This window comes from Leptodactylus fuscus, chromosome 5 (genome assembly GCF_031893055.1).
Source record: "Leptodactylus fuscus isolate aLepFus1 chromosome 5, aLepFus1.hap2, whole genome shotgun sequence".
NCBI classification, from domain to species: Eukaryota; Metazoa; Chordata; class Amphibia; order Anura; family Leptodactylidae; genus Leptodactylus; species Leptodactylus fuscus.
The window spans coordinates 97,615,811-97,671,473 of NC_134269.1; the positions used below are offsets into that span (position 1 = coordinate 97,615,811).

The 55,663-nt window shown below is 41.0% G+C and overlaps 3 protein-coding genes across 4 annotated transcripts in view; 2 read left to right on the plus strand and 1 right to left on the minus strand.

Moving 5' to 3' along the window:
* The first annotated feature begins 1,662 nt into the window (after positions 1-1,662).
* Positions 1,663-5,579, plus strand: SCO2 (synthesis of cytochrome C oxidase 2). The gene is made up of 2 exons (XM_075276253.1): positions 1,663-1,723; positions 4,559-5,579. Exon 2 carries the CDS (start codon positions 4,560-4,562, stop codon positions 5,379-5,381), a length of 822 nt encoding a protein of 273 aa, XP_075132354.1. The 5' UTR covers positions 1,663-1,723; position 4,559; the 3' UTR covers positions 5,382-5,579.
* Positions 5,580-8,647: 3,068 nt separating this feature from the next.
* On the minus strand, positions 8,648-30,146 carry NCAPH2 (non-SMC condensin II complex subunit H2). Its single transcript, XM_075273830.1, has 21 exons — positions 30,123-30,146; positions 29,529-29,651; positions 29,242-29,343; positions 27,777-27,832; positions 27,154-27,235; positions 26,155-26,226; positions 25,920-25,999; positions 25,575-25,729; positions 24,892-24,981; positions 24,246-24,334; positions 23,806-23,877; positions 22,090-22,159; positions 21,893-22,003; positions 20,631-20,684; positions 18,367-18,437; positions 18,052-18,157; positions 16,274-16,348; positions 14,275-14,330; positions 13,408-13,509; positions 12,049-12,198; positions 8,648-9,113 (listed from the first exon to the last, which is right to left on the minus strand). Exons 2-21 carry the CDS (start codon positions 29,634-29,636, stop codon positions 8,973-8,975), a joined length of 1,842 nt encoding a protein of 613 aa, XP_075129931.1. The 5' UTR covers positions 29,637-29,651; positions 30,123-30,146; the 3' UTR covers positions 8,648-8,972.
* Positions 30,147-35,601: 5,455 nt separating this feature from the next.
* Positions 35,602-55,663, plus strand: part of LMF2 (lipase maturation factor 2) — a 21,082-nt gene continuing 1,020 nt past the window's right edge. The window contains exons 1-13 of one of the 2 annotated variants that reach the window (XM_075273820.1): positions 35,602-35,765; positions 38,140-38,393; positions 39,314-39,342; positions 39,689-39,885; positions 41,772-41,950; positions 46,240-46,375; positions 47,465-47,596; positions 47,995-48,100; positions 49,487-49,583; positions 50,836-51,018; positions 51,582-51,750; positions 53,620-53,731; positions 54,914-55,022. In XM_075273820.1, coding sequence (XP_075129921.1) covers positions 35,672-35,765; positions 38,140-38,393; positions 39,314-39,342; positions 39,689-39,885; positions 41,772-41,950; positions 46,240-46,375; positions 47,465-47,596; positions 47,995-48,100; positions 49,487-49,583; positions 50,836-51,018; positions 51,582-51,750; positions 53,620-53,731; positions 54,914-55,022 — 1,797 coding nt within the window. In that variant the 5' untranslated portion in view covers positions 35,602-35,671. The remainder of the gene's footprint in view (positions 35,766-38,139; positions 38,394-39,313; positions 39,343-39,688; positions 39,886-41,771; positions 41,951-46,239; positions 46,376-47,464; positions 47,597-47,994; positions 48,101-49,486; positions 49,584-50,835; positions 51,019-51,581; positions 51,751-53,619; positions 53,732-54,913; positions 55,023-55,663) is intronic. The other variant, XM_075273821.1, reaches the window with a different exon arrangement.

Here is a 55,663-nt window from a genome sequence, read left to right on the forward strand (position 1 = left end):
GCAGCATCATTTTCATTAAAAAAAAAAAAAATCTACATTTTATTCTGTTAGGGGCACAAGACCCCCAGAGTTTATGATGTTGTAGTTTCAAATTAAATAACAGGCCTGGATTGGCTACAGCCATCCTTTAGCCTGGAGAACCACAAGGACACAGATGGTGGTGTATCAAAATGGATTCTGATTTATTGTTACAGAGAGGTAGTTTTATACAGACAAAAGCAGGTTGGACTTATAACATAACATACCAGGATTGGATGTGGAATGGTAGCCTCTATCCATTGGCTAAAGCCTACTGTAATCTCCATCTAATTATTACACTCCAACAGGAAGCTACCCCCCCCCCCCCCTTCCCCGATCACTGTATATGTGTATCTCAAGGCTCCAAAGATAATTAGAGATGAAAGGCTTGGTGTCACTTCTTGGATCTGACTATAGACATCCTCTGTTTACACGCTTCTACATTGACACAAAAGTGCATCCCTGAAGTCGATCAGCTAGATAAGGATTAATTAGCATTCCATTTCCTTGTAGCCCAACATGGATCTCCATGTTAATTAGTCTAACCAATTCCTTTTTGAGACAAACCACTTATCTTTGATAGAGAAAGATGGATGCCAAAATACAAGATGGAGGATGTGATCCTAACAATTCTAATACAAATTAACTACAAAGTGATTTAGGGGATGTCTTCTCCTGATGTGGCTTTGCTGTTTGTTCTAAATAATCGCCTCTACCTCCTGCCCAGCTCCACCTTCACACTTCTTATTTTGTCTGCAAGTGTGTCTCTTTGAAGCCAATATGTAGTCCCTTGTACAAATAACCCTCTAAGGCTAAGTTCACACAGGTTTTTTTTGGTCAGGATTTTGAGGCTGTATTCGCCTCAAAATCCTGACCAAAAAGATGACTCCCATTGAAATCAATGGAAGCCACTCAGGAGCTATTTACGGGAGCCGGCTTGTTCCGACTCCAGGAAACAGAAGCAAGGTGCTCATTCTCCAGTCCAAGTTGCCTCACGATACGGCCTGAAGACTCACCTTCCTCTGGACTAGGCCCATTCCGGAGTGGAGTGCGCGACTGTATGCCGATGCAGTGTACTGGCATTCAGTCGTGGCTACCCGTTTTTTGGACTGGAGACAGAGGAGCCCTCTGCCTCAGGTTCTGGTTAAAAAAAACCCTGTGTGAACTTACCCTAAAACCCTCTCTTTAGCCCCAGGACCATGCAATCCTATGTGAACATCATCCACACGATTGAGCCCCCTCTCCTGGGCACTGCCATGTATTCACCGGCTCCCTTCAGTTCCATATAAACATTATCCACTTCAACATGCAGTCCTGTGTAAACACCAATTCTCTCTTCAGCCCCCTCTAATATGAAATACTATGTGCAATCTTCTCTGCCTCCAACTTCATCACCACTCTACAGTCCCATGTAAAAATATCCCCCCCCCCCCCCCCCAAATACAGTCCAACCTAAACATCACTCATCCCTTCCAAGGTACAGTCTATGAAAAAAATTAAAAAAGCATCAGCCCTCCCCTGCAGCGTGACACCCTGACACAGAACCACAGCACTCCTCTCAGCCTAACCTACACTGCTCCCGCTTCCGCCTTTCAGCGGAGACCCGTAACGCGAGTCCCCGCCCCTTCCCGTGACGTCACATCGACCAGGAACTACTGCGGGCTCCACACGACCCGTTGTAACCTCCTGAGGTGGGAGACACGAGGTTTGTACTAGTCTGTACGGGCTGTATACTGGGTGATCCGTGCAGTCATCGCCTTGTGGGGATCGGCTGGGCAGGAGGTGTGCAGGCGGGCGGGGTGACACTTTCATCAATGACATGAGTAGCAAAGGTTACATTGTGAGGTGTACAGTACTGGGATTTACTTCACAAAATGTAATACGTATGATGTATATGTGGTACGTGCAAAACCTAAAAACCATCAGGTGTCCCAGAGTGCACTATAAGTCTGGAGTGTGGGCAGATAGCTGCTGTATAAAGTGACTGTATGGGGGAACTAGAGAGGCGCCTAGTGTCATTCATATGTCAGGGAAGTCTGCCAGTAGAAGGACTGAATTCACACACTGCTAAACTACCAATGGACAGGGGTGCTCTAACCTTAAAGGTGTCCAGGCAAATTATTTTTTATATATAGGCCGGAGGAGGTGAAAAAATAAAAAAAATCCTACTCCCCTGTCCTCCCAGTGTGGTCTGATCCTGCTGTTCGCAGTCTGTGACGTCCCAGATCCCATCTGCTTTGGCAGCTGATTGTCCTCAGTGATCACGTGACCGCTGAGCTAAATCAGCAGCCTCATGAAGTGACCCCAGGACGTCACAGGTAGTGACATCACATGCCCTATGCTGAGGCCGCTGATTGGCCTCAGCGGTCGCATGCGGCTGGGGTTTCCACCGGAAGATAACAATGGACCAGCAGGACTGAACCGTGCTGGGAGGCACTGGAGTACCAGGGAAATGTGAGTATGGATTTAAAAAAAAAAAAAATTCACTGCCCCCGGCTGATTTAAAAAAAGTAATTGGGTTGTCCATTTTTGCCTGGACATCCCCTTTAAGGTAAAGAAACGGTATATTAAATGGTACCATTACGAAGAACAATTTGTCCCAGTGGAATTAAGCACTCATGGCTCTGTGAATGGAAAAATAAAAATGTTATGGCTTTTGGAAGGCAGGGAGTCAAACATTAAAAATCGCTGCTGCGAGAAAGGGTCAAAAGCCCACCTTGTCAATTATAGAGAAAAAAAATCCTTTTCATAATTGAACAGTACAAGGAACTTTGTAATATATCTTATCTCAGTGGCGTAACTAGGAATGGCAGGGCCCCGTGGCAAACTTTTGACATGCCTCCCCCGACTGACGCCGAAGACCTCGACCGACCCCCCCCCCCCCCCCCCTCTGCATTTCTGCGCACTCTATTATGCCCCTAGTGGCCCCTGCACACAGTATTATGTCCCATAGTCGCCCCTGCACTCAGTATTATGCTCCACTGTGGACACCCATAAATAATTATTATACTCTGGGGTCTTTTCAGACCCCAGAGTATAATAATCAGAGACCCAGGGGGAATAAAAACATTAAAAAAAACCACTGTTACTTACCTGTCCCCTGTCTCTGCTGCAGTCCTCCTCTGTCGTCCTTCTTCAATGATGTCCGATGTCACATGACCCGGGACGCAGGCCGGGTTCATGTGACGTCAGACAACTAGGCCTGAAGCCTGCTTGGATCATGGAGAGGTAAGTAACAGTGTTTTTTATGTTTCTTGCCTCTCTCCGGCCTCTGATCATTATACTCGGGGGTCTGCAAAGACCCTTGAGTATAGTGATAGTCTTTGTGGGGCCCGCAGTGTCACTTACCGATCCCGGTCCAGCCAGAATCGGAAAGTAAATAGGGCCCATTACCGGCTGGAGTAATTCCAGCCGGTAATGGCCTATTAAGAAAAATGAAAAAATCGCAGCGGTAGCGGCTGTCGCCAGGCCCCCTAATGTCCCGGGCCCTGTGGCAGCCGCTACCACGGTAGTTACGCCACTGAATATGCTTCTGTCTATTTATCAAGCAGAGTTTCTTTTTACATATTAACCTATGGAGAAGGGAGGGGCAATGGGGGCTTCTGGAAAACACAGATACATTCTTCTGCTGTTCTGTGAGTCAGGTAGCTCTTTCAATACTGTGTTGCTACAGATAACAGACTACCAGTACTAGCAAGGGTTTTATTACTGTTTTAGGGCACCTGGTAAGGACCATTGGGTTTACTGGCACAGACTTAACCCAACACAGATTTGCTGCGGTTGCGGTGTGCTATGTGTGCCTTCACACTCGTCCTGCTTTGTGCCTTCTGAAAGTTGGGAGGTATGTCTAAGTGGTGGTGATGGAGGGGCCTCACTTATGAAACCTTTGCTATAGGCCCACCCAGGGCCGCTTTCACCATAAGGCCAACAGTGCACTTGCAGCGGGCTTTATGGAAGCAGGGTCAGCTGGGTTTATGCCTGAATTATTTTTTTTTAAGCAGAATGAGCGACGGACGGTCTAAATGGGCAACAAACACAGGTGTGAAACCAGCCTTAGTATGTATTTACATGTGCAGATCTTGTTACCTGTGTAGTGGATTGAATACTACTCAGACACAACTGTATTCACTTGCATTGTAGGTGTGACATACTCATTCCTTAGGCTGAGTTCAGACGGGGTTTTTTGGCCTCAGATTCCGGACCAAAAAACGGGTAACCGCGACTGGATGAAAGTGCAGTACACCGACATCCAGTCGCGGCACTCCGCTCCAGATTAGGCCCAAATGAATGGGCCTAGTAGGGAGGGAGTGTCTTCAGGCGGACATCTTTGGCTGAATCAGCCGCGGAATCCGCCTGAAGAAAGAACATGTCGCTTCTTTTTTCCATGAGTGGGAACAATCCGCTTGCGGAAAAAAGAAATGACCGCCTCCCATTGATTTAAACCCTGTTTGAACTCAGCCTTAAACTGTGGATAGTAGCCCTCTTTGATCTTAGATTTTCATTATGCCTTGCGATAACACTGATATCTTCTCATCTATAGGATGCTGCGGCATATACAGCGCATTTGTAAATCTCCATGTCTTTTCCGAAATCATGGGGTTACAAATTCAGTCAGGACAACAACGGACTGTACAAAGAAGATAAAATGGTCGATCACTTCAAGGGAAATATCCACATCACCTCCATTACAGAATTCACAGCAGCCAGGACCCTCCAAAGCGCCAATATCATTACGAACAAGGCTGCTTGTTAGCTGCATTATTGGTGGAACTGCAGTGGGAATCTGGCAGTATTTGCGGTGGGAGAAACAGGAGAAGAAGAAGCTGGAACGCATCGAGCAGCTTCGTACCATAGCAGTTGGTCAGGGAGACTTCAGTCTTACAGATCATAAAGGCCAGCCTTGCAGTAAAAAAGACTTGAGAAGTAATTGGGTGTTGTTGTACTTTGGCTTTACTCATTGTCCTGATATCTGTCCAGAGGAGTTGGAGAAGTTGACTTCTGCAGTGTCCTTGTTGGACAAAGACCCCACTTTGCCTCCTGTGCTTCCTGTCTTTATTTCCGTGGACCCAGAACGTGACAGTGTTGCAGAACTAGCAAAGTATGTAAGTGAATTCCACCCACGCCTCATGGGGCTGACCGGCACCCAGGAGCAGATCAAGGCAGTCGCTCAAGCCTATCGTGTATACTACAGTGTGGGGCCTCGGGATGAAGATAATGATTATATTGTTGATCACACCATCCTTATATATTTGTTGAATCCTGATGGACTATTCACAGATTACTATAATCGGAGTAAAACCGATCAGGAAATTGCCGAGAGTATCAAGCAACACATGAAGACCTATAAGTCAATATTCAGCTGACAAGTTCCATCACAACTAGAACCCTTGCGTTTTCTGCCTGTGTTGCTCTGAAAAGTTTTGGGTATTTTTTTGTTGGACCCTAAGTACTTTTTAACTGAAAAAAAAAAAAAAGTACTTTTTTTACACCTTGAATGTCACAATATCAGAAATCGTGCTATGCTTGTTGCTGAAAGTTGGCAATAAAATGAGATTGACCCTGACGTTCTCTATGTATAATGGCTGATGCACACAACCATGTGGCTAGCAATAGAGGTTACAGTATGCAGTAGCAACATTAAACAAATGTAGTGACAGACTAGACTTTTTCCTTAGAAGGGCCCTGTATATATGCAGCTTCCTTTTTTTTTTTTGCACTGTATGGTCTACTAAAATGCATACACAAAAATGTAGTTTTATTTTTTTCTTCATTCCTTTAGTCTGACCATATACAGACTATATGAGCAAATGTTTTTACAGTACAGCTTCTAGCAGCTTATATTTTATACTTCCCAACATATATTTACAAAAGCTATAATAAGATACACGTCAGGCTAATTTAAATTTTTATAAATATGTCACAGAGGAGTGAACGTGGCCTAAGTACGATGCCCCTGACTGGCGCAAGGCTTGTCTGAGCTAAAAGGCTTCAGCCTCTTAATCAGGTGTACTTCCACATGACAATTGATATCTTCACTGGTCAGGAACTGGCACAGATTTCAGATATTACTTTCACCAGTTTTTTGGCATGAGTTATATTAAGTTAGGCAGAGGTGTTCCTACCCAGGCCCATCTTTCTTTGTTTGCAACTGCACCTTGCTTGGCACATTTTGCAAAATGAACAACATGCTGTGCACCAGATATGCCCCCAGTATAAAGAGACATGATTTCTTTGTCTAATTATGGCTTTTTATAATTGTATATGAGGAATATAACTGTCTACTCACACCTACCTATAGCTTATGTTCTAGCAGTTTCGTCACTGCAGCCTCCATATCGTCTCATTAATCCTGAGCTATTGGATGGAAACTAGCTGTTATGTTTCCCATAAACTGCAAAGGAGATTCTGCTTACATACATAGAAACAAGGGCATGACTTACATTATACAACAATATGGAACAGCGTTGCCGTGATAATAGAGAACACATACTAGGTGTAGCAGAATTGCTGTAAGTCAAGGTCATACTGCTACCACTTTCTCCACTCCACAGACAGGGAAGGGATCAATACTTATATTCTAATTATTTGTCCCTCTCAAAATGGATTTTGACTACAGCTACACTATTGTAGTTATACACAAGAGATTATCTATGGGGATAAGCTGTACTGTTTGAGCAACTGAATATTTCTATGAAAGAAAGTTTGAGTTTCTGCAATGTGGGGCTTTAGCCTCAGTTTTGTTGTTGCAGGTTTTTGAGCCAAAGCCAGCAGTGGATGGAAAAGGTAAAAGCATAAGGATCCATTCACACGGAGGAAAATGGTGAGGAATGTCAGCGCGCTGAAATTCCACACCAAATTCCTCACCGTTTTCCTTCATGTGAATGCACCGTAAGGACTTCCTCTATATATCCCATTCCTTTTGTAGTCATTTTTGGGTTTGGCTCAAAAGTCCGCAACAAAACTGCAACCTCCCCCCAAAAAAAGAAAACCAAAAAAAACAAAAACTGTGTTTCCGCAACATGGGGCCTTAGCCTCGAATGTCAGCTGTTCTCTTCCTCATTTCTGTTGGAGCAGGATAGCATTGCATGACTTAAACCGGAAGATATATCAAAACTAATGCAAATGGAAACTGGAGTGTTGGCGCATGCCAAGAAAGCAGGCTGTGTTTTCCTGAAATATTACATTATAATAGTGTGAATGACTGGGCCAGCTCTGATGCTACATAGTAAGTTTTCTCAAGCTTCAATATAAAATATCAGTGGCACATGGAGCCACATATGCTATCCAAATGATGCACTACCTTCAACAGGTTATTTCTATTTGCATTATGTTCACACATCTCCTATATAGAGAGAGTGTATGAAATGCCTGTTACTGCTAACTTACAGATAGGGACCTATATACTATTGTGGAATATTAGTGCATCAAGAAATTAGAATATCATCAAAAAGTTCTGGACTGTTACTCAGTGGTCAAATGTATTTTCAGATTAAAGTGAATTTTGTATTTCATTTCGAAGGCCCCAGAGTCTGGAGGAATAGTGGAGAGGCTGCTGTACACAATCCAAGCTGCTTGAGGTCTAGTGTGAAGTTTCCACAATCAGTGATGGTTTGGGAGCCATGTCATCTGCTGGTGTAAGTCCACTGTGTTTTATCAAGACCAAAGTCAGCGCATCCGTCTACCAGGAAATTCTAGAGCACTTCATGCTTCCCTCTGCCCACAAGCTTTTTGGAGATGGAACTTTCATTTTCCAACAGGACTTGGCACCTGTCCACATCACCAAAAGTACTAAGACCTGGTTTAATAACCACAGTATCCCTGTGCTTGATTGGCCAGCAAACTTGCCTGATCTTAATTCCATAGAGAATCTATAGGGTATTGTCAAGAGGAAGATGAGACCCACAACGCAGATGAGCTGAAGGCTATAATCATACAACCTGGGCTTCCATAACACCTCTGCAGTGTCACAAGCTGATCACCTCCATGCCACATTGATGCCGTCATTTGTGTAAAAGGACCAAGTATTGAGGGCATTTACTGTTCATCCAACATTTTTGTTAAATATTTTTTTTTACACTTGGTTTTATATACTATTCTAAGTTTCTGATAATGATTTTTCCCTTGGTTTTCCTTAGCTGTAAGCCTTAATCATCAACAGAAATAAACAGTTGAAAAAGTTCACTCTGTCTGTAATGATTATGTGTCTCACTTTTTCAATTGAATTACAAAAAAACCCAAAACTTTTTGATGATATTCTAAATGATTGAGATGCACTAGTACAGTATTTGAAGAGTAACCTTTTGGTCCACTGTGGTTTTGATTCTCCAGCATACACAACTTCCCATCCCCTGACTATACTGCAAGATGTTTGAGCTATAACGGAAGAAATAAGTTTAGAATCAATTTTTGCCTTTTATTTTCACCACAGTTTGTCTATTTATCGTGGGCCCAGTTTAGAATTCCGTAGTTGTGTACACCAGTTTACTTTTATTCTAACAAGGGCAATTTTATAATGATCCATGTCAAGAAATGCTGAGCTACCAATTTAGGAAATAACAAAAAAAATCCACAAAGATAGTAGTAAATAGTCATTTTATACATTTAAAAAGGAAACAGTAGCTGAAAGACTGTACAAAATATGGGTTTAAAAGTGTATGTACAGAATGTAATAAAAATGTGTGCCTTTTGTTAAATGCACACAGCACTTCACCAAATGACATACCTGAGCGCCATTTCTGGAAGAGATGGGAAGTCCATTAATTTACATGCAAATATACCGTTGAGTCCAGCACACATCCATTCACTATAATTCTACTCTGCAGTGGGTTTTATTTATTTTTCTTTTCCTGGTAGCCTTGTGATACCAGCTGAATCAAGCATCACATTTTGTGGCAAATGCAGTCTGTTTTATATAAACAATAGCTATAATAAATGGTAGTTAAAAGGATGAACTGTCAGTGCTCAGCAACGGATGGAGCAGTGTAAGTCTTGAATCTCTCATGTGCCTTTTGTTGACTGAGAAGACGTAGAGACATCGTATCCAGCCCTTCTTGGATTCCTGGCTTCTGGGACACCTCTACAGTGTAATCATTGGCCTAGTAGAGGGGGGGGAGAGAATTTTTTTTTATTCACGTCTGCAATGCTTGAAATTAAATTGTGAACATAAAGTAAATTTGACATAAACACAAAGTAAGAAAGCCAATGGAGATTCCAGTTCACAGATTTTCTGAGAGTTCTTCACAGATTTTCTGAGAGGCCTCCTCTTCCAGTGATGTCCTCGGGTCCCGTCTAACTAGCTGACATTGTTAAAAAATGGCGCGGATGCATGCGCAGTAGCATGCTGCTTCTACTACAGCTACTGCGCATGTGCCCGCGCCATTTTTTAACAATGTCAGTTAGCTAGTTAGACGGGACCCGAGGACATCGCTGGAAGAGGAGGCGTGGCTGAAGAAGACGGCGGACCCTGAACGCCCACCCACCATGCACGATGGGTAAGTTGATCATATTCTGTTTTAGGGTTTTATTTTAAAACTGGGGGGTAGTTTAATATAACTTTAGCAGTGCCTGAATAGCCTTTTTAAAGGCTATTCACACATATGTGGGGCTCTATCAGCATGATTTTGCTAATAGAGCCCCTTTAATCTTTGAGTCGCTGAAAAGACAGAACTGCAGCCTAACGCTCCACCTCCTGCCAACAAGAGGGAGTCACTGCATTTATCTGTGTATAATGGGGAATATGTAAACCACAACAAGATAGCAGTGTACAATTCCCACATACACAGATGTATGCACCAGCCTCCTATTTGAAACCTTCAGTGCCACTTCTGTATAGATAGATAGATAGACATTTTAAAATTGGTGGAATGTGGCCCAGAGGTGTTCCTGGGACGCTCTATTGGCGCTGAGTTGCGGTGGTTTCTGTGCAGTGCCGCACCCAGTAGAGACCCACTATATAGAGGACATCAGGGAGTAGCTAGTGGGCTTATATACCTTGATTAATATGTATACTAAAAACCTCATGTTCAGTTTTGTAAATTTTACTGAGAAGCACAAGATCAATGTATAAAAAAGCAGCAAAGAAGGAAAGCAGACGGCACAGCTAATTCCCCATGTATGGATATGAAGATGGTATAACTATCATTTTGAAATAATATTCTTGAACAGAAATACTGAAAATATAACAGTGGTGCTCACAAACCCCGGAAAAACAGCAGAAGCATGCAAAAATACTAGAAGAAAGATGTCGGTGGGCACTCATCAATCAGTAGATGGCATTTTCTTAAAAACAAATCCTTTATTGGGTATACATAAAAAATTCCTCAGGGAGGGAGTGATGGCATAATTGGCAGAAAAAATGGCAACAGCCGTTTCGCGTTAAACCAAACGCTTTTTCAAGCCTAAGATGCAATACCATAAGTTCCACTTAACATGTCTTAAATACAGAACACTAATCACACTCAATTGGAGACCCTATGTGTCGATCATGGAATAAACCAATCGGTGACCTATCTCCATCTAGCAAAGGTCGGACCTGAATGAGAACTGGTTTGTCTCTAGACCACGCCTAAACATATGTAGCAACCAATTGGCATATCGCCGACGGCTCTCCCTTAGTTAAAGGGTTGGACCTGAGTAGGAACCGCTATGTCAGTGTAGCAAGTTAGATCGTATAAAGTGAAACTACGCCTCCTCTGGAAAAAGAAACCGCCCCCTAATGTGGGGCACCAATAGATGAAGTGCCGACTAGCTATCCTTTTTCATAGCTCCGCCCTTATTGCAGTGTCGTACCTAAATGGAAACCATTACGATTCAGGATCTTTTATCACCCAGACACGAATACTACACTATAACACGTGATACCGAGCAGCTTATCAGAAAGACGCCAACAAAGTATGTCTATAGGAATAAATAGCCAATCGGACAGGCGCCGATGGAGTAAATGACCAATCAAAAAGGCGCCGACGTATAATACAGTTTAGAGATATCTCAACATTAGATCAGAATGGAGATATTCAGCACATATATCTAAACTCGAGCCTTTAACTAAGGGAGGGCCATCGGCGATATGCCGATTGGTTGCTACATATGTTTAGGCGTGGTCTAGAGACAAACCAGTTCTCATTCAGGTCCGACCTTTGCTAGATGGAGATAGGTCACCGATTGGTTTATTCCATGATCGACACATAGGGTCTCCAATTGAGTGTGATTAGTGTTCTGTATTTAAGACATGTTAAGTGGAATTTATGGTATTGCATCTTAGGCTTGAAAAAGCGTTTGGTTTAACGCGAAACGGCTGTTGCCATTTTTTCTGCCAATTATGCCATCACTCCCTCCCTGAGGAATTTTTTATGTATACCCAATAAAGGATTTGTTTTTAAGAAAATGCCGTCTACTGATTGGTGAGTGCCCACCCAGATCAATGTATAAGGTTAAGATGTGTGGTCTGTCTTTTTTTTGAATATCTATTTAGACACTGGACAGTACCACTTAGGGCTCGTTCACATTTGCACCCGGTCTCCGTTATGCAGTTTTCCCTTTCCTGCAGGAAACGGAAACCTGCAGTCATTTTTCAAACCCATTCATTTGAATGGGTTGGAAAGTGTCTGGTCGTGAGCGCCGGTGAGCATTTTGTGCTCTACGCGACTAAACAGTTTTGTTTTGTTTTTTTAAACCGTACACAAAGTCAGACATGCAAGACTTTGTAGCTGGTTAAAAAAAAAAAAAACATTTCGCCACGGAGAGCACAAAATGCTCAACGGTGCTCATAGCCGGACACAGTCTGACAGGTTTCCGTCTTCTATCTGCAGAGGACGGAAACCTGAAAACGGAAATCAAGCGCTGGTGTGAACCCAGCGTTAATAGTATTACTTTCTCTTTTCACGTCCGATAGGTGTAATCAGCATATGTTCTTATGTATAAGTATATATCTCTATAATAAATATATATGGAGACACTGAAAAAAATACAAAAAAAATAAGGTTTTTAGTTTACATTTTGTCAAGGAAATAGAAAGTACTTTTGGACACTCACCAGTTGTAGAGATGCCAACATGTATCTGCAAATTTCATAGGGTTGTCTGTGTGCCATTAGACTTGCAAAGGATCTCCACTCTCCTACTTTACTGAATTGTGACACAAGGCGATCTCCATAATCATGAATATCAAAAGCTCCTCGTTCTTCCTACAACAAAAGACACAAAAAACGTCTTAATTCTAACACTATACCAGAGATGGTGAAATTTAAAAAAAAATTAATACATTTTGCAGGTCTTAATAGAATTTTGAAAAGTTGTTACATAGCAGGATTAAAAATACCAAAAAATCATGACCACTAAAAACAAATTACATTTTAATACATAAAGCAACACATATAAAGACACAGGGATTTTATGAATGGAGATACAACATAATAGGAAGACCAGATGGAAAATACAGGGGTATATAAAATCTGTATATAGCAATGAAGGAACAGAGTTAAAGAAAATCACTTGAACATTACCAGTCACATTATGTCTAGTACAACTTTGGCTGAAAGTACCGTATATAGAGTATAAGCCAAGTTTTCCAGCACAGTTTTTGCGCTGAAAAAGTCCGCCTCGGCTTATATTCGAGTCATTACGGTAATACCGGCATACAGACACGGGGGCAGGTGCCGGGCCACAGCATCGCCACGCTCCTGGCAGAAGTACCGAGGCCTTCTAGCAGAAGTACCGTAAGTACTTCTGTAGTTTGAAATGAACAGCATCGCCATGGCAATGCTGCAGGCCCAGCACCCGCCCTGGTGTCTGTAGTGGTCTGTAGCTATAATGGTGCTGCTCTGCTCCAGGGCGGTCGCCATTGCAATCGGCACCTCCACTGTAACTCTTACAGTGGTAATGCCGGAGTTCCTGAGCACTTGGGTTACAGTGGAGATGCCCTCCGGGCTGCAGTGCTTTTCTTTTGCAGGCTGCTCTATGCAGCCTACAAAACATGATGATTTTTGCAATGTATTGCAATGCATTATTGTAATGCATTGCATTAGTGATCAGACCCCTAGGGGGTCTAATAAATGCAAAAAAAAAAAAAAAAGTAAAAAATACAGTATAATAAAGTAGAACATATAAAATTAATACTGTGAAACACATACATGTTAGGTATCTCTGTGTCTGAAAACGCCTACTCTACAAGTCTATAAAATAAGATTTTTCCTGTACGGTAAACGCTGTAGCTGGAAAAAAAAATAGTTGTCTGACTGCCCCTTCCCCGAGACTGGGTTTTTTCCCCCCCACGACAGACAACCAAAACACCCCCTCCCGTTTCCCAGCAACTACTGCACCCAAAAACTCGGACCATTTTAATTTTTGACAATAACCTAAAACCAAAACAGTAGCATTTGCTGCAACGATAGTACCTGTTCTTGAAGTTGTGGTCCCATTTTATCCTCCCACTCTCGTACACGCAAGGAAAGAACGGTTTCTTGTGCATACTTCTGGGAATTTGCAATAAATAACTCCTAAAATAATTAAAAAATAAATAAAATCACCCTCCTCATATGTAACATTTAAATTGAATCATTCTGAAAATTACAATAAAGTTACTTTATGAATTAAAATCTCTCTTAAGGCTGCTTTCACATGAATGATCCATTTTGGAGGACCATAAAAAACAAAAAACTGATTTTGTACATTCTATTCTATTAAAAAGTTTTCGATCCATGTGCCAATTTTTTTTTGTTTGCATTAGCAGAACACACACACATATATTGCCTTCTTTCTCTTCCAGCAGCACCTAGCAGTGAATCTGAAAAACAGGAAAGACTGCACACAGAGCCAGCCAGTCAGTGGCTGACAATGATGCCTTGTTGGAACGCTGCCACTTATTGTCTGATGCGCTCGTGCACATGCAGAGGTTAAACAAAGACCAACGACTCTCTGCTAGATCGCTTGGGAATGAACAGATGAGCATATAGGTTTTTTTGTGATTTTTTTTTTAAACACATAGTAAGGCTTCAAATAAACCCCTTATGTTTTACACACTTTACAGTTTCAAAAATTACCATGACTGAAAAAGGTGCTTGTAGAAATTCATGTGCTTGCCACTAAAACAATGCCATTATGGCAAATGGAACAGCTTTCTGAAACTTCTGCAGCAAAATAAGCTGTGTGTGAAAACAGTGAACATATCTTGATTTAATAACTTTTCAACCAGCCTAAAAATTTCAGTTAAAAAAAGATTAGTATCCCTCTAAAGAAGTCAGTGCATTAAATTTTGTACTTACTACGTTTCTTCGCACAAGTTCCTCATATGTTAGTTGGTCCTGAAGGTCCATTGGATCTGGAAAAAACAAAATGGACAAATAACCTAACAACCGAAAAAGTAGTTAAAAACACTTCAAATGGCTTAATCTGTCCAACCTAAGCAAGTAGCAGCCACACTGGAGACAGAAGCCATCAAGAAATATATATATATATATATATATATATATATATATATATATATATATATATATATATATATATATATTATACACTCACCGGCCACTTTATTAGGTACACCTGTCCAACTGCTCGTTAACACTTAATTTCTAATCAGCCAATCACATGGCGGCAACTCAGTGCATTTAGGCATGTAGACATGGTCAAGACAATCTCCTGCAGTTCAAACCGAGCATCAGTATGGGGAAGAAAGGTGATTTGAGTGCCTTTGAACGTGGCATGGTTGTTGGTGCCAGAAGGGCTGGTCTGAGTATTTCAGAAACTGCTGATCTACTGGGATTTTCACGCACAACCATCTCTAGGGTTTACAGAGAATTGTCCGAAAAAGAAAAAACATCCAGTGAGCGGCAGTTCTGTGGGCGGAAATGCGTTGTTGATGCCAGAGGTCAGAGGAGAATGGCCAGACTGGTTCGAGCTGATAGAAAGGCAACAGTGACTCAAATAGCCACCCGTTACAACCAAGGTAGCCAGAAGAGCATCTCTGAACGCACAGTACGTCGAACTTTGAGGCAGATGGGCTACAGCAGCAGAAGACCACACCGGGTGCCACTCCTTTCAGCTAAGAACAGGAAACTGAGGCTACAATTTGCACAAGCTCATCGAAATTGGACAATTGAAGATTGGAAAAACGTTGCCTGGTCTGATGAGTCTCGATTTCTGCTGCGACATTCGGATGGTAGGGTCAGAATTTGGCGTCAACAACATGAAAGCATGGATCCATCCTGCCTTGTATCAACGGTTCAGGCTGGTGGTGGTGGTGTCATGGTGTGGGGAATATTTTCTTGGCACTCTTTGGGCCCCTTGGTACCAATTGAGCATCGTTGCAACGCCAAAGCCTACCTGAGTATTGTTGCTGACCATGTCCATCCCTTTATGACCACAATGTACCCAACATCTGATGGCTACTTTCAGCAGGATAATGCGCCATGTCATAAAGCTGGAATCATCTCAGACTGGTTTCTTGAACATGACAATGAGTTCACTGTACTCCAATGGCCTCCACAGTCACCAGATCTCAATCCAATAGAGCATCTTTGGGATGTGGTGGAACGGGAGATTCGCATCATGGATGTGCAGCCGACAAATCTGCGGCAACTGTGTGATGCCATCATGTCAATATGGACCAAAATTTCTGAGGAATGCTTCCAGCACCTTGTTGAATCTATGCCACGAAGAATTGAGGCAGTTCTGAAGGCAAAAGGGGGTCCAACCCGTTACTAGCATGGTGTACCTAATAAAGTGGCCGGTGAGTGAGTGAGTGAGTGAGTGAGTGAGTGAGTGAGTGAGTGAGTGAGTGAGTGAGTGTGTGTGTATGTGTATATATATATATATATATATATAATATATATATATAATATATATATATATATATATATATATAGTGTAAAGAGAGTTTTCTACAAGAGTAGTGTCCCTTGGGAGACGTTAAGGCAACACTCCTAAGTTTATAGGGACCTACTGTTCACTTGTACGTCTGGAATTTTGGGTAGAATTATAGCTTCCCCTCATACTAATATACAGTACACTGTATCTGCGTGTCTATAGGTCAACTCAATTAGTGTCCTATGGTTGCACACTACTAAACACATTTATGCACTACAACCCTGTTCCTGCCTATGAAATAAAGTATATTGTCACGACTCCTTTTATTCTAAACACCACAGATACAGCTAGAATGGACATATATACACACACATTATATATATATATATATATATATATATATATATATATATATATAAAAATGTTTATACAATATACGCACACACGTGTATATCTTACCAACATCCGCACAGGCTGGTTCTTCACGAAGACTAGCTGGAATGTGAAGACCTAAATCTTCATGATCTGAGAGCTCTGTCCAAAGAAAAAAAAAGTTACAATATAAAAATATTATTTCTGTTTACATACAATGTAAAAATACTTTTCATATCACCATAAGCATTTCATTCCCATACAGAATGACTTCAATAGATTACAATCTGGACTGGCATGTTTCTGGTAACAAAATGACAAATGTAAAGCCCATACAGATGTTAAAAAGGCTGTAGCTCCAGAGCTGCAAAGAATCTTGGCTTTAGGGTCAGAGTTTCATCCACTCTTCACAGATTCATAGCAGATGCTGAAAATTATTATTGTTTTGTGTGTGTATATGGAAATACACTAGGATGTCCAACATTAATTTTTGTATAGCCTGCAACATATATTTTGAGGCTCCTTTTACAGAAACTAAGAGACTAAAGCCATGCCAGTAGCCCCATTGCTATGGACACCACACCCGAGGCTGCCTCTCACTAGATCGCTGATGAAGGTCGTATGACCGAAACGTTCCTCTAATCTAGTTTTTTTTTTTCACATGCCAATTTTGCCTTATGTTCATGGCGTAACAACTGTAATGCTTCTTGCTTCTGTAATAAATCATTGCACCTTTTTCATGCAAGTGTGTGCAGCAGAATTTTCTTGCAAGTAGCCCCATTAGAACCAAAGCAAGTGCTGGTTGAAGAGGGAGCTGCATATACTGGCAACTCTCACTTCAGGTTATAACAGGTTATAAGCAGGGAATACATCCTAAGGACAATGTCAAGAGAGAAGGGATTGGATTTTTTTGTCCAGTCCCTGTGGCTTCAGATGACTGTAGGGGAGGGGAGAATATAAACTCATGCGTACATACTGGGGTTTTCTTTTTGTAATGATTAGCTGAACGTTTGTTCGCTTATTCATTTATTTTATGCCTAGCTAGGTGACACTGACTGCAGAATTTAAGGGGTTAAATGGCCAGTGTCAAGGCACTTAACAGCCTAAGTCGTTAGACTTTAGTGGATAGACTTTACTCTCCTTGTTAAATGCAAAAAAATAAAGAGATTATTTATCTTGCATGATAAGCTCCATAAACCCTAAAACTCTGTTCCAGAATTGTTATTTTCTGTTTATCAAGGGCTGTGCAGTCAAATGAACTTGATTAATTAATTGCTTCAAAGAACCAATGGCTGGTCCCTGCCTGAGTCTGATATCTTTCAATCAGGATTCGTCCTCCCATTCCAAACTATGATCAATGATTTCTTTAGGGTATGTTCACACAGTGTTTTTCAGGCTGATTTTTTAGGTGGAATCCGCCTCAAAAACCGCCTCCCATACATATCAAATGGTAATCAAAAGCAGTTAGGGGGGGAGGGGGGAGCGAGCAAAATGACCGATCTTCAGGTGGTTTCATCCTTTAAAAACCCATGGAAAAAGTTAGGTTTCTAGGTCCATGCAGTGCGTTGGAGCAAAAGAAAGTTTTTTTAAAAAAATAAAAAAAATAAATAAAACCACGGCAACACACAAAGTAAATGTATCATACTTTTATGGACTTGTAAGAATGGAGTTTTCTTAAACTGCTCTGAAGCACTATTGCAGGCAAAATCATCATCCTAGCCACTATAGAGAAGGATCTACAATTCTGGTCAGGATAGCAGAAATTTGGAAATAACCAGCACTCCATTAACTAAGTTTACCAGCATACCGTATATAAACAGAAGTCTGCAGTCCATTTTATAAGTCAGATATTTTTACATACAGACCTACGCCGTCGTCATGATCCAGATAGTCTGCATCACGTACTTCATCCACATGATTTACCGCTTCGTCTTCAGCAAGCAATTCTGCCACCTTTACAAATTGTGGCCCCTGATAGAAAAGTGAAGAGGTTACTAGATGAGAACAGCAGACACGATTAAACCTTGCCACCAGTACACATAGCTGTAGATAGGGTTTCTATTTACAACTCTCTCATTATATTTCTGTCAGTGTAGTCAATACTCTTATTAAAAAAAAAAAAAAAAAAAAAATTCCATTCATCCTTTCATTTCTGTCACTATACAGAAAAATGTAATTACCATTCTTTTCTGCAGTTTCCTCTGTGCAGCAAGACGTTCTTTGGCATGTTTCCAATACAACACTTCCATATCTACAAAATAACACAACAGGTTTGTGTTATAACACTGAATGCGTTTCCCTGCCAAGGACATACTGTATGTAATACATTGTAACCTTTAATGATTGCCCCAAACTTGGATCTTGGTATCCTGCTAAAGCACAGACTGACACTTTCAGATAATGCCGATTCAAATATTTCACTCCTTTGATATATGTGAGGGAGGAATAGGATTGATAGCAGGATGAAGACTATATCTCATTACGCCCATCTATACTTTACTATAATCCTTCAATGATAAACAGAGCCACAGTAATACTGGAAATGTTCCTCAAGTTATCACGTCCTTCTTAACAGTTAGTGAAATGAATGGATTCTGAGCAGCACTTGGGCAATCCCCTAGGCTTCTTCATTGTATACCAGACACAGCACTGTACATCATATAATGGTGTGAAGGCCACAACCTCTACAAGCAGCTGAGCAGCAGGAGCCTGACCTCAACAAATCTCATACTGATGACCTAAATTAAGAATATGTCAACAAAATGAATGCCTTGGAATAATACTTTTATCATTTTACTTTTCCTGTATTTTATTAGAGTTCCTTTTACCAAGTATTTAGCATCTGCTAGAGGTGCTGCTCCACTGATTTCAGAGGTGTTGTAATTTTTTCTCTAACTCCCACCAATCCTGAGCAACAAGTACAGGTAGTTTTGGTGCCTGATGTGCTATTTAGACTCTATAATGTCAGAAGGGCGGTGTTAGGCAGGGAAACATGAATCAGGGCTCAAAACAGAGGCAGCCAGTGTCAAAGCTTAGAGACACACCCCTTGTCTGCTCCTGCCTGACACCACCCTCCTGACAGTACAGAGCATAAACAACATATCAAGCACCACAAATAACAGTATTGATTGCTTGGGATTGGTAGGAGTTAGAAAAAAGCTTCCAGCTGCCGCACCTATTAAGTGATGTAAAGAGCTGGATTTGTTGGAGGTGGTAAAAGGTTCTCTAGTGCTGGAACCTGGAATCTGATACATTCATGATCTGATCAATTACTTTATCTCAACACTCCGTCTATTCACAATCCCCCCCCCCCCCCATCACCTCTATAGGGGAACAATTTTCCTGCTGATAAATTATATTTAATGCAGTTCTATGTGCGTATATCAGTTTACTAATGAAAAAATACGTTTTGGAAGATTTAGGTTTCTCTATGAGACAGGGTAGAGATCAGCTAACAAAGTCACTCATGTTCTGACACACATGACCCATTCATAAGTGATATGGTCAGTCGATCATTGGAATGGTAGGCTATTAGAAGAGAAATGTATGGCCAACCAGGATAACCAATCGTGCATGCGTATGTGTTCAGGTCATTATATATCTTGTATTTTGTGTTTATCACAGCTCTCCCCGAGCTGGTTGGTAGAAACTAGCTACTATACATTGCTCATAGTAAGTACAGAAGAATCTACTGACTAACTTTCACTCAGAAACATTCCCCTCACCATATGGGATATATAGACCTGAATACACTGTTTCAGTGCAAATAATAGGTCTGTGACGCAATGTTCTTATTTAGCCCAAACATTAGTCTAAGCTTGTCTCCTCTTCAACCACCTTTAGCTCCTGCTCACCCCTCCCCTCTCCCTAAACATGTATAATCTGAAACACGAGACCTGTAGTTCATTTTGAGATGATAAAGTGAAAGCTTAGCAGGGAAAGGGGGATTATATGTTCTGCAGTAGAGATGAGCGAACACTATTCGAAACAGCTGTTTCGAATAGCACGCTCCCATAGAAATGAATGGAAGCAGCACGCAGACTTTGCCGGTGGCCAGCCGATCAACACCCCCCCCCCCCCCCCACCGCGTGCCGGCTACGTCCATTCATTTCTATGGGAGCGCGCTATTTGAAACGGCTGTTTCGAATAGTGTTAGCTCATCTCTATTCTGTGGCCATTTGTACTATTCATTTGTGTATCTTTTGTTGAAATGACAATACATGGTTAAAGAAAATCCTTAATTATTCCAGAAACTTTTGAGCCTCTTATCAAATGTCAAACATATAAAAAAAAAATTAAAAAGCTGAGCTCTGAGTAGTTGCTATGAACAAGACCCATATCTATGGGAAAAATTTAAGCTGCACGGTTATTGAGTGATATGGGCAAGGCGGCCAGATTTGTTCTAGATCATTCTTAGCGCATAGATCATATACTATAAACATACCTGCAAATGTCGGACCTTTCCTTCTAGACTTTACTGCTTCTGCACCATCCCAGGCTGCCGAAATAAAATAATGAAGTGAATATTGTAATTAAGTGTTACCATTTTATTTGCTTGATTGTATTGAAGACAGTCTGTCACCAGAAGCCAGCACATCAACCCAGCTCCACAGATTGTATTGTTTAGATGACTCTAACCTGCATTTTCCCCTCACTAAATTGGTGCCTCTGGTGGACAGATAGCGCAGTTTATTTCAATATGCCTCAAGAGCATTGCTGATGCTCCTGCTCTAAAGCTGTAAATGGCAATAACATTATTGCTCCAAACTGGCAAATTGACAAAAACTACACTCTTACCAACAGAAGCCCCAAAACACAGTTTGATTCATGTGACGCTAAACTATCTATGGGATTGGGTTCTGGTAACATATTCTCTATAGTGAGTGTTGGAACATGAACCTTTATTCCTTACTGTAAAATATTCATCATACAGACAATGGATTTAAAGAGGCTCTACAACCTCTAAGGTTGTAGGAGATATGAAAAACATAGCTTCTTTCTTTCACTTAAATGCAGCTAGTCTGCATTTCCAAAACACAATTCATGCCCAAGAGTGGCAATGTGCAGTTCATCTTAGAAACCTCTTACTGAATGAGTATTTTTTTTATCTAAGATAAAAAATGCTTTCCGCAGTAACCAAAAATACAGCGAGTGTCAAAAAAGAAGCGTTTTATAGTCATTTAATTCCATTCACACAATGCAGGAATAAAACCGTAAGGAAAAGGCAACACCATGGGTACAGTCCTGGCCACTAGGAGGCTGACACTGGGAAAACGGAATTAACCACCACCAACAGATCTTGAGTTCGAAAACTAACCAAAACATAGCCCAGGGCAGGAACAACAAGGTAAAAGGTGGAATCTGTGCCCCCAATGAATACAACGAGAAAGTGATTTTTATACAAAAAAAACCCCAAAAACATTTTATCGCTTATTTCATTGGGGACACAGAACCATGGGATGATGATCAACTGAGCACATAGCCGCATGCAGAACCTTATAACCCAAGCTGGCAGTGACAGAAGCCACAGAATGGATCTGGTAGAACTTAGAAAAAATGTGGACAGAGACCAAGGAGGTAACACTGAAGACCTGTGCAGCAGAGTCTTCAAAGTCTAAAATCTGGATGAATTCCCAACATTATACAGACTTTGTGCTACATTGTTTTTTCAACAATAATATTTTACTTGAGCAAAATTCTACTTACATGAAGAGGTGAACCACTTCATGAAGTCTTGTAGCTTGTTTGTTAATCTTCTTTTTCTCTTGTTATTGGCTAAATCATCTATTACTCCTCGAGGAATTGTATAGTGCTTGCCTTACATAAAAGGGAAAAAAGCAACGCTTCAGATACAAAGCATTACAACACAACTTAAGAAAATAAAGATTTTTTTTTTGTTTTACCTTTTTTAAAGGGCTTCTCTTCTGAGGACTCAAAAGGGTCTAAACTGCACCATGGGTCTGAAAGATTATCCTAAAAAATAAATAAATAAAAATTACAAGGGTAGATTTATAAAGGCAGATTTTCTGCCTAAACAAGTGAAATGCTGATTTAGGCTAAGACCCCACATGGCAGAAACACAGGTTTTTGTTGTAGATTTTGTTGTGTTTTTTTTGAGCCAAGATCAGGAGGGTATTTTAACACAAGGGAAACTTTTAAGTGCTTCCTTTATATTCTCCAGTTCTTTTCAAGCCACTCAAGGCTTTGGCTCAAAAAATAAAAAATATATTTAATACACATATTTTATATATATTATATATATATATACACACACACACAATTATTTTATTTTTTTTTTTTTTTGGGGGGGGTGGGGGTGAGAGCTTAGACTGCTAGTCCAGCTACACCTGAACGTTAGCGGGTGTCACAGGGAGGGCACTAAGCAAGTCAGACAGCCCTGCACTATGTGAACCTCAGAACACATGCTGTAATTACTATCCTACTCTATCACCTGCATGAGACTGAGCCAGTGTGTTCCTATATTGCTCAGTCCCAATCAGAGCACTTTTGAGATTCTTATTCTCCCCCCCCCCCCCATTTTTTTTTTTTTTTGTTTTGCACACTTTAGTTGAGCAGTTGAGCACTTATTTATCAGTTACAATTCTTTTTATCGGCTAATATTTAATAAAAGTTATATTTTAGTTCTTTTACCTACTCAGTGAATATACAGAGACTTTAGAGAGACCTTATCCCTATATAGTGAATTATATGTGCTTTACACTACCTGCAAAGTGAATGAGATTCTTGCAAATCCTATCCACAAATTGCAGGAAAGAAAAAAAAAATTGCAGCAAAAAAATCTGCATTTTCGAAAATAGCATGTCAATTATACCCCAAAAATTATATATAAATTTAAAAAAAAAAAAAAAAAAAAAAGGCTCAGCCTGGTGCAGTTTTGGAAATCACAGCATGTCAATTATACCTATGGAAATGCCAGCGGTTTCCCCGTAGGGATAACAAACAAAGTCCACAGAGGAAACCTCTGTAAACTTTCTGTTTAAGGCGCTGTAGGAAGAACCACGATGCGTTGCCGCCGTGGTTTTTCCTGCGGAACGCCATGTGAGGCCTTAGCCTAGCTCAGTTTTTACTCCCTTGTCCTGATGGAGCAGCAGGCCAAATATCCACCCTGTCTCTCCATTCATTCCTATGGGAGAGCTGGAGATAGATATATAACTTCAATCTATATGCGGAACACTGCAGAAAGATAGGAGCAGCATTAAGGAGGGGGTGAGGGAGTTCTGGCTTAGCAACTGGACCAGAGTTTTTTGGAATTGGTGAGCTTCCCAGAGGACAGACCGCCACTGTTCCTGAAATTATCCCCCCTTCCTATCAATAAGGGATAACTTCAAAATTTGGTACAATCCTTTTAACAAAAAGTGTGGAGAAGGTCCATGTATCAGTCAGTAGTAACATTTTCAGGGAGAAATACTGTAGTAACTGACTAGCCGTATTTAAAAGACTTTCACTTGTATACTCTAACTTGTCATCATGTTCATCATCAAGACATTTTCACACAGAGTCACTCACCTATATGTACTTAAATACATCATAATTAATACTAGCACTGTCCATTACCACAACGTTATGTACTTAACAAGAAAAAGAAAATTCCAATTTACCTTGATGTTTGAAACTGGTTGTTCTTTCTCTACTCTTTGTCGCAGTATGTATCCTCGTTCTTCTGTATGATTCTGCACAAAAAAGACAGTTTGAGTACCATTTTGATGCATTTGGTTTTTACTTAAATTGTATTCAGTTATTTCTGCTCTTAAAAGGGTTATTCTCCCTTCTCAAGAAATCATTTCATGACACATCCAACTAGACGAGTCGTAAATGTCGTAAGTTTGGATCCACATCTCTATTGAAAATAAAGGATCCCATCATGGCACATGTGAGCTGAATATGTCCAAGAGTAACATTTCTGGCGTGACATGTGACCAATAACTATAATAACTAATGAAAATCATTTCCTTTAATAGAGAGCTTGCTATGAAGCAAGAACACAAACCTACAAAAAGCACATATCAAACCAAGAAACATGAATACAAAATCCTGCTACCTGCTGTCGCTCAATGTGTTCAATGGGCTCTTGCTCTCCATCCTCTACTTCATGGTGATCATCCAGTGGAACAAATCCACCATCATTGCCTTTATAAATGGAAAAGCATAACCAAAACAATGTAAGAGCCTTCATTTTGTATTTAAGGGAAATATAGTTATACTAATGAAAGTCATTCAGTTCTAACAACTTAAATGATGACATGATTCACAAAACTAGAAAAATTCAGTCCTTTTATAATTTTGTTTGTTAATCTATTACAACGCCTAAGAGTTTGGTGTCAGAATATCCATTTCAAAATTGCCCGTATTAATATGTGCAAGTGCAAATATATATATATTTTTTATTCCTTTGTCTTTTACAGCCCTTTTTTTCAATTCAAAGTTTATTGGTTTACAGCTTTTATATTGTACAAAAAAAAAAAAAACACCTAAAAACCTTTGAATCTGTACATTTTTTTAAAAATGGACAAAATAAAATTACTAAACTTTTCGCCATTTGTAATTCATTATAATTAACAAATTCAAGAAAACCCTTTTACTCTAAGGGTCCTCATATTCCTAGCAATAGTGTGCTGTACAACATGCTTTACCTGTGAAAGCCACACATGCTGAACACTACATTTAATTCAAGTGAACCAACTCACCATTCTCATCGGAGAAGTTCAACACTGGTAAAGGTCCTTCACATTCAGCTTCCATATTTTCACTTCTATCACTTTCTTTGTTGTGCATAACTGTAGAAAATAAAATAGTTACAGTCATAATCTACCTGTGTGCTTAGGTGCACAATATTTAGGAAAAAAAAAGTTAAAAAAAAAAATTAACAGTGAAGCCTCATGTAAGAGGTTGAAAAGCAAACTTAAAGAGGACCTTTCATGGGTTGGAGCACAGGCGGTTTTATATAACAGATCTGCTTTCATGATCTGTGCCCCCTGGTGAAGAGCTATCGGTGCTGGTACTGTAGCTCTTCACAGTCAGAAGGGCGTTACTGACAGTCTGGCAGGACCATCCTTCACAGCAGCGCCTATAGCGCCCCAGTCTCACAGTACAGCGCTATAGGCGCTGCTGTGATACAGGACATTCCCAATTTATACAGGGAAATTTGCTGCCAACAATCTGCATACCAATGTTCTCCAACATTGTCTGAGGGAACCTGCAGCCCAGTAGACCCATTGTTTGGGGATCTCTGGTTTATACCACATAAAAGTTGCAAAAAGCCAAACAAGCATTTGCACAATTGGCTTTTATTCAATTCATAAATTCCTTGATGGTTACTAAACAGCTGGAGTTCTAAGAAAATAAGTCACATTTTCGGAAGCTTTTGTACCTGGCTGAAAACTTGCATCCTCCATTCGCTGGATATTTTGCATAAATTGCGTTGGGGACATTAGAGCTAGCTCTAACATGAAGGCACCACATGCATGAGGGGTACAGGTGTTCATACGGAAATCCTTCCTGCTGGCCAAGATTTCTCCTTTCCGACTAAAATATATAAATTAACTTTAGTTATGTAAAAGAAATATTTACTAGATTACGGCTGAAATCACACATGCAGTGGAGGAGAAAAGAAAGTTTTTGTTTCACTTGTATAAGCCTAGCAGCCAAAAACAACATTGTGTACGGACTCCCTAACCACCTGATTAAGTTATATAGTAATGTAAAAATCAGTCACCTGCATAAAGGATTGTTTTTCTTTTCAACTTCCTCAGGAGGAACAAGTGCCATCGGTGTAAGGGGAACAATGTTTACCAGCTTTAGAGAGTAGGATATAAAAATAAATAAATAAATGGATGAGAAAGAACAACAATGCAAATGGTTTGGAAATAAGTTTGTAACTGAGGAAGCAAAGAAAGAAAGAAAAAATATCTGAATACAGTTATGTAAAATGCAATTGTTTGGTTAAGTACATTTGGATTTTGGTCCTTTTTCATGTCAACATTGGTTTTCTTGGGGTCACTTATATCATCTAGGCTGAGAAACTGCAATAAAAAGAAAATAACCATTATAGGATTGAGAAGACAAGGTACATAATCTCAAAGTCTACCTGACTTAACACCCACTACTAACATGCTGTGGCATTTATAATACAGTTACACACAGGTAAAAAAAAAAATAATAATTCTGTGTTCTACTACAAGTGTTAATTTGCTCCTTTTAGAGGCTTGGTTAGTTTTACAATTTGCTTGCACACTATGCAGTACATACACCAGTATGGTGACAGTTTGTCATCTTATGAAGGTCTTACTTTTAAAGGGGATGTCCAGGCTAAACATTAAAGTTTAAATCTGCTGGGGGCAGAAGAAAAAAAAAAAAAAAAAAAAAGCACACTCACCTGTCCCCATTATTCTGGTGTCATCCTGCGCCTCCTTGTTCGTCTGCTCTCCTGGGTCTCTTCCGGTGTTGTGCTGAAGCGACTGATAGGCCTCAGCAAAAGGTCCCATGATGTCACAGGTAGTGAAATTCAGGCCTTTCACTGATTGGCCTCAGCGGTCAGCTGAGGTCAATCAGCTGCTTCAGCACAACTCCAGAGACCCAACGAAGCAGATGAAACAGGAGTTGCAGGACACCGAAGCAACAGGGACAGGCGAGTGTGGTTTTTTTTTAGCTCTCTCTTCACTGCCCCCATCTTATTTAAACTTTAAAAAAGTTGTTCATTATCGCTTTTATTTACATTTTTTATGGTAAGTGAAACAGGTCACTTTTTTTTTTCCTGTGACAGTATTCACCATATTTGAAAAAAATAAATTTCCAATAAGCTCCTCTGTAATATAATTTCTATTACAAAGGAATAACACAAATCTAATAAAGATACTTCAGAAGACTTGTTGTATTTACCAATGCAGGTGAGGCACAAGAGATGACAAGTTCTCTTTAAATTAATTGAATAGTCTAAGTACAAGTCTTACCTCTTGCTCATCATCATTGTTTGAAAAATTAGCATCTTTATCCACTCCATCTTCTCCAACAGAGGCTGGCTGCTGGTCCCGTCTAAGAAAAATGTGACAATTGTACACGTAAAGATACAAAGATGTGTGTAGTACCTGGCCAGTAAAGGTTACTAAATAAAGCTGCATATCCAAAGACTATAGCTTCCTTTGTGCTTTTTCCCTCTTATTACAAAATTTTATTTTTATCTTTTTATCCCTCAAGTCCCTCTAGTATACTTTAATGTGAAGGAGCTCGATCAACTGTCCAATATATGTGTATTGTGTTGTGTCTGTTACAAAACTGTAACAGGCATTCTATGAAAGGAGTTTTCCAGGCAATTTTATTTTTTTTTTTTAAGAGTGCTATTAACGGGTTAAAAAGCGCACCCAAATACCTTTGAGTGATTTCTGGGAGCTCCAGGTATCCTCTGCATTTGTTTACATGGGTAGCTCCCTCTTTGCTTATCCTATAACTACCAGTATAATCTCACGTGGCCTGCAGTCCACCCCAATGCATGATTTTAGCCAAAAAAGTACAAACATTACTTGACATTCTGATGTCAATTACTATCATGCAAATGTGTTAAAATTAAAATACATACTTCTTATTAGATATGAAATCCAGCGCTTGATACACCAAAGAGTAAAGATATTCTACCTGTGTACAGAAAAAAAAAAAAAAAAAAAAAAAAAATCAATGAAGACTCCTAAAAAATTAACAAATACAAATCTATAACCTGTGAACGATTATCCTGAGAAATCATTTACAGCATGTTTTAGTACTGAATTGTTTTTTTGCTTTGCTTTCTAGCTGAAGGAGGAGTATGAGCTTTTGTTCACATCTTACTTTTTTGTTGCGCTTCTGTCAGTTGTATACATAGGAAGTATGAACTGCTAACATGATACAGAGATCAAATGACATATCACCCACCGCCTCCCAGACCGTGTTATAGTTTAACAGTATCTTCCCTTTATGTTATATAGAAATTAAAGGGTCTAAACCCCGCAATGGTCTTACGGACCAGAGCCTTGAAGAGAACTTTTCACCACCTCCATTTCTTAGAATCTGCTAATAGGTGTGCTCTACTGTTTCCAGCGCATCTGAGTTTTTATCTAGCCCCCACTGATTCCAAGTAATCAGTGCTATTAGTTTTGGTGGTCGATATGCTACTATCTCTACTGTCAGGAGGGCAATGTCAGGCAGGAGCAAGCAAGAAAGCGTGATTCTGAGCGCAAATCAAACATGGACAGTTTCAGAGCTAAGAATCACACAACTTGCTTGCTCTTGTCTAATACCACCCACCTGTCAGTGGAGAAAATAAATAGCATATGAGGCAGCAAAATTAACAGTACAGACTGTTTGGAAAGAATTACAACTGTGCTAGAATACGTGGTGCAGCGCCTATTAAAGGATGGAAAGAGCTGGATTTTGGAGGTGATAAAATGGCCTCTTTAAAGCCTCAAATAGCCCTGTCCCAACACACTCTGTTGCTCCAATGAAGTAATATACACTGCACCATCAGAAACTTTTTGCCCCTGGAAAGAATGCGTCTAGAAATGTAGGTTTGTGCACTTTTTGCCTAGCAGAATAACGCTAGGTTCACACCTGCGTTCAGCTGTCCGTTCTGTGGTTTCGGCCGTGAGCGGCGGTGAGCGTTTTATGCTCTCCGCCGCGAAACCGTTTTTTTTAAAATCCGGACACAGAGTACTGCATGTCCGACTCTGTGTCCGGATTATAAAACCCGGTTTCGCAGAGGAGAGCATAAAATGCTCACCGCCGCTCACGGCCGGACATCTTTCTCACCCATTCAAATGAATGGGTGAGAAAGACTCCTGCAGGTTTCCGTCTCCTGCTCTGTTTTATGCAGGAAACAGAAACCTGAAGTACGGAGTGCTGGGCGCAGATGTAAACGAGCCCTAACTCTACAGACTTCACTGTCTACTTGTCAACAAGCAAAAGAAATCCAAAGGAATCAAACCATTATGTCAGGGAGAACGCAGCTTCAAAGTAAAAAAAACCCCTGCAAAATGTGACTATTTGTAAGGGCTTACTTAAAAACGTCTCACCTTTTTACTATAAATACATGCCGATCCTTGGATGAGGAGAGCAGCTTCTGCAAAGTTCATGGTGGTTTTACCTCCATCAAAAGATATACAGATCTGATCCAACTATACAAACAGAAATGAAATCCATTAAAGTTTAAAAGCCACGAAAAAAGAAAAATCAAAACTAAAAAATAAAATGTGTTTACTTTTTATAAATAGAGATAAAAACATTGCTTTGGAAAATCTCTAAAGGTCCGGTTCACATCTGAAAACATCCGCTTAGAGACATGAAATGACAGAATTTTTACCTCTTCCAAGTATTCGCCCAACTGAGAGGCCACATCCACTTCCCAGTTCTTGGTCATATCCCTGATGGGCTGCAGCAGGTGAGTATACCTGGACTCCACGTCCTCCATTATATAGCTACGTACCTGAAAGGAGTCCGACACACAGTGAAACTGAGGGGGTGACAATAGTACGCTACTATGGGAAACTCAGTCAGAAGAGTGGATCTGAAAGAAAGCACAACTATGGGAAAATGGAGGAACTATTCTTTATGGGAAACTGATTTTTTCCCCCAGTTGAGGATTTCTTACAGAACTAGTAAAGCAGAAACACCAACATATAACAGTCTGGCAATAGCCATAACAGCAGGTTACTGCTCTGACACTACAATTCTCAGCATGCCCTGGGCGTCTGCAGCTGTCAGGGTACGCCGGGCAATGTAATGTTACCACAAGCAGGATACAGCTCCGTACATTACTATCTACCTGTATCAGCGCCCCCAGTACAAACTACCATGTAGCCCTATGCTAACAACCAGCTCAGCCATCACTTGTACGTAAACAGATCAGCTCGCTCCCGTCTCCTCCCCACGAAACGAAGCTGTCCGGTAATCTCACCTCAACGCGGCCGCCTATGTGTGAAGTGAATGTTACAAGCAGTCCGCCCGCCGTTTACATATAATTACATAGAACCGCTAGTTTCGTCTCCTCTTCGGCTTCAGTACGCCATTTTTGTTTTTCCCGCCTAGCCCTGATCAGACGCGTACTTCCGGAGTCTTCGAATTCTACCAATCAGCTGCAGGCTAGAGGGGAGTACAAAGATGGCTTGTAGTTGGCTTTGGGTGTAGCTAGATGGCGCTGAAGTTCTAGTATGCGGTGGTCACTGCGCACATCACTGAGCACATCTACGCATGACACAATTGCTTAGCAAGTCCGCTCTATATAAGGAGCCAGGGGAGTCCAAGGATCATTGGAGCTTATGGTCACTCTTCGTAGATAACTTAGGGCTTCCTTATCACTTTGTATCGTGGCCTCTCTTCATAGACGTCTTAGGGCTTCCTCATCACTTTGTATCGTGGCCTCTCTTCATAGATGTCTTAGGGCTTCCTCATTACTTTTTACTGTGGTTACTCTTCATAGATATCTTAGGTCTTCCTCATTAGTTTGAATGGTGACTACTTTATAGGCATATATACAAGAAAGAGGAGCTGAGCTCACACAGAATAGAAGTGAACCCCACCAATAACAATTTTCTGTTAAATCAAATGGCCCAGCCTGTTCCCAAACAAGTCCTTTCACAGTATAATGCTGCAGACATTGTCCTTGTGGCTCCCACATAGTATAATAGCCTCGTGTAGCCTCTACAGCACCTTTTCCACCTAAATTTGGGACCCACAGTAAAATGACCTATAAAGTGGTATCCGCAGGAGAACCTCCCCATTAATACAACCCCCAGGGTCTTATATTATTTTTTTTTTCTGAAAGATAGGTTAGGACTTATTTTCTGGGAATGTTTTATTTTTTTTCCATGAACAACAATCCACTCACCAGACCCCCTTACAAAAGAAAATAAAAAACATACCTTGCCCCATTTATCCACAGTCCACTCCTGTCTCTCCTGCCAGAAACACAGGAGCAGAAGGCACAATGTAACAGTGTCACTATGTCACCCCTGCCTGCTTCCAAACTGCTGGCAGTAGTTCAATGGTGAAGCAGGGAGTAGATAGTGCCCTGCTTAACCATTGCATGCAACTCATCTGTGCATATAGAATGTGTATAGAATCCAGGATGTTTGGGAGGTTTGCATATGCATTTCAGTTATATCAGTCCTATCCCGTGCTCATGTGACTTCACACGAGCGCTCGATCTACATTCAGGGATTCCATCCCCAAATCCGCTTGAAAAATGCTCCATGCAAGCAGGACTTTCCTCTCCACATTTCACGGTCAGAAACCTGGCGGACCTCATTATAGCCTATGGGGAGTCCGTAGGTTGTCAAGGGTAACCACTTTTAAACTGGGTGCATGTGTGAACCTAGAGCAGGGGTGGGCAATTAATTTTCCCATGGGGCCACATGAGAAATTTCAACAGTTCTAGAGGGCCATGCACGCTGTGGCAAATTTAGCTCCACCCACTTCCCCACTGACTCCGCCCATTCTCAATCATTTTTCTCCCATGTGCCCTACAAAGTAAAATCCTCCTACAGTCATCCTAACATTATACCCCCCTACAATATAATGTTTCCCTCCAAATGTCCCACAATATTAAGTCCCTCTCCTGGTGCCCCAGTATAAACTAGCAGAAACTAGAGGGAACATTAAACTGGGGCAGCTGGAGGGGGACATTAAACTGGGGGCAACTAGAGGCAGACATGTCCCCCTCCAGCTACCGCCCATGGTTTAATATCCTCCTCCTGCTACCCCACTTTAATGTCACCCCTCCATGTGCATTCAGTTTAACTGCCCCCCTACATCTGCCCCTAGTTCCCCCCTCTTGCTCACACATGCTGTCTCTTCTCTCTTTATCATCCAGAAGCCTCCATTGCCGGCAGCTTGCATCAAGCACACAGTCCCATGTGGTGATAGGCTGTGATGACATAATCACAGGTCCTTGAACAAATTTCCACTAGCTATGCGGGTCAGATAGAAGCAGTCAGAGGGCCGGATGTGGCCCGCGGGCCGTACATTGCCCAGGTCTGACCTAGAGTATTTGAAGAACGTGAAAGCAGGATAAAGAAAGACAGTGGGGTAGATTTACTAATACTATCTAAAACCTAAACAGTGCAAACTTAGAACCAGTCTTATGCTTGGTTCACACCTGCTTTCGTGTTTCGACAATGGAAATCTAGTCCACTTAAAAAAAAAAACGGTTACCTGTGGAATCCGCCCACTTATAGACTATAATGTGGTCTGCCTGTTTCCGCCCAAAAAAGCCAGAAAAATGCGGACATAAAAGTATTGCTTGCAAGACGTTTCTCTCTACATTTTTTAGGCGGATTCAAGGACAGAAACCCCAAACAGAGACAGGGCTGAGGTGTGAACCTAGCCTTAAACTGTACCAAATTTATCAACATGTCTAGGGCTGTTTGAAAAATCTGGTGTATTCTTAGGCCGGGTTCAGACAGAGTATTGTGGAACGGATTTTGAGGCAGAGGCCGCCTCAGAACCCGCTCTAAAATACGGGTATCCGCAACTGGATGCCAGTGCAGTGCATACAGTGCATCAGCATCCAGTCGCGGCATTCCACTCTGGATTAGGGCGAAATAAATGGGCTTAGTCCGGAGGGAGTGTTGCGAGGCGGATGTCTGCAGCTGAATCAGCCGTGGAATATGCCTGAAGAAAGGACATGTCGCTTCTTTTTTCCGCGAGCAGTAAAAAGCTGCTCGTGGAAAAAGAAGATGACTGGCTCCCGTTGAATTCAATGGAAAGCGTTTTTTTGGTCAGGATTTTGACGCGGATTCCATGTCAAAATCCTGACCAAAAAACCCCGTGTGAATCCGGCCTTAGACTGTCTAGTCTAAGTTTACACCTCCTATTAGTTGGCCTAAGGCTAAAGGTAAAAGGTTGAAGCATAAATACTTCATATATTTTTCCCATCTCTTTTGTAGGCGTTCTCGGCTTTGGCTCAAAAAAAAAAAAAAAAAACGGAGCAAATTCTGCAACAAAAAAAAGCTGTGTTTCTGCAATGTGGGGTCTAAGCATAAGTGTTAGAGGTTGTCCAGGATTTATTTATTTTTTTAATTTTGGGCTGGAAAAGGTGAAGAAAAACAAAAACATACTTAACTGCCCCGTTGTCTGGTCCTGCTGCTCTGATATTTTCTTTTGGTTGAAGTCCCTGTTGCATGTGACCACTGAGGCCAACTTAGACTAGACAGTCTAAGGCCAGGTTCACATGGGGTTATTTGGTCAGGATTGCTGCCTCAGCAAAGGACATGGGACATCACAGGACTTCCAGCAAAAGAAGACAGCAGAGCTGCAGGACCAGACCGCAGTGGGAGACACCAGAGCACTGGAGACAGATGAGTATAGGTTGTTGTTTTTTTTTGTTTTTTTTAAATTCACCTTCCCCAGCCTATTTAAAAAAATATATATATATATCCTGGACAACCTCCCCCACTCTGAATAGATATTAGTATTAAGGGAATCGTCTCTCAGATGTGTCAAAAGAAAATCATCAGAGTGTCCCTTTAAGAGGCTCCAGCTGACATATTTAGAAAGTCCCCCTAGCCAGGGACTAAGGGTAAGTTCCGGGTCTTTTTTGTCCGGAACCTGATGTGACCTCTGCCTCAGGTTCCGGACCAAAAAATGGGCAGCCCCGACTGAATGCTGATGCACCGGCATCCAGTCGCACACTCCGCTCCAGATTAGGCCCAATGAATGTATGTTGAGGCCGAATCGCGAGGTGAAACGGCCTGAAGAATGAGCATCTCGCTTCTTTTACCGGGAGCCGGAACAAACTGGCTCCTGAAAATAGAACTGACTGGCTCCCATTGATTTCAATGGGAGCCGTCTTTTTGGTAAGGATTTTGAGGCGGATATGTGTGAACTTACCCACAGAATATATTTCAGGTATAGTAAGGCTAGGTTCACATCTGCAATTGATTTGTGTTTGTGGATTCCGTCCCCTAATATAGTTAATGGAGTCTACAGATAACCACTTTTTAAGTGGATTAGGTTTTCATTTTTAGAGTCCTTAAAGGGGTTGTCCCACGTCGCATACTCACCAGTCTTCGTTGATATAAAATCTTCTGTCTTCCGGCTTTGTTGCGTCATTGGTGGGCGGGGTCACATATGCAAAGCCAAGCGGCGAGATGCCGCTGGCCCTGCGTGCGTGCTCATAGACCAGTCTAGCCTTCACAATGCGAATACAGACCCGACATCTGCCTCTCTCTATTACAGCAGATGCTGGGTCTGTATTCGCATTGTGAGGGATAGACTGGTCTATGAGTGCGCACGCAGGGCCAGCGGCATCTCGCCGCTTGGCTTTGCATATGCGAATACAAACCCGGCATCCGCTGTAATAGAGAGGCGGATGCCGGGGACTGTAGACGCCGGCACAGATGCCAGCAACATCGCTATGCATCTGCCCTGCATGAAGCCAGCAGCAGCAGGAGCGATGCTGTTATTCCGCTCCTCCGCCCCCCCCCCCCCCTTCCGGAATCTGTGCCGGCGTCTAACCCTCCCCAGTATCCGCCTCTCTATTACAGCGGATGCCGGGTTTGCATCGGCTGCCCCTTCCCCCAAAGTGTAAACTACCCCCCCCCTCCAGGATCGCTCCCGTACACATAGCCCCTCCTCCCTCCCCCCTCAGAGCAGCAGATACATCACTTGATTTATGACCAGATAAGTCAAGGGATGTGTCCAAAAAAAAAAGAATAAAGTAAGATAGTGGACAAACAAAGCAGTTTTGTTGAAGCAATGTATTTAGGAAACGTCTTACATTCACATTAACAAGCAGTATAGATAGGATCCTTGTGATGGGACAACCCCTTTAAGTGGACCAAAGAACAGAAACCCGTGCAGGTGTGAACCTAGTGTAAATCTGTCAGGGTGTGATGTCACCCACCAAGACAGAAGAAGGGGCATATTGTTGGCATGAAGAACTGTGTGCCAGCCAAAATAGCCAGCCAGTGAATAGCCATAGCTAGGCGGCCATGTTTGCAGAACATGGCAGTAGTCACGCACAATTTCTGCAGTTTGCTATTATTTTAATACTTTTTTTTATTTTATTCTTAGATACATTATAGTCAGATATACTGTAATGAAATAATGCATCAAACATAACAGTAATTAATTATATAAGATGCAAGAAAGAAAAGTGAAGTGCGTGAGGCTGGCAAATAACCTGGCACTATGCCGTTGCACCACGTACTCTGTACACCCTGTAGACTAGAAGGCGCATCAATAAGGAAGAAGCACGTCTCACTAAATACTCTCCTAGGCAGAACCGCAGATGTTAGAGCTGCGCCTGCGCACTACGTGAAACCACTGAGCAATCCCAAATCTCTTCGAACTCTCCTATCAAATTATGAAGCAGAGTTTTGAACGTGGAAACGTGAAACGCGCATGCGTGTCTGGTAGGGCGATTGGCATACCTCAATGCGCTTGTGCAGACCGTCCACGTTGTGACTCATCCAGACAGCTGCAAAGATCGGTAGATCAGTGGTCATGGGGGAACAGCGGCACGTCCGGAATAGCTTCCTATGGGGGCTGAGCGGTATATACCTGTGTGCATTCCTCTCCCTCTATACGCAGATTCCAGGTAAACACTTGCATGTGAATTGGCGCGGATATTTTGAGTTCCTCTTCTCTATATTTGCAGAAACAATTGAGAGCTTGTCTATTATGCCATGTGTATGGCCGGAAATATATGCTGTGCATATCCATATAACGTCTTGGAATATACGTTCTCCGTGTGTATGACACATGTATTGTGTGTGTACATATGTATGTATATATTAGTGTTATTCAAACAATATCTCCTGTAGTATTTGTTTTCATTGTACTCCACACCTTGCTGCATTGCTCACAATGTATCGTGTAGTATTTGTTTTCATTGTACTACACACCTTGCTGCATTGCTCACAATGTCTCCTGTAGTATTTGTTATTGATCTCCACACCTTGCTGCATTGCTCACAATGTATCGTGTAGTATTTATTATTGTACTCCACACTTTGTTGCATTATTCACAATGTCTCCTGTAGTATTTTAGATCATTATACTCTACACCTTGCTGCATTACTCATAATGTATTGCCCATTTTTACATCCTTCCTAAACTTGTAGCAATTGATATTCCTGAAACAAAAGATAAGTTTCCTCAAGGTTATAAGTTGTAGATAAGCGAGTGACTAGTAAATACTGAGTCAGCACACAGTGAGTGCTAGATGACATTTTATTAGGGCTGAGTGTGATGAAATTGCTGCAGGGAAAGTGGGCATTTGGCCCAGTGGTATGGTGTGGGCACTGCACTACCTCTCCTGGCCATGTCAGTTTACTATTAGCCTAATAGATTTGTGCTTTTGTCTGTAGACGGCTCCCAGACTATGAAGCCCCTTACACAGGAAGTGATAATAGCACTCAACAGCTGGATCTCTCACTTCTCCAACTTCTTGTGTAGCCATAAGAAGCCCTTCCATTTTTGGGTAGTGTTGTCATCAGCAGGATGAGGGTGTATGCATTAGGCTTTGTTCAGACAACATTCTGATCCTTTTTTGGACATTCTGTTTAAGTGATCAGAGAAATGGAAGAGCATTTAGCACTATTCTTCATGTAAAAAATGACTGACACCAGGTTGGCAAGCCAACATTGCTTTTAGAAGCCAGTGGGTGTCTGTCAAACTGGTATCTGTCATATAACAGAGCTGGACCCTGAGTTTTCTGTTTCTCAGACAAACTAGAAAAAAAATTCTAGAAGTGTAAAGAGCGGTATGAGTGTAACAGCTAGGTTCCATGTGGTCCATCCAAAATAACCAGGGCGGTGGAGTCAGCAAGTCAAACAACTAAACCATGAAACTCAGTCCATGGGTGCACCAAATTATTGGCCTGAACACATGGCTAAAGAGGGACGCCTAGCATTATAGTTATCTGTGCTGCTCGGAGAAACTGTCTCCTGGCAAAATACTGTTCTCTACTGTAATCTCTATGGAACAGTATTCCACTAGGAGACAGGGACTCCTAGCGGCATAGATAACTAAAAAGCTAGGAATCCCTCTCCAGTCATACTGTTCAGGCTAGTAAACCCGTCTCACGCACAGACTGAGTTTCTCATGTGAATGTAGCCTAAGGCTAGGTTCACATCTTCGCACAGGTCGGGAAAAACAGAGGCACAGACTGCTAAAATGGTTGTTACAGACAGACCCCATAGAGTACAAAGTAAATATCAATCAAACTATGCATGTAATTAATTATGCAATAACAGTAATTGAATTATATAATTAATCATTTTATTTTGAAAGCAGATTACGTAATTTATTTATTTTTTTCAACTCCACCCAAAACTGGATCTGGACTCCTTGATTCTGTTTTTACTTGTTAAGGCTGGGGCCCCATGTGGAGGAGATACTGTGAAAAAAAAAAACACGCAGTATTTTACAGTCACAGCAAAGTGGATGGCATTCTAGCGAATCTCATCCCCACTTTTTCAGAAAATATGCGCAGCGAATACACTGCAATTTCCAAAACTGTTGCAGTTTTGGAAATCACAGCATGTCTATTATACCTATGGAAATGCTGGCAGTTTCCCTATAGGTATAATTGAAGCAGAAACCTCTGCAAACTTTCTCTGCAAGTGCTGTGTGAAGAACCGCGATGTGGTGCCACTGTGGATTTTCCTGCAGTGCTTTTTTTGCCTCAGGATGCCACATGCGACTTTAGCCTAACACAGTTTATTTTTTTTACACAGACCAAGTGTGTATTCATAATAGCATGCCCACCTTACAGAGACAAAAAATTTTTATACAAATCTACAGCACTTTCAGTCAATGCAAAAAAATGGAAAACCTTTTCCATTACTTCTTCTTACAGTATACAAGTGATCTTTTATATACTTATGTTCTACATAACTGGTTTATTTTCATGTTACTGACTTTAGTGCTCAGAATCCATTTCATACATCTCACTATGTTTTACTTTAGGGTTGTATGGACGTGAGGGAATCTTGCCAGCCTGGAAGATGCTTCGATTCACTGGAAAGGAATTTTGGGAACAGTTAATGGACTCGCCTACCTTGCTATGGTTAGGTCCTCGCTTAGGACTGGACACTGAGCAGGGCATTGAATTAATTTGTTTACTTGGGGCTCTTCTTTCTCTGGGTGCACTGCTTTTTAACTGCCTTCGTGACAGCTTGGTTTTTTTCTTGCTGTGGATCTTCTACCTGTCCCTATATCAGGTAAGCTTCGGGTGATTGCCTCAGAAACTTTAGTAATAGTTTGTCTGACAAGAATACGAACATAGACTTTAAGACTCTTTTACAAAGCCTCTTATACCCATACATATTTCACTTCAAAAATAATACTTTGAGGGACAGAACACAGTGTTATGTCCAGTAAAGTGGGAAGGCAGCATTAAATTGGCTCTATCATTGGGAAAAGTCATTTTTAACTAATCACATACTTGCATAGCCTTTAGAAAGGCTATTCCACACCTACCTTTTGTATGTTAATCGCCTCAGTAGTTTATGAATTAGCCCGTTTTTATTCATATGCTAAACAGGCTCCAGCGTGCACTTGGAAGTCTCAGCGAGCACTCCTCTCTGCTAGTCTCTGCTATGTGTCTGAGAGTAGAGAGGCTGCTGCTGGTGACTCATCTCGCTTCTCTCACACACACATAGCAGAGAATAGCAAACGATGCTCACTGAGACTTCTGGTGCTTGCTGGAGGCTAATTACCATGTGACTAAAAATGGTCTCATTCAAAATCTACTGAGGCGATTAACATACAAAACGTAGTTGTGGAATAGCCTTTCTAAAGGCTATGCAAGTAGGTGATTAGTTAAGAATGACTTTTCCCAATGATAGAGACCCTTTAAGTACATGTAACTGGTGTTCCATGGGAACACTATAGTATCCATGAAGGACATTGACCTGCTTTGAGTACCATACTAGAGGGAGTTACTGTACTCTGCTAAGTGAGGGAGACACTGCTTCACTACTTTGTGAGGTTGAGTTGTGATTGCAGTGAGTGGGAGTAGACATACACAATTGTCATTTACCATATTTAGGGATTCCTTATGTATAGAAGTAAGATCTATTGTTCTAGCTTTTTTGATGCATTATAGTGATTGTGACTTAATTATTGAATGTTTTTGCAGGTTGGACAAGTTTTCCTTTATTTCCAATGGTAAGTGTTTTAAGTAGTTTTATACATAATCTACATGTATATTTACGTCATTATTTTATCTATTATAAATTGTCTCTCTTCATACCATGTGATGTATATATGCCCAATGACTAGTTTGGGTTGTTTATATACTGTTGCATCCATCTCCCATTGTAAAAAAAAAAAAAATTAAATACATAATTAAAAAAGAATTCTGAATCCCCTTGTATTCAAACATATGTCGACTTCATGTTTTTTGAATGCAGAAGCATAAAAACATTTGTGGGGCCGGCACATAGGTTCTGTGGTCATATGTGTTTAGACTTTAAGTGTAAACATGGCTTTATCAGTATGTATTCTATTTCAGGGACAGCCTTTTACTAGAGACTGGATTTCTTGCAATATTGATAGCTCCATTGCGTGCTTTGCGCTCAAAGTCGAATGTCTGGAGTGCCTACGATGGCATGACTTTTTGGCTTGTTCGATGGCTGCTTTTTAGGCTTATGTTTGCATCTGGAGTTGTAAAACTTACCAGTCGGTGTCCAACATGGTGGGGACTTACAGGTAAGGAAGTTTAGATCTAAGGCTAGGCTAATGTGTTTAATTTATATAGTAGATACAGTCAAATTGATTGTGGATTATCTGTCACCAATTGGGGGTGGGGGTGGTTAATCGTTAGTTTGTTATTCTTCAGTTAAAGAGAGTCTGTCACAAGTACCCACAAGATAGGTTAGTGTCCCTTGAATTAAATGGTGTTTCCCCCTTGTGCCTCTACTGATATTGCTGTTTTTTTTCAAATATGCAAATGAGTTCTTTTGGAGAAACAAGGGCATAATCATTTACCTCTTTGGAGCAATATCATGGGGGTACTGATCATTATTTATTTCTAGAGCACCATTAAGATCATGGTTCTCTACATATGAGGGTTTACATACTGTACACAAAATATACAAAACAAGTACAATACTAATGCTATGTTCACACGGTGGAAAATTAAGAGGAATGCCTCTTCATTTTCTGCTACTGGCATTTTCACCCATAGTTGGCCGCTACCAGAAGCTGATTCAGTACATGGGCATTCTGTTGTGGCTTCCCTCTGCCTCCTATTGAAAACAATGGGAGGCGGATTCCGGACTGAATCTGCCTCGGATTCAGGGGTGAAGTCTGCCCCAGAATCTGCGGCAGGTCAGAGATGTATGGAGGTGGTAGGTTGTGGATAGCTTTGTATATCGCACTGTCAGTACTTAGTCAGTATTTTGCATCAGTATCTTCAAGCCAAAACCAGGAGTCCACTTCTGATTGTGGATTACAAATACTTATTCAAAATATTGACCCAACACTAACTATGTGAAAGTGGCCTTAGGCTAAGACCCCAAGCTTCAGAAACGCTGCCTTTTACAGTACCAACAAAGGGAATAAGATTTTAGTTAATCTCATCCACACAGGTACTTTGTTCTTCTGATTAGCAAGCTATGTCCTATCCTATGGCTTTTGTGGGAAAACCTCTATAATATTCATCATCCATTCTGTTTAGTTACAGTATACTGCAGCTGTCCTGAATTATGTATGTCACTGATTTCTTCAAAAACAGAGTAAAATGATATTTTGCTAAATGCTTCTTTATTAACTGAAGTGTGGTGTATTTTCATTGATGATTGATAATAATATAGCACTCTAGTGAGTAGCACTTACAGTTAGAGGTATTTCCATCTCAGACATCCTCTGGATATGCCATAAATCTGGGTCCCACTTATCTTAAAAGTGCTCCTCAACCCTCACTTTACAACCACTAAAGATGGGGAGATCACTGTACATGTTCAGCTCTCTTCATCCATTTCTGTGGGATCTCTGAAAATAATCAAGGCTGCCTACTTGGCTATTTTGGTAACTCCCATAGTTAGGTCCTAACTAGGTTTTCTAGAGAAAATTGATAAAAATTGATAAAAATATTGTGAATATATAATAAAAAGTGAGCTTAAGCAGATTTGTTCCTCACTTTGTTTAGGGATATGAACTAACTGCTTCAGCGTGCATTATATTTTCTCTGTCATGCAATGAATTTGAAAGAATTAATGAAATCCGCTTTCCCTGTCACAAGACAAGCCGCATAAAATAAAGCTAGTCTTGTTTAACCTCTGCCATACCAGGTCTGGTCAGAGACACAGAATGCTACATGAAGAGACATTACATATTCATTTTTAATTGGGTTTATGCACTATATCTAGAAGGTCATACTACTTTCTGTAGTGAAATACACTCGCTGTGTTCTGTGTGATTTTTATAAGCCAGAAGAAGGAATCTCTGTGCTTTTAAAGTTTTCAAATATATTTTTTTCTGGTTATCCAATAAATGTACCATACTTACAACACTTTTTGTATAAAAAAAAATGAAAAAAAATATTTTGGGACCAATAAGTTGACAAAGTAGATTAATTGTCTGTTCTTTTCTAGCTCTGACTTACCACTACGAGACCCAATGTATTCCAACTCCGCTTGCTTGGTATGCTCACCAGCTTCCTGTATGGTTTCAGAAGCTGTCAGTGGTTTCTACCTATGTGATAGAAATTGGGGTGCCATGGCTTTTCTTCCTGCCCTCAAGAAGGCTTCGTCTTTTCTCATTTTATTCTCAGGTAATAAAATTGAAAGTATATTGAGCTTGCACTGCTATGAACTTTGCATTTGTGTTTGTGTTCATTGTTTAGCTGTTTTATTAGACTCTTGTTGTATCATACAAAACTGTTAACTGTTAAAGGGATCCTATCATTAAAACAATTTTTTCTGCCTACCACATAAGAATAGCCTTAAGAAAGCTTATTCTTCTCCTACCTTTAGATGTCTTCTCCGTGGCGCCGTTCAGTAGAAATCCCGGTTTTCGTCGGTATGCAAATAAGTTCTCTCACAGCACTGGGGGCAGGCCCCAGCGCTCAAACAGCACTGGGGTGTCCCCAATGCTGTGAGAGAACTCTCCAGTGCCGCCTCCATCTTCTTCAGGAACGGCCTCTTCACGCTTCTTCTTCCGGTGCTGGTGGTCAAAATTCTAAGCCTTGGGCACAACTGACTGTTCATGCCCGCGGCCACAAGAAAAATGGCCACTTACACAGTAAGTAAGCGGCCATTTTCTTGTGGCCTGTGGGCATGCGCAGTCCTACATCTAAAGGTAGGAGAAGAATAGCCTTTCTTAAGGGTATTCCTACGTGGTAGGCAGAAAAAATTGTGTTTTAATGATAGGATCCCTATAAGTGTAAATATAATTATTTCGTTTGGTTGCATTTTGAAAATGGTATATACTCAAGTATAAGCCAATTTTTTTCAGCACAGTTTTTGTGCTAAAAAAGCCACCCTCGGCTTATACTTGAGTCAAGTAAAAAAAAGATTTTTTTTTTTTTTTTGGGGGAGTGTCTATGGGTTAAGTTGCAGAAGTTATATGTATGCCTGGAAGCTATTTACTGAATCCTCTGGACCCAGTGGTGTAGATTTTCCGCTATCCCTCCCTGTTGGTGTGGCGTTAGGCCAGTATCCTCAGGGAGGAAGTGGATACTCCCACTCTTTGCAATATTGATTGGGTCTTGGAGGTTGACATTATTCAGTATTCAGTACCAATATACTCTTGGCATACTTTGTATTTTATAGGGAGGTAGGATTTCTGAGTGAAGGGTTTAATAGGTGGATTAAAGCTATACTACCTTGCCCCTACCTTTCCTACTCCCCTATGGATGTTACACAAAATAAAGTGCACACCCTTTGAATATCTGGCGATTCCACTGCCTGGGTGGCCGGAAATTTGTTCTTACCTTGTTTTATGTTTTAAGGATAAACAATAAAGGTGAAGTTTTAAATTTTATTTAATGTACTTTTTTTGGGATATATTCCCTTCAGTGAATCTCGTGTCTATGACCAGCCGCAATAGTAATGTATAGAATCTCCAATAAAATAGTGGAAACAAAAGCTTTAAAAAAATATAATAAAATAAAGTAAATAAATGTTTTAAATCCCTCCTTTCCCTAGAATACATATAAAAGTAGAAAATTACTGTGAAACACATACACATTAAGTATCCCTGTGTCTGATAGTGCCCGGTCTACTGAATATAGGGTATCTACAGTGCTCCTGTTCCATCGGGAAGGGGTTAATAGGAGGACGGGATACGCTATATTCAGCCATACTGAACTCCACGTGGGGGAAAAAAAAATCAGTCCTCAAGCTCAGGGAAGGGGCAGACAGACAACCAAAACACCCCTTCCCCACCACTCAGCAACTACTGCACCCAAAAACTCCGACCATTTTAATTTTTGAAATTTTCCAGTAGCTGCTGCATTTCCCCCCTCGGCTTATACTCGAGTTAATAAGTTTTCCCAGTTTTTCTTGGTAAAATTAGAGGCCTCTCCTTATATTCGGGCCAGCTTATACTCGATTATATACGGTAAGTTTTGCATATAGTTCCCACTGCATGTACAAGAGGTGCATACTGTATGTTAAACTTCCTGCATGTATCCCTTTCAAAATTATCTGGTTTGTCTTAGAAAACACCTTACTCTACTGTACATTGCTGTTAGATATGTGACATATTGGGGTAACCTCATCCTGTAAAGTGATGGCATATTGCTAAGATGTTTGGATAATAAAGTTATGACCCATCTTAGCACTATGTCACCTGTTTCTCTAAAGTGTTAAAATATGATTTCCCAAGGTGCACTGCTCGCTTGAAGCGAGAATCCAACTGAATGCAGGTTCTGTTCACATGTGTGTTGTTTATTACAGTAATGCTGGATCCCAGGTATGACAGATACTAACAGCACTTACAGATCTCATTGACTATAATGGGATACATTGGGTTTTAACAGCTACAGCTTATTGTGTGTTTCATCATAAATTTACAATCTGAAAGAGCTGGTTCCCCATGATCTTTATTCCACTTTTAATACATATACAAGCGATTTCCAATAGGGGGTTCTTTGGAAACTCAGCAGGGAGCTGAGACTCTGGTTGGAAAGATGACTTCATGTAATATTACAAGAGAACGCGAAATAAAAAAGCAACGTGCGGCACCCAGTGCATTACCCTTTGTAATGTATCATTAAGAATAATAGGTATATCAATAGTCACCTTCTGGTGCTGTGATAGTCATAGCGCCTTAAAAGTCACATAAATAAACCAGGGTGGGCAGCAGCAAATCATAACCGCAAGATGCATGTAGATACCGATAGAACAGGACCAGTCCAGACCAAACAAATGTAAAAAAATAATAGATCCGCGCTTGCCAACCTTAGCCTTGTCACAATCCTTTATTTAAAGCCTTTTATACACAACGTGTTTTGAGACCTAAAGCAGGTGTACATAAGGACAGCATAACAAATGCATAGTACATGCTGGGTATACATAAAATGAGGGGAAATAGAATGCACCCACTAATGAAGTCATCCCAATTAAAAAAGTTCCAAACAGAACAAATATGGTAAAAAAATACACATTTGGAGTCATATACAATAAAATAATCTGGTTGTTACACCAAGCGCATACAGAAATATACATACAATTTCACAGTAACAATATGCTACCACTGCCGTCTGTAACCCTCACATTGCGCATGTTCCTAAAAATAACCGCCAGGAAGCACAGTGATACGGTGTTGGTGGAACGCAAATGTGTTCCAAAGGCTGGAAGTGTGCATCCAATTAACCCCCGGAACGCATTTGTGCTCCAAACACCGGAAGTTGTTCCGGACTATTCTGTACTCATATTTACTTAAATTACAATTAAATCCCCTTATTCATAGCTCTAGGGATATACCACTACTTATTAATACGGAAATCCCTCCACAATCTAGCATAAGAATGTGGATTGATAGACTGATACCTCCATGCAATATTATGTGTCCTTAGAACATTCTTTGGCATTTGATAAAAAACAATTTGGTAGGGGTCCCCAGAGGGATCTTTAATTGTTCTACAGGGGTGAGCCAAGTCTGAAAAGGTTGGGTAACACTGACATGTACACTGTTTGCAGTTTTAATAAGATGTCCATGTTAGAGAGGATTTTGATGGCATAGCCTTATGTATAACTGTTGGGGAGTCAAGCAAAGGAGATGGTATTGCTGTCTTCATTTGTTTTTTTTTCAGGTCCAGTAACATGCATATATGTTTGTCTGTACCTAGAAATGTAGCTTGATTATTAAAGGGGTTTTCCTGGGGTTAAATATTGATAGCCTAGTTTTATGCTAGGTCATCAGTATCTGATAGATGGGTTCTGACATCTAAAATCTCTATAGATCAGTTGTTGGGAATGGCAGCAGTTCTTGGGTAAGTGCCGCTTCACATCATGTCCCTTTTTCACATAGCCTGTTTGCAGCTCATTCCTATTCAAGTTAAAGGGGTATTACCATGAGACAAGAATGACCTTTCCCCTGGTGCACATTCAGCTTCATTCAAAGCGAATGTGGGCATGACTGATAGTGGACGGCGCTCCCTTTCACCTCAATTGGAGCGAAGTAGATAACCAAGTGCTTTATTTCATCTATCTCTGGTGCTCCCATTAAAGTCAATGCCAGTGCTGTCCACTACCAGTCACGCCCACATTTAGCCTGGCTTCAGGCAGACTGAATGTGCAGCAGGAGAAAGGTCCTCTAGTTCTCACATCGTGGGATACCCCCTTTAATGGGGCTGAACTACAATACCAAGCACAGCCTCTACATGATGTATGGGACTATGCTTGATGTTCAGTGAAGAGGCAACAGAGCTTACCTGAATGCTGCAGTTTTACAAACAAACAGCTTATTGGTTGGGGTCCTGGGTGTTGGATTACTAAGGGTAGGACACCAGTATTACATGCCCTGTACAGCGTGCCATAGCCCCTTCTTTCTGCTGATAGGCCTTTTAGTTGAAAATTTTAGCATAGAATGTTAACCTTAGCATCTTTATTTTAGGTTCTGCTACAGATGATGATCATACTTTCTGGGAATTATAACTTCTTTAACCTGCTGACCCTGGTTATTTGCTTTTCTCTGCTGGATGATCAACACTTGGGGTCAGGCCCGAAGGGAAGAAAAGGTCAACAGAAAGGTGATTGTTTGAAGCTATTGTTGTCATAATGTTTGACTGTGCTTGCGTTATGCCTGAAACATTTTATAAGTTCTCCCCTGATGGCCGATGTCCAGGAAGGTGAGGATCAGACCGAGTTCAACTGCCTGATCCTTTTGTTTCAGTGAAGAGAATTTTATTTGATGTTGATTTTAGGGGGGGGGGGGACTTCGAAATCCACATGTATCAAATCCACACTAGTTGCTGCAAATTTTCCGTTTGGATTTCAACCCTATACCTGCAGATTTCAGTGCAGTTTTTTAGCACATAAATCTTAGAACTTCCTGGAGACAAAATTTTAAAGGGATCCTATCATTTAAACTCAATTTTTTCTGCCTAACACGTAGGAATAGCCTTAAGAAAGGTTATTCGTCTCCTACCTTTAGATGTCGTATACCGTTCGGTATATAATCCGGTTTTTGTCTGTATGCAAATGAGTTCTCTTGCAGCACTGGGGGCGGGCCCCAGCACTTAAACAGCACTGGGGGTGTCCCCAATGCTGCGAGATAACTCTCCAGCGCTGCCTCCATCTTCTTCAGGAACTGGTCTTCTTCCGGGGGTTGGCTTCAAACTTGCCTAGGGCAAAGCCGACTGCGCATGCCCACAGGTCACAAGAAAATGGCCACTTGCACAGTATTGTAAGCAGCCGTTTTCTTGCGGCCGGCAGGCATGCACAGTCGCCTTTGCCCAAGGCCTAGAAGTTTGAAGCCAACCCCCAGAACAACACGCGTAGAAGACCTGTTCCTGAAGAAGATGGAGGCGGTGATGGAGAGTTCTCTCGCAGCATTGGGGACGGTTCCAGTGCTGTTTGATCACTGGGGTCTGCCCCCAGTGCTGCGAGAGAACTCATTTGCATACAGACGAAAACTGGATTATATACCGAACGACGGCCCGGAGAAGACATCTAAAGTTAGGAGACGAATAGCCTTTCTTAAGGCTATTCCTACGTGTTAGGCAGAAAAATATGAGTTTAAATAATAGGATCCCTTTAATACATGTTGATGGTGATGAACATATGTTCTGTGTGTGATATTTCGCTGGGATGTTAAGTTTATCTACTTTGGTTCACAGGCCGTAGGTTCTCCATGCAGTTTTTTGTTGGGCTTTTTGATCTCCTGATTTTTGGTTTGCTTGGCTTTTGGACAATAAAATACTTTTCTCTACAAATAAACTGGGATAAGTATCAAGTGGAAACTAAAACCGGTAAGTTTATTGCTTAGTGTTTTTTAGTACTCTATTTATATTTGGTGAAGATTCGGAAACTGAAAATACTGTGCTTTAGGGTATTATTTCCAATTTGTCGCATTTTTTTTTTTTTACAAATTGCTGCAGATTAGTTTCAAATGATATAATAATTGATGTGCATGCCCCTTATTTCTGTGAAGTTCTTGTATGTTTGGTTAGTTTCAACCTACAATTGTAGTGTCCATTATTTAGATCCGTCATGGGATCATAAAAGCGGACATTAAAGCCACATAATGATTGATGGAAACTGAACAATTTCCTCCTGCATCCCTATACTTGTATGCAACAGAACAAAAATATGCTGAAATATTAGAGGTGAAATGTGATAAAATATTATGGTTTCCCTTTTTGTACAGCATTTACCTACCATAATTTCCTGCAGTGGCTCCGCACAGTGACACTTCCTTCTATTTGGATAGCAGCTGTATCTCTTGGTTGGGAGATTCTCAAGGGCATGTACAGGTAAGCGTATGTCCTGGCTTGTACAGTTGTGAGGTATGGAAGAATATTGTCCACTATATTTTTATTTATTTTTTTTCGTGCCAAACCAGTAAATCACTGTAGTAAGTAAAGCATCCTTTAAATTAAATACTGATAATGGTAAACATTAAAGGGGTTGTCACAAGGTAGACATTTTATATCACATATTAACAGGAATAACTGAAATTCTCATTAACACTCGAATGGGGGTTCTTTAGTTCTTAAAGAGGACCTTTCACCACTTTTGGGCACATGCAGTGTTATATACTGCCAGAAAGCCGACAGTGCGCTGAATTCATCGCACTGTCGGCTTTCCCGATCTGTGCCCGGTGTAAAGAGCTTACGGTGCCGGTACCGTAGTGCTCTATGGTCAGAAGGGCGTTTCTGACCATTAGCCAGGAACGTCCTTCTGCCTCGCGGCGCCAATGGCGCTGTACTGTGGAGCCGGGAGGAACGCCCACCTCCCGCTCCTGATAATGCTCGTCTATGGACGAGCAGTGTGAGCAGAGGGAGGGGGCGTTCCTCCCGGCTCCACAGTACAGCGCGATAGGCGCCGCGAGGCAGAAGGACGTTCCTGGCTAATGGTCAGAAACGCCCTTCTGACCATAGAGCACTACGGTACCGGCACCGTAAGCTCTTTACACCGGGCACAGATCGGGAAAGCCGACAGTGCGCTGAATTCAGCGCACTGTCGGCTTTCTGGCAGTATATAACACTGCATGTGCCCGGATATGGTGAAAGGTCCTCTTTAAAGGGGTTGTTCTTTATAAAATAAGAATTAACTCCTAAACTAAACCCCTTACCCCTGCCTAACTTCTAATTTATTTATATATTTTTTTTAAAAAAATCTATAATTAGCCATATCCCTGAGACAGTTTCTGATAATCTGGTGTCATTCCATTTTACCGCTAAACCCCTGTAATTGCAGAAAATAAAAAAAAAACAAAAAAAACATTTTATCTGGTTTAACCCAGAAAGTTGCTAATTTCCATTGCCTGCAATATGACAAACTTAAATTAAAGGGTATCCAGGTTCATCTCTGCATCGTCAGAGAGAGACCTGCCGCTGCCTCGCTTCATTACTGGATTCACAGCTGCACTGCCCAGTACTGCAGTATAATATAATCCATGCTGCTACTTATGAGGTTGTTCAAAAGATTGATAGGGGAGAAAAACCTCCTCTTTATTTTATTTATTTTTTGTAGAGTGGAAAACTGGTAAAAAAACGTTTGCTATAAAATGGGCAGATATAGATAAACAATATGTGCACAAACTATATAGACTGATGTCAGAGCTCACAGCTGATTTATTTGTCAGTTATTGCTGATTTTAGAGCCTTTATTTAGACAATAAATTCTTGTTTCCACAGTAGTGCATCTGTACGAGGCTTCTTCTGGAAGCTGTGGGCTATAATCCAGTGGATTATTTTCTCCTTTGCTACAGTTGGAATGTTTGCAGTCAGCCTGGTGAGTATTACACCTGCAATTTCTTGTAAAGCCTGTAAGTTAAACACAGTTGTGTCATCTCATGAATGAGGTAAATGTTTCTCTGAAGTGTAAGAAGTCTTAAATGTGAAATTGTTTTAATAATCATTTGTCAAATCTATTTTGTTCAATAAGTCTTGAGTTCGCTGAGTCTTTTTAAGAGGACCTTTAATGTCCTTGGGCACATGTGGTTTTATATACTGCTAGAAAGCCAACAGTGCACTGAATTCAGCTCACTGTCAACTTTTCCTGTTATGTATCCCGGGGCAAGAGATATCGGTGCATTTACCTATACATCTTCACTGTCAGAAGGGCGTTCCTGACAGTTTAGCTGGGCAGTGAGGAACACCCCTCCTGACAGTAGTGTCCATAGCTATGTACTGTCAGAGGGAGCGTTCCTACCGCCCAGTCGTGACGCTGAGTGGTGAGGAATGCCCCCCAGTAGTAGTCTATGGATGAGTACAGTCAGGGGGCGTGCTGCTCACAGGTTAGCATCATGGCTGGCCAGTAAGGAACACCCCTTCTGACAGTATAGAGCTATGGACAGTACAGTCAGGAGGGGCGTTCCTTTACAGCCCAGCTAGACTGTCAGTAACGCCCTTCTGACAGTGAAGAGGTATCGGTAAACGCACCGATATATTTTGCCCCGGGGCATATAACATAGGAAAGCCGACAGTGCGCTAAATTCAGCACACTGTCAGCTTTCTAGTGGTATATAAAACCGCATGTGCATGAAGACATGAAAGGTCCTCTTTAACCTTCAACCATTACATATTTGGCCACTAGGTGTCAGTCTAAAATCATTGTTACTATTAGACTTTACTTGTGATATATGCTAGTATTGAGATTTCTCATAAGTAGTAGTTTCAATACTGCATGTGAAGATCAATATTTTCAAGCATGTTATGCACTTATACAAAGTTTCTCTCAGAGGAACGGAAAGTTAGACTCCTTAAATAGCAACTACATATGGAGCTTGACAGACCCCAATGTCTATAATGGGGGTTGGTGTCAATTGTTTTTATACTGAAAGTGACAGATGAAAATGCTCTGCTTGCAGGACTTTCATCCACTGATTTTAAGCTGATATTGTGAAAGTAACCTAAACATGATTCTGCATCTTTTGTTCTATACTTTACAATGTCCTTCATACATTTTTCTGTGTAGTAGTAATGAATGTAATGTTGGTCTTTTTGTTTATAGCATTGTTTTTCTATTCTCATTCATTTTGTAGGTACCATATACGTATATAGACTTTGAATCTAATGGTCAACTTTGGCCAGCAGTGCATCGACTGTTTAGGGCAGTGGATGACTACCAAGTTGTGAATTCCTATGGCTTATTCAGGCGTATGACTGGTGTGGGAGGGCGCCCAGAGGTTGTGGTTGAAGGAAGTTATGACAAACAGACCTGGACGGTAATTTTATTATTTTATTTTATATTTTTTTGCGGGGGGTGGAGGTGCACGGTTAACCTTTATACTCTTTTGTTTGTTTGTTTTCTTTTATTTTTAAGCAGTTTTGCTATGGCTTGTTTAAATCTTCACAAATTAGTACTTAAAATATTTGTTGATATAATGAATGTGTGGCCCAGAGGTCCCCAACCTTTTGTAACTTATAAACCACTTCCCCTTATAATAATTGCAGTAGAGTCAGATTGTTAGTCTATTGAGATATGATCTGCTGACATGGCTTTTTTTTTTTTTTTTTTAATGCTATGAAATCCTTAGTGCACCGTAGTGCCTGCAGTTGCCACATGTGACTCCAGAGCCACTCTTGTTTGCACCCATTTAACAAACTTGAAGTGGTCAGTTAACCAATTCTTTAGATTCTTTTCCCACATTTCTGCTTCTTCTATCCCTGGAAACATCACGGGAGTTAAACCTCTTCACTTCTCTGGAGTTTGGATTTAAAGAATTGTGTCCCTGCTGGATGAAATATTTGTTTTCTCATGTGAGACTTTTTTTGTCCTTTCCATTAGGAGATCGAGTTCATGTACAAGCCAGGAAACGTTAGTGCTCCTCCTTCAGTAGTCACACCTCATCAACCTCGACTTGACTGGCAGATGTGGTTTGCTGCCCTTGGGCCACACTCGCAGAGTCCATGGTTTACCAACTTTGTTTATCGTCTTCTGCAAGGGAACAAAGATGGTAAGCTGTAGAAACGGCTATATCAGTTAAGGCATTGGGTATGAGTTTGTGTGACAATAATTGGTAAGACAGAGTGTAAAATATTAATGAGCTTAGATATATAGATTCCATAGTGTTCCATACAAAGCAATTAATAAGTTAATTAATTCACCAAATTCACTTTTTACCCTGATGCAGTATATTTACTCGCTGAAACGTGTTTATTTTTTATTTTTTTATTATTATTTTTTTAAGCATTTTTCCATCTAAACAGGTTTAATATTCTTTACTGATTTAATAAGATAAATTTATAGGGGCTGGGGCTTAGTGTGGCTGCATACCCCTTGCTTGGTCATGGCAGACTCCATTTAATAAATGCCTCTATAGGTTTTTGCCGAGACAGTAACTGGCAGCCAAATTTATTGTTTAAAGCATGTGAAAATATTAATATTAGTTATGAGGGGGCTGTCTCTCAACACGCAATATATCACATAATATATCTTAGAGGACGTTTCGTATCCTCATGAAAGTGTGGTTTTATATCCCATTTGAAAGCCGACGGTGCGCAGAATTCAGAGCACTGTTGACTTTCTCGTATTGTGCCACGGTGGAGGAGATATTGATATTGGTGCCGTTAGTTTCAGCACCGATCTTTCCCCACTATCTGAAGGACGTTCCTCATGGCTCAGGGTCATCGCTGCGCTGTAAGATATGCCCCCTTGACTATACTGAAACATAGCCGCACTGCAATGACACTGATCTGTAAGGAACGACTCCCCCTCCCTTCCTCCTGTATAAGAATATGGATGAGTCAGCTGGACTATGAGGAACACCCTTCTGACAGTGGGGAGAGATCAGTACTGAAACTAAGGGCACCGATATCTCCTTCACTGGAGCACACTGGGGAAAAGTATAAAACCACACATTCATGAAGCCATGAAAGGTCCTCTCTAAAATCTAACTTGGCATACTGTAATAAAATGTAAATTCTAACATGCTACTTGCCAGCTACTCAGACACAGGTAGATTTCCCAAATATATAACATAAAACAATTGAGATAAATGATTATCCATACATTAACCTTAAAAACAAACCTGTAATTGCCCTGGAAAGGTTGACTCCCACATTGAAAAGTATATTGAAGACTACCCTAGTTGGGAAAATGATCCTAATACTGCTTCATCAAAATGCAACACACATTATAGGTAAAGATGAGCAATTCTTGTTTGTTGCCTTAAAGACAACTGTTCACCACCTCCACTAATTCAAGGTCTCAGCATATGTTAATAGTTGCTGCTCTACTGATACCAGCGCAGTTGGAATATTATCTCTAGCCCCCACCGTTCCCAAGCAATAAGTGCAGTCAAGTTTGGTGCCTGATGTTCTGTGTAAGCTCTGTAATGTAAGAAGGGCAGTGTCAGACAGCAAGGTGTGATTCATAGCACCAATCAGAGGCAGCCACTGTCAGAGCTCAGACTCACACGTCTTGACTGCTCCTTCCTGACACCGCCCTCCTGACAGTACAGAGCCTAAATAGCATATCCGGTACAAAACTAACAGCATTAATTGCTAGAGTACAGTGGAGAAGTAGTAGTAGTTATTAAGTGATGTGAAGAACTGGAGTTTTTTGAGATGGTAAAAGGTCCTTTTTAAGGTAGTATATCTGATCCTGTATACTTCGCTTTTATCTGTAAAAATAGTACCATTCAGCTTCTCAGCTGCTGGAGTATTGCCTTTTCCTGTCTGTAGGTTTATCACTGATCTATCAGTTTTCCATATTTTAGTGGTTAGAATTGTACAGCATGCTATCCCTTTTCTGGCCATCAAAGATCAACAAAAACCTGACAGAAAAGCACTAACTCAAATCCTTTTGTCTTATTTATTCACAGTGATACGACTAGTGCAGAATGATGAGTCCCTCTATCCCTTTAACTCACAACCACCTCATTATATACGAGCCCAACTGTACAAATACTGGTACACAGAGGTTGATCAGACAGGGTGAGTATTACTTGTAGGATAGCACCTCACTGACACATTGCTTTTCTATTACCCTTTGAAGCTAGAGTCTGTAGGATCTCTGTTTTTGATTTGCAGCACATTTGTGCTGATTTTCTATTTCTGTAACAACGCTCTCTGAGTGATTTAGTTAAAATGCATATATTTCAGGATAAAGTTAAAGGGGTGTTCTGGGCAATCCCTCCGATCATCCGTTTTGAAGAGGCCACCTAGTGAACTTGTCTGAGCTGCAAAAATGAGCACCACTGCCTTAATAGCATAATGCATTGTACTTGGAAGCAGCTCTCCTTCTCCCTTTTTTAGGCTGCTCTTTTCTTCATTATCTTCAGATGGTTTATTTATATAGAATTATTTCTGTTTCCTGTTGACACAGGAGTCTATGGAGAAGGGAGAATGAGACTGTTAAAGAAGACCTTTCATGTCCTTAGGCATATGCAGTATTGTATACTGCAAGAAAGCCGACAGTGCACTGGATTCAGCGCTCTGTTTGCTTTCCCGTTCTGTGCCCCCGGTGAAGAGCTGTCGGTGCCATTACCTTAGCTCTTCAGTGTCAGAAGGGCGTTCCTGACAGTCTGTGAGGAACACCCCTCCTGAAAATAGAGCCCATAGCACTATACTGTGAGAGGGGGCGTTACTGTGATGCGCAGAGCGGTGACGAACCCCCCCCCCCCCCTCAGTACTAGTTTATGGATGAGTACTGTTGGGGGGTGTTCCTCACTGCTCAGCGTCATCGCTGGGAAGTAAAGAATGTCCTCTCTGACAGCATAGCGCTATGGACTCTCCTGTGGTGGGGGGGGGGCGTTCCTCACAAACTGTCAGAAACGCCCTTCTGACACTTAAGAGCTACGATAATGGCACTGATAGCTCTTCACCAGGGGCACATAACGGGAAAGTTGACAGTGCGCTAAATTCAGTGCACGATCGGCTTTTTAGCGGTGCATAAAACCACATGTGCCCGAGGACATGAAAGGTCCTCTTTAATTGATATATTGCCTAATTTTAACTTGAAGATAGGGCAGCATCAGAAGATCCCCCTCTGTAGCAGAGTGTAGCTGCTGCATTTATTTGTGTCTTTTCCAGCAGCTTCCACAACATATGAAGAGTCTGCACTTTGTTGTTCTGATTGTACTTAATTGACAATTCCATATTGTGACATTCTACTAGGCAGTCATCTAGTAACTGGTGGCGGCGGCGTCATGTCGAGGAATTCTACCCTGTGGTGTTTCTTGGAGATCATACATTGGAGTCCCTTCTGACTCAACATGGTTTAAAGGTTTGTAACACTATTTATTTATTTTTTATTAGTTTTTGAACAAAAAATACAATATTAATAACCACCCCCCCCACTCTGAGCAAGAAAGATTATGCTAGAATTATTGTATAATATAGTATCTGAATACGTATTAATGCTTACTCTATTTTGGTAGGGTTGTCTCAGAATTTTGAATGCTAAAACCTTCAAGATTACATTATACAATAATTAACAAATTATTATGTTTTTTTTTTTTTTAACATGATGAAATAGAAAGGCAGCCATATTGATTTCTTTTTCACTTTTGAAATAACTTCTCAGAAATTAATGACTAAATGTTCTTAAAGAGGACCTTTCATCACTTGGGGCACGTGCAGTTTTATATACTGCTAGAAAGCCAACAATATGCTGTATCCTGCGCACTGTCGGCTTTCATGATCTGTGCCCCAGATGAAGAGTTAGCGGTGCCGGTACCGTAGCTCTTCACTATCAGAAGGGCATTTCTGACAGTCATTCAGGAACGCCCTTCCTCACAGCAACCCATACAGCACTGTACTGTGAGAGCGGGTTCCTCATCACTCTCACAGTACAGTGCTATAGACAATACTGTGAGAAAGGGTGTTCTTGACCCTTCTGACAGTGAAGAGCTACAGATTGTGAAA

Bases quoted from the DNA above. Each gene is read 5' to 3' on its own strand.
- SCO2 (XM_075276253.1), top strand. From the start codon at position 4,560: ATGCTGCGGCATATACAGCGCATTTGTAAATCTCCATGTCTTTTCCGA.
- NCAPH2 (XM_075273830.1), bottom strand. From the start codon at position 29,636: ATGGAGGACGTGGAGTCCAGGTATACTCACCTGCTGCAGCCCATCAGG. The intron at 27,236-27,776 runs GTATGTATTTTA...CATTTTTCTTAG, and splicing joins GATTTCATATCTAATAAGAA to ACGGGACCAGCAGCCAGCCT. The intron at 9,114-12,048 runs GTGAGTGTCCAA...CCCCTCTACTAG, and splicing joins TGTTGGCATCTCTACAACTG to GCCAATGATTACACTGTAGA.